This window comes from Salvelinus alpinus, chromosome 23, assembly GCF_045679555.1.
Source record: "Salvelinus alpinus chromosome 23, SLU_Salpinus.1, whole genome shotgun sequence".
Classification (NCBI taxonomy): domain Eukaryota; kingdom Metazoa; phylum Chordata; class Actinopteri; order Salmoniformes; family Salmonidae; genus Salvelinus; species Salvelinus alpinus.
In genome coordinates, this window is record NC_092108.1 from 27,625,418 (window position 1) to 27,697,506 (window position 72,089).

At 41.5% G+C, this 72,089-nt stretch overlaps 2 protein-coding genes and 2 pseudogenes across 7 annotated transcripts in view; 2 read left to right on the top strand and 2 right to left on the bottom strand.

Annotated features, from left to right (window-relative positions):
* The first annotated feature begins 4,465 nt into the window (after window positions 1-4,465).
* On the top strand, window positions 4,466-20,719 carry LOC139550700 (tRNA selenocysteine 1-associated protein 1-like). The gene is made up of 9 exons (XM_071361777.1): window positions 4,466-4,667; window positions 6,033-6,130; window positions 7,023-7,122; window positions 7,583-7,635; window positions 7,844-7,975; window positions 8,447-8,566; window positions 8,726-8,963; window positions 9,115-9,160; window positions 19,385-20,719. Exons 1-9 carry the CDS (start codon window positions 4,632-4,634, stop codon window positions 19,525-19,527), a joined length of 966 nt encoding a protein of 321 aa, XP_071217878.1. The 5' UTR covers window positions 4,466-4,631; the 3' UTR covers window positions 19,528-20,719.
* Window positions 20,720-20,985: 266 nt separating this feature from the next.
* LOC139551250 (fat storage-inducing transmembrane protein 1-like) lies at window positions 20,986-21,753 on the bottom strand (annotated as a pseudogene).
* A 14,920-nt stretch (window positions 21,754-36,673) lies between these two features.
* LOC139551251 (myosin-7-like) lies at window positions 36,674-51,605 on the top strand (annotated as a pseudogene).
* A 3,962-nt stretch (window positions 51,606-55,567) lies between these two features.
* Window positions 55,568-72,089, bottom strand: part of LOC139550704 (microtubule-associated protein 4-like) — a 75,561-nt gene continuing 59,039 nt past the window's right edge. The window contains exons 7-17 of one of the 6 annotated variants that reach the window (XM_071361787.1): window positions 69,297-69,700; window positions 67,068-67,277; window positions 66,461-66,608; window positions 66,246-66,308; window positions 65,467-65,711; window positions 63,672-63,716; window positions 61,886-61,978; window positions 61,301-61,382; window positions 60,999-61,102; window positions 60,416-60,602; window positions 55,568-60,084 (exon numbers count right to left, since the gene is read on the bottom strand). In XM_071361787.1, the coding sequence (XP_071217888.1) occupies window positions 60,077-60,084; window positions 60,416-60,602; window positions 60,999-61,102; window positions 61,301-61,382; window positions 61,886-61,978; window positions 63,672-63,716; window positions 65,467-65,711; window positions 66,246-66,308; window positions 66,461-66,608; window positions 67,068-67,277; window positions 69,297-69,700 (1,589 nt within the window). In that variant the 3' untranslated portion in view covers window positions 55,568-60,076. Of the gene's footprint in view, window positions 60,085-60,415; window positions 60,603-60,998; window positions 61,118-61,300; window positions 61,383-61,885; window positions 61,979-63,671; window positions 63,717-65,466; window positions 65,712-66,245; window positions 66,309-66,460; window positions 66,609-67,067; window positions 67,278-69,296; window positions 69,701-72,089 lie in introns of all 6 variants that reach the window. The other 5 variants (XM_071361785.1, XM_071361786.1, XM_071361789.1 and 2 more) reach the window with 5 other exon arrangements.

The following is a 72,089-nucleotide window of genomic DNA, read 5'->3' on the forward strand; positions in this document are numbered from 1 at the left end:
TCATGCTACCACTAGAGTGAAAGCACCGCCAGCATTCAAAAGTGACCAAAACATCAGCCAGGAAGCATAGGAACTGAGAAGTGGTCTGTGGTCACCACCTGCAGAACCACTCCTTTATTGGGGGTGTCTTGCTAATTGCCTATAATTTCCACCTTTTGTCTATTCCATTTGCACAACAGCATGTGAAATGTATTGTCAATCAGTGTTGCTTCCTAAGTGGACAGTTTGATTTCACAGAAGTGTGATTGACTTGGAGTTACATTGTGTTGTTTAAGTGTTCCCTTTATTTTTTTGAGCAGTGTATATATATATATCATACACACACACACATTTTTGTAATAATGACAATTGCAACAATACTGAATGAACAATGAACACTTTTATTTTAACTTAATATAATACATAAATAAAATCAATTTAGTCTCAAATAACAGTAGAAAATATGTTAAAACGAACCACCAGCTTTCATGGGTCTTCAATATTCCCAGTTAAGAAGTTTTAGGTTGTAGTGCAGAAAGCCGAGCTTGTCTGCATGGTCCCCTGTCAGTCTGCTCCTCCGCGAAACACAGACCTTATTTGAAGTAGATCAAGACATTCTCTATGGAAGACATGAACGGTAAAATAACGAAGGAACCCCTTTCAAGTTCAGCCGCAAGTTATTACAGGAATTATAACGCGTCGACTATTTCTCTCTAAACCATATACCTTTGACTAATCCGGAAACTATCACCTCGAAAACAAAACGTTTATTCCGTTCCGTATTTTATCTAACGGGTGGCATCCATGAGTCTAAATATTCCTGTTACATTGCACAACCTTCAATGTTATGTCATAATTACGTAAAATTCTGGCAAATTAGTTCGCAAAGAGCCAGGCGGCCCAAACTGTTGCATATACCCTGACTCTGCGTGCAATGAACGCAAGAGAAATGACACAATTTCACCTGGTTAATATTGCCTGCTAACCTGGATTTCTTTTAGCTAAATATGCAGGTTTAAAAATATATACTTGTGTATTGATTTTAAGAAAGGCATTGATGTTTATGGTTACGTACACATTGGAGCAATGACAGTCATTGATTGATTGTTTTTTATAAGATAAGTTTAATGCTAGCTAGCAATTTACCTTAGCTTACTGCATTCGCTTAACAGGCCGGCTCCTCGTGGAGTGCAATGTAATCAGGTGTTAGAGCATTGGACTAGTTAACTGTAGGGTTGCAAGATTGGATCCCCCGAGCTGACAAGGTTAAAAATCTGTCGTTCTGCCCCTGAACGAGGCAGAACGTTCGTAGGCCGTCATTGAAAATAAGAATGTGTTCTTAACTGACTTGCCTAGTTAAATAAAGATTAAATAAAGGTGTAAAAAATAGATATATTTAAAAAATTGGCAAATCGGCGCCCAAAAATACCGATTTCAGATTGTTATGAAAACTTGAAATCGGCCCTAATTAATTGGCCATTCCGATTAATCTGTCGACCTCTAATCAGGATGCTCTCGATGGTGCAGCTGTAAAACGTTTTGAGGATCTGAGGACCCATGCCAAATCTTTTCAGTCTCCTGAGGGGGAATAGGTTTTGTCGTACCCTCTTCACGACTGTCTTGGTGTGCTTGGACCATGTTAGTTTGTTGGTGATGTGGACGCCAAGGAACTTGAAGCTCTCAACCTACTCCACTGCAGCCCCGTCGATGAGAATGGGAGCGTGATTGGTCCTAATTTTCCTGTAGTCCACAATCATCTCCTTTGTCTTGATCACGTTAAGGGAGAGGTTGTTGTCCTAGCACCACACGGTCAGGTCTCTGACCTCCTCCCTATAGGCTGTCACATTGTTGTTGGTGATTAGGCCTGCAAATATTGTGTCATCAGCAAACTTAATGATGGTGTTGGAGTCGGGCCTGGCCGTGCAGTCATGAGTGAACAGGGAGTACAGGAGGGAGCTTAGCACGCACCCCTGAGGGGCCCCCGTGTTGAGGATCAGCATGGCGGATGTGTTGTTACCTACCTTTACCACCTGGGGGTGGCCAGGATCCAGTTGCAGAGGGAGGTGTTTAGTCCCAGGGTCCTTAGCTTCTTTGCCCGCTTTGAGGACGACGTGAGTAAAACATTTAAACATGTTAACCCTCGCAAGGCTGCTGGCCCAGACGGCATCCCTAGCCACGTCCTCAGAGCATTCAATCGCTCCCTATCCCAGTCTGTTGTCCCCACTTGCTTTAAGATGGCCACCATTGTTCTTGTACTCAAGAAGGCAAAGGTAACTGAACTAAATGACTACCGCCCTGTAGCATTCACTTCTGTCATCATGAAGTGCTTTGAGAGACTAGTCAAGGATCATATCACCTCCACCTTACCGGCCACCCTAGACACACTTCAGTTTGCATGCTGCCCCAACAGGTCCACAGGCGATGCAATCGCCATCACACTGCACACTGCCCTATCCCATCTGAACAAGAGGAATACCTATGTAAGAATGCTGTTCATTGACTACAGCTCAGCATTCAACACCATAGTACCCTCCAAGCTCATCATCAAGCTGGAGGCCCTGGGTCTCAACCATGCCCTGTGCAATTGGGTCCTGGACTTTCTGACGGGCTGCCCCCAGGTGGTGAAGGTAGGAAACAACATCTCCACTTCTCTGACCCTCAACACTGGGGCCCCACAAGGGTGCGTGCTCAGCCCCCTCCTGTACTCCCTGTTCACCCACGGCTGGTTGGATGGAGGAAAAAGGGGGATGTTTGCAAGCCGAAGAACATCATCCCAACCATGAAGCACGGGGGTGGCAGCATCATCCTGCAGGAGGCAGCAAAGCACCCCCAAAGTTAAAGCTTGGTCGCAAATGGGTCTTCCAAATGGACAATGACCCCAAGCATACTTCCAAAGTTGTGGAAAAATGGCTGAAAGACAACATAGTCAAGGTATTGGAGTGGCCATCACAAAGCACTGACCTCAATCCTATAGAAAATTTGTGGGCAGAACTGAAAAAGCATGTGCGAGCAAGGAGGCCTAGAAACCTGACTCGGCTTTGTCAGGAGGAATGGGCCAAAATTCACCCAACTTATTGTGGGAAGCTTGTGGAAGGCTACCTGAAACGTTTGACCCAAGTTAAACAATTTAAAGGCAATGCTACCAAATACTAATTGAGTGTATGTAAACTTCTGACCCACTGGGAATGTGAGCTGAAAATAAAAGCTGAAATAAATCATTCTCTCTTCTATTATTCTGACATTTCACATTCTTAAAATAAAGTGGTGATCCTAACTGACCTAAGACAGGGAATTTTTACAAGGATTAAATGTCAGGAATTGTGAAAATCTGAGTTTAAATGTATGTGGCTAAGGTGTATGTAAACTTCTGACTTCAACTGTATGTACTCTATTTTACACCATCTATTGCACCTTGCCTATGCCACTCGGCCATCGCTCATCCATATATTTATATGTAGATATTCTCATTCACCCCTTTAGATTTGTGTGTATTAGGTAGTTGTTGGGGAATTGTTAGATTACTTGTTAGATATTACTGCACTGTCGGAACTAGAAGCACAAGCATTTCGCTACACTCGTATTAACATCTGCTAACCTTGTGTATGTGACCAATGCAATTTGATTTGAGCTTTGAAGGCACTATGGTGTTGAATGCTGAGCTGTAGTCAATTAATAGCATTCTCCTTTTGTCCAGGTGTGAAAGGGCAGTGTGGAGTGCAATAGAGATTGAATCATCTATGGATCTGCTGGTGCGGTATGCAAATTGGGGTGGGTCTAGGGTTTCTGGGATAATGGTGTTGATGTGAGCCATGACCAGCCTTTCAAAGCATTTCATGGCTACAGACTTGAGTGCAACGGGTCGGGTAGTCATTTAGGCAGGCTACCTTAGTGTTCTTGGGTACATGGACTATGGTGGTCTGCTTGAAACATGTTGGTATTACAGACTCAGACAGGGAGAGGTTGAAAATGTCAGTGAAGACAGTTGCCAGTTGGTCAGCGCATGCTCGGAGCACATGTCCTGGTAATCCGTCTTGCTCTGCGGCCTTGTGAATGTTGACCTGTTTGAAGGTCTTACTCACATCGGCTGTGGAGAGTGTGATCACACAGTCGTCCGGAACAGCTGATACTCTCATGCATGTTTAAGTGTTACTTGCTTCGAAGAGAGCATAGATGTTATTTAGCTCGTCTGGTAGGCTCGTGTCACCGGGCAGCTCGAGGCTGTGCTTCCCTTTGTAGTCTGTAATAGTTTGTAAGCCCTGCCACATCCAGCGAGTGTCAGAGCCGGTGGGGATGGGAGAGGGTCTATTAGAAGTTAGTAGGGCTCTTTTTATTTTCTCAGAAGTATTGAGTTAGGTAGGAGGATTTAGAAATGTTGTAAACCTTGATTGACCACACACTCCAGTACAGTAGATGGCGGCATGCACTTTTAAAGTTGGTTTGCGGACCGCCATATATCATGATATATGATAGAAGTAGAAGAAGACGAGGAAGAAGTAAACCTCACATAATTTCACTATGCAGCCCTTTGAAACAACGCCAGTTTCGGGAGGAGGAGCTCGCTAACGTTAGTCATTAGCCAGCCATTCGTAAACGTAGCTACCTAACTTACATATTCGCATTTATTGGAGACCCTCCGACAATAAACCACCAAGATGTTCAACAGAATGACAAGCCTTTGGATGGGTGATGTATGTTTGCTCTGTTTTAATAATTTTGCATTAACGTTACTGGTAACAAACGTTTTAGCACAGACAATTGTTTTAGTTAGCTAACTTAGCTATTTTAGCAACGTAATTTACTAACGTTAGATACCTCACAACAACTTTTTGGGAGACGTAACGGTAATGTCTATGGTGTTATTTTAAAAACAGGATAAGAAATACAGTCAATGGTGTATTCGCAGTATTTACTTCTCTAAAGTAACGTTAACGTTCCCGACAGTTTGGTTAACGTTTGCTTGCTAACGTTATGGTGATGCTGCCCTGGCTGGGCCTGACGTTACTAACCATGGCAGCGGCTTGTAATATTCTATTAGTAGTTAGTAAGTTACTACTAGCACCTAATAACTGCTACTTCTGAGCGGTAGAAATGTGGGTTAACATTTGTTGTATGTAATTCTTTGGCCACATTAGCACTATTTGGCTAGCTAGGTAGGTCTATCACTTATAATCTATCAGTATTATCTCTACATTGATCTCAATTTCCTGGCTTGAGTTTGTACATTTCATGGATATGAATGGGATATTTTAAGCAATTAGACCTGAGGAGGTGTGGTATTTGGCCAATATAACGTTACCACTGCTAAGGGCTGTTCTAAGTCGCAACGCAGCTCTGGAGTGTCTGGACAAAGCCCTTAGCCGTGATTATATTGGCCATATATCACAAACTCATGAGGTACCTTATTGCTATTATTAAAAAGTTAACATTTTATTTTTACTAATTACATTGTTTTGTCATACCCGTGGTATACGGCTTAATATACCCATCAGCATTCATGGCTCGAACCACCACGTTTATAACAGACTTTGTACCATGGGTATGACAAGACATTTTACTGCCCTAATTACATTGGCAACCAGTTTATAATAGCAATAAGGCACCTCAGGGGTTTGTGATATATGGACAATATATCATGGCTAAGGGCTTTGTCCAGGCACTCCAGAGTTGCATTGTGACTAAGAATAGCCCTTGGCTGTGGCACATTGGCCATATACACACACCTCCTCAGGCCTTATTGCTTAAATATACCATGGCTTTCAGCTAATCAGGGCTCGAACCACCTAGTTTATAATTGCAATGGGTATGACAAAACATTTCATTTTACTGCTCTAATTATGTTGGTAACCAGTTTATAATAGCAATAAGTGACCTCAGAGGTTTGTGCTCTATAGCCAATATACCACTGCTAAGCACTGTGTCCATGTATTCTGCGTTGCGCATAAGAACAGCCCTTAGCCGTGGTATATTGGCCAAATGCTACACCCCCCTCTGGCCTTATTGCGTAAGTGTATATTTTACAGACAACTACTCAATAATCTTTATCTTCTTTATAGCTGGACCCATACATGGATGAGAATTTCATCAAACAGGCCTTCAGCACTATGGGCGAGACGGCGTATGGTGTTAAGATCATTACCCACAGAGTAACGGGGTATGTTAATCACAGACGTGTTTAATGTAGTGAGTGATATCATGTGTTTAGCTAGCTCTCAAACCCTTCTCTCCATGGGGTTTTCAGCCTAAAAGTTGACAAAACAAAAAGGAGAATAGACGAGGTACCACTGTTACGCAATTAGAGCAAGCAGGTATGATTTTCACAAGAAGGCACCAGAGCCTGCAATGCTATCAGGTTCCAACTAGATAACAAGCCTGTGAAGAGCATGAGTTGTGGGTAACATTTGCCAGCTTGAGCTAGCTAGCATACGAACTCGGTAGCACAGAGTAGATCCTCCATGTGACGTCGAGAAAAATGTATATGTGGGTAGTTCCGAAGATATCCTCAAATAAGTTAATGAATATAACCAGATTGGGACCACAACTAAGTCTTTGACCACACTGTTACTTTGGTGATTAAAAACTCATGCTTCCTACTCTTTAACATTTAGAGCAAGTGTAATGAAAGTCCCCCGGGAAGATGCCTTCATCAGTAGACGCTAATGGTAGTTAGCATATATGAATGGGCTAGTGTTTAGCATTTGTTTCCATCTTTGAAAGTAGGCCACTGACCAGTTTGTAATACACACTGTGGCATTGTATATAGATCAAGCCATTACATGCCCAAATGTGCATCTGTCACTGATCAAAATACAATCTAATTGGACCCCATCAGCTACAATGTCAAACCTAAAACATCACTTGTTATAGAACCACCTGGTGTAATTCCAGTGAAGTAGTTAGTTTACTTACCACAGCGCTGTGAATTGATACTGAAATTCCAAAATACAGTATTTGTGGGATATTATTACCCTACATTGTTTTTTTTCTGTCCTGTTTCTAAATGTGGGTGTATCATATTGTCACTAATACAATCTCTTGTGCTACAGAGGATCGGCAGGCTATTGCTTTGTGGAAATGGCAGACGAAGCCAGCGTTGACCGATGCGTTCACAGACTGAATGGGAAGCTTGTTCCTGGATCAAATCCGGTGAGCACTCATTATATGCTTGACATTTCTAATATTCATAGTTCATTTAAACAACTTACTGATTATGTATTAGTGGACAACCACCCTCTTGTTTTAGTTTGATACTTTTTTCAAAATGTGTTGTGTATAGCGGAGCTTCACTATCATTGGCCCCCACCTTAATTTGAGGTTGATGGAACAGAATATCTCAAATTTACATGACAGCCAAGTTACTGAGCTCCGTTTTCTTCCTGATGGTGGTGGTTGAGGCTGTTTGTAAATTTACTTTGTTTGAAGCTGGTGAATAAACTCTGTTAGGAACTAACTGACGAATGGGATAAAGCCTGTACTGGGTGGTGGAGGTATGTAAACCAAATAAAATGTCCTTTTCTAATATACTCTTTATTTTCTAGCAATATGTCCTTACTACACGCATTTGTCTTTGAAGGTGCTTGATTGCTTGTTCTTTCTTCCTGTATAGCCCAGAAAGTTTAAGTTAAACTATGCAACTTATGGGAAACGGCCAGAAGCTGGGTAAGCTGTTAACTTTCTTCCTCATTTTGAGGCATTCTTCTGTTGTTGGAACCTGCAGTAACGTGTTTATTATGTACACTGCTCTGTGATATTTTCCACCTACAGAAAAATAGATTGTAAAAAAAGAAACCGCTAGACGCTATGATGTTGGTAATTTAGGACACCTTGGTTATATATCTTGCTCTCTGTCCCTCATGGCTCTGCTCAGCCTGGAATTTTCAGTCTTTGTCGGAGATCTGTCTTCAGAGGTGGACGACTACCAACTCCATCAGTTCTTCCTGAAGAAGTACCCTTCCTGCAAAGGAGGGAAAGTGGTCTCTGATCAGTATGGTAACTCCAGGTATGAGCGCTGAACAGACATAGTCATGTTATTTGGTGATGCTGGTAATGCACCACCTGATTTGAACACAATTTGAATTTAATTTCTGCTTCAGATTGATTAATCTGACATTTCATTACATTTAAATTCCTTGGAAAATCGCATGACATTTTTAACAATATATTTGTTTAATTGGATTGTGTGTAGACATATTTGTGTCTTGCGTATCTTCACCGCTGGTATATTTTCCCCAAAATACTGGAAAAGGTTTGTTTCTGACATTTATGCTAAAACTATTGTTTTCCCCATATAGGGTAAGCAAGAGCAACTCACAATTGAAGTGATGCTACTTCATATTAAAAGTAAAACAACAAGTTTCAGTTCTACCATACCATTTTTGTTTTCTAATTAATTACGTGTTTGATAAGCATGATACGCTAAGCCCGGAGAGAACGTGTGCTCAGGGTTTTAGTGTTGTGCTTGGTCTCGCAGAGGTTATGGTTTCATCAAGTTTGGGGACGAGAACGAACAGAAGAAAGCCATCGATGAGTGTCAGAACGCCTCAGGCCTGGGGACGAAACCAATCAGGATCAGCATAGCTGTGAACAAGAGGTATGGTTCTATTACTGTGGAAATTATACAATATTAGGTTTGATTAGTGGCATGCCGGTCACTCTTTGTTGAAAGTTGATCTCATATGCATGATTGTCCTCCTAACTTGACATCTGCTGAACCTAACAATTTCCCACCCCGTGTTTCCTTGCTTTTTAGCCATAAAATGAACAGCTATAACAACCAGAACCACAACTCCTACCACAACAATTACCAACAGCCGTACTATCAACAACCCAACCAGAACTACTACCCTCATTGGGGCTATGACCAGTACAACAGCTACAACTACGGTGGCTATGGTCCCTATGGAGGGTACCCTGCTCCAGGCCCCCATGGGATGATGGGACCCCCACCTCCCATTGGCATGCCCACAGACATGCAGACTTCCTCCGAGGTAAGGCTTCCTGACAAGCTCCTGGGATCTTCCCCCTCATAATTCCCCGTACCTTATCCCATAATGTAATGATATGTCAAAAAAGGATTGCCAACAGTCATCCTCAAGGGTTCACAATGATTCATTTCAGTTGTCTTGTCTTTCCCATTAGCAACCGCAGGAGTCCACAGATGAGCCTGAAGAAGAGGCAGCAGAAGGTAAGTCCTCACTATCCTATTATATGTACTAAAGGAAAATGCAATGTGCTGCAGATAAGTTATTTGTTGTTTCTTTTAACCTTTTCACACGTTCCAACACACAGGTGTGATCGTTCTACAGTGGTCCCTGTAGCGTACGATCAGACTGGTGTGATTAGAACGCTTATTTAGAACGTACAGTTTCGAATGACGCAACAATCAGCGTTTGAGTTGGCCACTGTTTTTTCAGAAACATTTTGCACAAACACAGTCCTTACAAAGTTATGTTCAGAATGTGAGCTGTTTATTTTTGGGTACAGTGTTCAGACATTCACAGAAGTAGCTACAGCATAACACAATCATCCAAACCGGAAAAATGTTGGCTACATTTGTCCTAGAGCTTTCTGATGAAAGATTGACGTAACACAAGCGGTCATATTTTTATAACTCGGCTGACAAACTACAAAATGAATTAGCTAATAGCAATTACTATTTATAATTAATCACATCACAGGTGAGCTCACCATTGATCAAAATAATTGAGTAAAACACTTTTTAGGAATCGAAAGTAATCCGACGATGGGTAGTTTGTGCGTGCCGCCATGCTTGTTTTTTTCGCATCAACCAGAGAGGAGACAAGATGAGTTTGGTCTATTTATACTATGCATGTTGAAGGGGGTGTGTCGTCTACGATCATTCACTAACGGAAGTTTACCTGAAAGATGAGTGAACCATTCCTTCAAGTCATTATAACATATTTGGTCTGACCAATTACGTGACACCCAGAATGCTTTATATAATGTATACAAACATGGCGCAACACATAGCTGGCAAATAGCTTAGCTCATTATAATCAGTACAACCTTAAAGTATTTTACACACATCATAGGTGTCCATTACAATATATGCAATAATCAGAATACATTATTTTTCACCAGTAATTGTAAATGTGAATAAAACTGTAAATACATTATGCTCCATACATACGCCTACAGTAGAAACGACAACACAATATACAGAAAATAAGGAACTTACTTTGATAGGAATGCACACATGTATAAGGAAAACAACAAGGAAGGCAAAGCGAGTGCCAGCAAGAAAGTGTTCCAATTCTTGCAGGACTGCACAAATATATGCATACTTTATCTGCGCTAACATGAGTGAAGAGAGAAGTTTATCTGGCTCAGTAAAGCCTCAAACATAAATTGTCCGCATCGCTAAAATGGACTACTATGTCAATGAGTCAGAACACCAATTCAAACTGTTAGAAAATAATTTGAATTTGACAAGTTGAAACTAATTAACAGGCAACATGTGTTAACTGTCCTGTTGCGTAATAATAACATTTTGGAACAGTGGGTGCATTCGGACATTACGTGCCTAAAACGACTCACGCGGGGGTGACCGGTAAGAGATATTTGGAACTCCGGTGTGAAAATGTTAAATGTATTGTTACCATTGCCTGACTGTTACATTGGCCCTGTAAAACATTGGTCACTAACCTTTTCTGAGTCAAAATGCAAGCCGAGATCTACCGCTCAGATTATTTAAAAAAAAAAATATATATATATATATATATATATATATACATATATATATATATATATACATATTTTATTTTTTATTTTTTTTGACTAAAAAAATGTTACCCAATGCAACATTAACCAATTAAAAACAGGTCTGTAGCAATGAGGTTTGTGCAGTAGGTGCAATACATTATCACTCCATATTGGCTATGCTTGAATTGCCCTGCTAATGTTCTTCTCAGACCATTTTGAAGTTATATAAACCAAATGTTAGGTATATCAAGACACTGGTAATAGTAATTGGTCAGTGAGGGGAGGGACGGCGCAGCGGTGAGGCTGCCTCTCACCCGACTCACTGGCTCTCCCTCCGCTGAGAAAAGGGGGCACCGTCTTCCAGCTGAATGCGACACTCAAGTCACACTGCATTATTCTGCTTTATGCACCAATTCATGTTACTCCTATGACCGGAGAAAGTGAAATATTCCTCGACATTAAAAAATACAAGGCGCTAATAATAACCCAAGCTTATCGGAACACTTTGCTATACTTATTCATTGTGGCTGCAGTGCTGGTTGTTGGGAGAACGTGCATTTTATGGCTTATAAGTGTTCACTGTGCTGAGTAACTTAACCATCCATAAAAACAGCAGCTCATTCCTATATTCATTGAGTCTCTCGCTAGTCATGGTTTTAAGTTTTATCTCACGGTATCAACTTTGCTGTGCGTTCGAGGTTTCTTTTTAGTCTATGGCTCGAGGAAACTGCAGACACGGTGATCTGATTGGCCTCCGGTAGGCCTATAGGTGTACTTGATTTGGTCTCCGGGCCTGCCGTTTAGGCGGCGTTCTACTTTCAGACACATGAAATGGTTAAAAATGGGAACACTTTGCCTTCCCGGCGCTAGGGCTGCTGAATCAAGTGCACTTACCGCCATATATCTCACACACTACCGTTCGAAAGTTTGGGGTCACTTAGAAATGTCCTTGTTTTTGAAAGAAAAGCACCTTTTGTCTTATGTCCATTAAAATAACATCAAATTGATCAGAAATACAGTGTAGACATTGTTAATGTTGTAAATGACTATTGTAGCTGGAAATGGCTGATTTGTATTATTATTATTTTAAAAAATTCAATGGAATATCTACAGGTGTACAGAGGCCCATTATCAACAACCATCACTCCTGAGTTCCAATGGCACGTTGTGTTAGCTAATCCAAGTTTATCATTTTAATAGACTAATTGATCATTAGAAAACCCTTTTGCAATTATGTTAGCACAGCTGAAAACTGTTGTGCAGATTAAAGAAGCAATGAAACTGGCCTTCTTTAGTCGAGTTGAGTATCTGGAGCATCAGCATTTGTGGGTTCGATTACAGGCTCAAAATGGCCAGACACAAAGAACTTCCTTCTGAAACTCGTCAGTCTATTCTTGTTCTGAGAAATTAAGGCTATTCCATGCGAGAAATTGCCAAGAAACTGAAGATCTCGTACAACGCTGTGTACTACTCCCTTCACAGAACAGAGCAAACTGGCTCTAACCAGAACAGAAAGAGTGGGAGGCCCCAGTGCACAACTGAGCAAGAGGACAAGTACATTAGTGTCTAGTTTGAGAAAGACACATCACAAGTCCTCAACTGGCAGCTTCATTAAATAGTACCCGCAAAACACCAGTCTCAACATCAGTGAAGAGGTGACTCTGGGATGCTGGCCTTCTAGGTAGTTGCAAAGAAAAAGCCATATCTCAGACTGGCCAATACAAATAAAAGATTAAGATGGGCAAAATAACAGACACTGGACAGAGGAACTCTGCCTAGAAGGCCAGCATCTCGGAGTCGCCGCTTCACTGTTGACGTTGAGACTGGTGTTTTGCGGGTACTATTTAATGAAGCTGCCAGTTGAGGACTTGTGAGGCATCGGTTGCCATTAAAGATATACTTCTCCTTAATGCAACCGCTGTGTCAGATTTCAAATAAACTTTACGGAAAAAGGAAACCATGCAATAATCTGAGTACGGCGCTCAGACGACAAATCAACCCAAAGAGATATCCGCCATGTTGGAGTCAACATAAGTCAGAAATGGCATTATAAATATTCACTTACCTTTGATTATCTTCATCAGAATGCACTCCCAGGAATCCCAGTTCCACAATAAATGTTTGATTTGTTCCATAAAGTCCATTTATGTCCAAATGACTCCTTTTGGTTCGCGCGTTCAGTACACAATCTAAACTCGGGGCAGGTCCAGGGAAAAGTTTAGACAAAGGCATATTACAGTCCGTAGAAACATGTCAAACGAAGTATAGAATAAATCTTTAGGATGTTTTTTTTATTTTTTATATATATTTTATTTTTGCATTTTCCAATTAACATTCAAGACAAAGGTGAAAAGATATTAGACAGCAATAGGACAAAGTAACAGACGAGCGTAACAAAGAAAGAAAAAAGAAAACAAATTATACATACAAACATACAATAAAAAAATAAAAGAAAAAATGAGACATTGGATCATATGGTCACCTGCCGTAGGCTACATATTATACATTACGTGTGAAACATTATATACGGATAATATAGAGATTCATTCAATGTGATGTGGGGGGAGATTCTCCATATAGTCAAAAGGTTGCCAAATTCTGTAAAATGTCTTTAACTTATTCCTCAAGCAGTAAGTAATTTTCTCCTGTGGGATACAGCTATTAACTTCTGATAGCCACATTGCAACTGGCAGGGAGGAATCCAATTTCCATTTCAAGGCAATACATTTCTTGGCAATCACTAGCAATATTTCTGTTAGCTTTATAGTATGGCTTTGCCTAAGATTGGTGTTAGTAAAGTTGCCCAGTAGACAGACCTCCGGGTCTAAAGGGAATGCAACCCCGTGAATTGAGGATATGGTATCGCATACCCCCTGCCAGAAACCGTGTAGTTTTGAACACTGCCAAGTGGAATGGAGGAATGTTCCTTCATCTGAGCCACATCTAAAACATAGGGAGGAGATATCAGGGTTGAACTTGTGCAGTCTAGATGGGGTGATATAGAGCTGATGGAGGAAATGAAACTGGATCAGTCTGTATCTGGAGTTCAATGTGGATGTAACACCATCCCTGCATAGGTCACTCCATAGACCCTCATCAAGATCAATACCCAGATCTTTTTCCCATCTAAGTCGGGGTTTATCTAGCCCAGGCAGTGTTAGTCCTGACATAAGAGCATCGTAAACACGGGAAATGGTCTTGAACAGTGGTTGGTCTGCGTGGCAGAGTTGTTCAATAGGCGACATCTTAGGTAGGTTCCATTGTCCCTTGAGAGACACCCTAATAAAGTTTCGTAGTTGTAGGTAGCTAAAGAAGTCCCTGTTAGGCAAGTGGTATTTCTGTTTCAGCTGATCAAAAGACATAAGAACTCCCTCCTCGTAACAATGTTCCAGAAGAGTGATCCCCTTATCAGACCATGGTCTAAAGTTACTATTCTGGAAAAACATAGGAATCAATCTATTGTTCCATAAAGGGGTTTTAGGGGAAAGGAATCCCCCTCGTCCGAACAGCTCATGCAGTTTGCACCATGCCAGGACAGAATGTATGATTTAAAGGGTTGTCTGTGATGGTTTTTATACATTTTCTGTCCCATTTGTAAAACAATTCTGCCCCAGTGTCATCATTTACCTCAAGCTTTTCAATGTTCAACCATGAGGGAGAGGGACCCTTGTCAAACCTCTGAGCCAGAAACCTAGACTGTGCTGCCCAGTAGTACATTCTAAAATTGGGGAGGTTTAAGCCCCCTTGACTGTAATCAAGGGTCAGTTTATCCAGGCCAATCCTAGGGGTTTTGCCGTGCCAGATAAACCGTCTGGTCAGCTTGTCGAGAGAAGAAAAGAATGCTGCGGGAACAGGGATAGGGAGAGATTGAAACAGATATAGAAATCTGGGCAGGACATTCATTTTAATTACATTGATTCTACCCAGTCGGGTAAGAGGTAAGTCCATCCATTTACAAAGGTCACCCTCCACCTTTTGCAACAAACTGGCCAGATTGAGTTTATAGAGGTTGTTCAGATTACCATCCACCATTATGCCCAAATATGTGAAGCCCATAGGTGACCATCTAAAAGGAAACTTGTGCTTGATGGTATGATGGTCAAAGACAGACAACGGTAAGATTTCACTTTTATCAAAATTGACCTTATATCCAGAGAAAGAACTATAACACTGTAGTAGGATCTGCAAGTGAGAGAGGGAGTGTTCTGGGTTTGTTAGAAATAAGACAAGGTCGTCCGCAAAGAGTGATCATTTATGGGTATGGGGGCCCACCTCAAAGCCATGTATGTCAGGGCACGTTCTAATAGCCTCAGCCAACGGTTCGATGGCGAGGGCAAAGAGGTGGGGGCTGATTGGGCAACCTTGTCTGTTCCCCCTATAGAGAGGGAAAGAGGAGGAGGTAATCCCATTGGTAGCAATCCTAGCTTTAGGAGATTTGTAGAGTGATTTTATCAAATTTACAAACACGGTACCTAAACCAAACTTTTCCAAGACGCGAAAGAGGTATGGCCATTCAACCCTATCAAAGGCCTTTTCAGCGTCGAGGGAGACTGCGACACTAGGTATTTTGTTTTTGTTAGCAAGGTGAATTATATCAAAGAACCTTCTGAGATTATTGGAGGACAATCTATTAATTATGAAGCCAGTCTGATCTGGGTTGACCAACAGGGGAAGACATGACTCCAGTCTCTTAGATAGCATCTTGGTGACCAGTTTACAATCTGTTAAGGAGAGAGATTGGTCTATAGGAGGCACACTTTAGTGGGTTTTTCCCTTTCTTGTGGATTGAGAGAAAGACTCTGGAAAGCAGTTGTCTTCCCTGGCTTTTTTAAGTACCTCCATAAGGTAGGGGACCAACAGCTCCCTAAATTCTTTATAGAACTCTGGAGGGAAGCCATCCTCCCCAGGAGATTTATTAGAAGGTAAGGAGTTAATGGCCTCCAACAATTCAGGAACTGAGAACTGTTCACTCAGGCGCTCGCTCTCTTCCCCTGACAGGCATGGGAGGTTGAGAGAGGAGAGAAAGGAGTCGATCTCTGATAGATCATCGCTTGATTGGGAAGTGTAGAGGTCTTCATAGTATTTCTTAAAAGTATTATTAATTTCAGTAGGGTCGAAAGATATCTCATTAGTAAGAGTTTCTATAGCATTAATTGTCCTCTTACTTTCCTCTGCTTTCAGTTGCCATGCCAATACTTTGTGAGCTTTCTCTCTAAGCTCGTAATAACGCTGTTTTGATTTAGTGATGGCCCTCTCGGCTTGATATGTGTTCAGAATATTATATTTCAGTTTATTTACCAAAAGCCTGTATAGATCTTTAGTCGGGCCTCTTTGGTAGGTTTTCTCTAGCTCGGCGATTTCAGATTCAAGGGCACTCAGTTCCGCACCGTGTTTTCTCTTCAGCCCTTTAGTATAGGAAATGATCTGTCCCCTCAGATAGGCCTTCAATGTGTCCCAAAGAATGAAACTGTCAGGAGTGGAGGGTTTGTTTGTCAAAGTAAAAATATTGATCTGCTCTTTGATGAATGCACAAAATTCAGGTTGCTTTAGGAGTGTAGAATTTAGTCTCCATCTATATGCTCCATTTACCTTGGTAGGAATGGAGATTGATAATACCAGAGGAGAATGGTCACTAAGCAATCTGGGGAGATACTCGACATCTAACACTCTATGAAACAGTTGTGTCGATAGTAAAAAGTTATCTATGGGTGTGAATAAAAAGAGTAGTCCCTATCCTGTGGGTGCAACTGTCTCCAGATGTCTAGCAAATTGAGATCTTTCATGAATGACATGGTGAGCTTGCTGGCTTTGGTAAGAAGTGAGGGTTTATCAGAGGACCTATCAAGAACTGTATCTAAACAAAAATTAAATCTCCTCCAACCAGTAGCCATCCTGGTGGTGCTTGAGCAACCTGAAGGAAGACATTCTGTATAAACATATGGTCATCGAAGTTAGGAGCATAAATATTCAATAGGGTCCAAGACTCTGAAAATATATGCCCCTGCACCAAAACAAACCTGCCAGAGGGATCAGAGATGGTGTTGTTGACGCAGAAGGGGATGTGTCTACTTATCAAAATTGCAGTTCCTCTTGCTTTTGAGTTAAAAGAGGACGCAAAAACTTGTCCTACCCATTCCCTCTTCAATTTCTTGTGTTCACTGGCTGTGAGATGTGTTTCTTGTAAAAACACAATGTCAGCCTTTAATTTCTTAAGGTATTTATAGACTCTTTTCCTTTTAATCGGGCTGTTAAGACCTTTTACGTTGAATGTGACATTTTAGTGGATTAAGCATAGGTTGGGTTTCAAATATGTAACTGAATGGAAATCTATCATATGTAGATAGTTAGGAAATGTTTCAACTTTGGTGTGAACACAGAAGTGAACTATGTGTCTCTTTAGGAAGGAAACAATAAACATAGAAAAAAGGGGGAAAAAATTAAGAATCCCACCCACCCCGATTGTTAGACTAAAACCACAATCCCAACAATCAAACATGAATACACTTGTAGAGATACGTTGCTGCTCGCTTTCCATCTTGCTCTTACTAGCTAAACCTTGGTGTAAACTAAAACCTGCGAGCTCTCTAAATTGAAAACAAACATTGTGAATAGACATTTATGGCTGAATATTTACTGCCCACGGTAAGGGCTGCTTCTTTTTTCGAAATATTAACATAAATGAGGGGGAAAGCAGTGGACCTAAACACACTTATTTGCTTCGCCCAGTGGATATGGACTAAACCAAAATATACTTTCCTGTAAATGTAATAGAACTCACCCCGGAAAGATACGGTTAGTTGTAAATGTACAAATCAATTATAGCGACCGGAGGATATCAGCGGTTCAGTCCGGATAAGAGAGAACAAACAAACTGCATCTTATCCCCCAGAGAGACCGTCCTGGCTCAGACGTTGCTCAGTTCTTTGAGAAAAGTGTACACTTCTCCCAGTGTGTTGAAGAGATGGCTTCGGCCTTTGTACTGAACTTTCATCCGCGCAGGGTGGATGAGGTAGCCGGTGATGTTCTTCTCCTTCAGTGCTTTGGCGGCAGGTCTGAACTGCTTGCGACGTCTGGCGAGATCCGCGCTCATATCCGGGAAAAGGCTGACCCTCTTGCCATCGATGGTGATATCCCCTTTGGCTCTTGCGAGTTGCAGTATCTTCTCTCTGTCTTGGAAACGGAGGAACCTGATCAGGACGGCCCGTGGGGGCTCATCTGGCCGGTGTTTCGGCGCTGATGTTCTGTGGGCACGTTCGATTTCCAGTGGCTTGGTGAAGTTGATTATGCCTAGGACATCCGGGATCCATTGAGTGAAGAAACGGACCGGGTCACGGCCCTCGCTGTCCTCTTTCAATCCCACCACACGGATATTACTACGTCTGCTTTGGTTCTCCATCTGATCTACCTTGTTTTGAGGTAGGCATTGTCCTTTTGCAGTTGTATCAAGATCTGGTCATGTCGAGCGACGGTATCTTCAACTGTGCTAATGCGCAACTCTGCCTCAGTCGTTCTCAAAAGGAGATCATTCATGGAGGATTTCAGGTCGTCAATGGAAGAATGGAGTTCAGCCGTTTTCTTATCAACTTTCATAGAAAGACCTTTGTTACCATCCTGAATTTCCCGGAGGAGAGTAGCCAGCATGTCGGCAGGCTCGCAAGAGGCCGAGAGCAACAGTCTGGAACTGTTGTCTGAGTTATGAGGGCTAATGCTAATCTTGCTAGCTGTAGCGTTATCGTTATCTTGGGAATCAACGACGTTTTGGTCGTCCTTCTTGCCTCTCGGTCGGAGGTCCATGGCTCTTTGGGAAGGTAAGTACTTGACAATTTATCAGCCGATGTTAGAATATTGTTTCAACGTTGTTATTTAGGTAATAATAGAATAACTTTGAAGAGCTCGGTTTGTCAACGTCTGCTCAGCTCCGCGGCATCACGTGCTCTCCCCTTTAGGATGTTTTTAACATAAATCTTCAATAATATTCCAACCGGAGAATTCCTTTGTCTTCAGAAAAGCAATGGAACAGAGCTCGCTCTCACGTGAACGAGCGTCACGAGCTCAAGGCATTCTGGCAGACCTCTGACTCATTCCCCTCTTATTCGGCCCCACCTCACAGTAGAAGCATCAAACAAGGTTCTAAAGATTGTTGACATCTAGTGGAAGCCATAGGAAGTGCAAAATGACCCCATAGACACTGTATTCGATAGGCCAAGAGTTGAAAACCTACAAACCTCAGATTTCCCACTTCCTGGTTGGATTTTTCTCAGGTTTTCGCCTGCCATATGAGTTCTGTTATACTCACAGACATCATTCAAACCGTTTTAGAAACGTCAGAGTTTTCTATCCAAATCTACTAATAATATGCATATATTAGCAACTGGGACTGAGTAGCAGGCAGTTTACTCTGGGCACGCTTTTCATCCAAACGTGAAAATGCTGCCCCCTATCCATAACAGTTAACAAGGTCTACACTATTTCTCATCAATTTGATGTTATTTTAATGGACAAAAAAAATAGCTTTTCTTTCAAAACAAGGACATTTCTAAGTGAGCCCAAACTTTTTGAACGGTAGTGTAGATTTTCTTTTTTACAGTAATGTTTGGTGATTGACAAGGAATGCCTTGAAGATCACTGCTGTGACCAATGCCATGGCTTGTTGGCTTATTTACTCTTTTATTTTCTTCCCTGCCAGACCCCAACCCTCAGCTGGATGTGGATGCACTGAACACAGAATACATGGAGAGGAGCGAGGAACTCTACGATTCACTCATGAACTGTCACTGGCAGCCACTGGATACCATCACGTCAGAAATCCCGCCTTTTTCCAGTTCCTGATCTGTTTCAACTTGTCCTCTGAGTTTAGTATGAAATTAATCTTCTATAAAAGGGTAAAGTCGCACAGAAAATGTCTTTTTTTATCACCAGTCGACACACAGCATGTTTCTTCGCTATTGCCTTTGCCATTTGTATATATTGTCCACATCCTTCCCATCTTGTATTTTTATTTTATGGAAGTAATGTTATTTTTCGCTGTGCACTAAACTTTCCTTCTAAATTATAGCTAAGTCTTTCTGGAAGTGCATTTGTTTTTGGTTTGTTTGATTTAGAAGCTGCATTTTTTTATTTGATTAAATGAAGTAATCAATTGTCATCATCTCCCAGACATGATTTTTGTATTTAACACTGTTTTGAGTACCATCTTATCTTCAGGAAGAAAGAACATTTTAGTTGTGATTCATTTTATTTTCACAGATTAAAAACTTCAAGTTAAGCTTGTATTTCAACAGTTTGTATCACACCTTTTACTTGTGCTTGAAATCTATGTTTATTGGTGCAATATACAGCATTTTGTCTGCCATTTCCTGGTTGCTAAAATTCTAATTGCTTGTTTTGACAAACTGAAATTAAGCAAACTATGTATAGTGTAGAGAATCATTGTACCCTCTAAACCGCTGTGAAATATATTTTCAATAACCAAAAATAGTTTTCAGCTGTTTGAAGCTAATGTACCTAAATTATGAGTAAAAGTTGTAAAAACTAAACTTAAATGTGAAGCATCTACACGTTAGGCTTGCTTTAAATGAGTGACTGCTCTAACTCACATTTCTATGTGAATTTGGTCGGGACCCCCAAAAAGTTAATTCAATTGCTATTGGTCACGCAAATATTTAGCAGACGTTATTGTGGGTATAGCGAAATGCTTGTGTTCCTAGCTCCAACAGATACTTCTGCACTAACAGTGCAGTAGATACCTTTCATTCTCATGATATTCATTTTGTTTTAGACTTGTAATTCATTTGAGCTTTTTTGTGCCTGGAGCTTTTGGAATAATTCTATTAAAGCTGACTTGGGGGGGCAGGATGTTGTTTGGAATGTATTATCTAATTATGTGACAGTGAACATTGGTGCTTATGCAAAGTTTAGCGCAAGTTCATTTAGTCTGGTTTTCAGAAACACAATTTAACTTCTTACTTACATTGCTTGCACTGTCAGATGCATATGTTCAAAAATAAACAGCATTATGTAATCAGTGCTCTATGTTAAGGTCTGAAAGACAGCCAACCAATTTTATGAAGCCTTTCCTTTATCATAAAACTGCTTGTTTCATAAATGTCTTCTCGTACAATAAGTGGATAACTAACAGTTTAAAAAGGACTTGAAATTCTGTTAATATGGTTTAATTCGCCTCTCACTATTTCATGAAAAGGACAAAGGAAAATCATTATGCCAACACTTATGTTTTATGAGATGTGTGTATGGCTCCAACCAATTCTCCCCCTCTTTCACTCAGGCTTAACCCTCTTCTTTCTTGGTTAAGAGTCCAAGGCAATACCACCTGGGTCTGAGGCGGTACCAGTCCTGATATAGGGACCTCCAGCTGAGGCACCACAGGGCCCCTGCTAGGATCTGTGTGTGGAACGCAGAGAAGCAAGAACACCCAGAGGCCCAGCAGGATGACACAGAACAAGAAGAGCAGCTGCAGTGGGGTCCCTGAAGTCCCACCCATAGTCAGGTAGGGCCTGAAAATGGCCTCCTTGGCCAACAGTAGGCAGCAGACACACAGCAAGAAGATGTCATCAGAGACCTCATAGCCGTTTCCCACACACAACTGCTTGCTGCCTCCCGTAGTAGTAGGGCTGGACACCTACAGCACTGAAGGGCTAGTAGAAGCTCCCCTGTAGAGTTCTCAAGGACATCAAGGAGCTTCCAGAACCCCACCCACAGCAGACCTCCCACCATCAGCCGAGAGAGGTGTCGCAGAAAGAGGGATCTGTGCACTGAGGAGAGGAGGCCAACAAAGATGCAGGTCCATCCCCAGCCTAAGCGCAAGAACGCTCTGAATTGTGAACAAACGGCAAGATGATTTGAACATGGTTATAATTCAGCTGTAGATGCTGATTGGTGTAGAATATGTGGATGCAAACAGACTGGACATACCTGAGAAAAGGCCTTGAAACCATCAATAAGGAAATTATGTATTATTGTTTGAGCCCATCTTAATTCTTACCTGTGAAGAAAATGAGTCCTTTTGGCGAAGATGCTGTGTTTGGAGACCCACATGCTCAGGGCGGGTCCAAACACGATCAGACATGACAACAGGTGAAATTGGAACTTCCCATGAGTCCGACGGCCACCAGAAAGCTATTGAGAAACATCTCAATTTACAATCTGGCCTCAACTGAGACAGGAAATAAGCCTCTATCTCTTCCACTGGGTACAAAATAACCCCCTATAGTTTATTTGTGTATCCAATGATCCTGTAGGTTATTGTTTCGGTATTGTTTACTATGCTAGTGGGAGTGACCCTTCCTGCATGTTATAAACCAAGACCTGCAGTTGATGTAAATCAATTTCCATAGAATCAGTCCAAAGGCTTGCTAATTCAATCAAGATGCAATCCTTTGCAGGTTTGTGACATTCGACTCTTCTTGTGTAGATGTCTTGAATATAGTGGCAGGTGTCCTACGTTTCAGAAACAAACTTATTTAAATGTATACTGTAAAATCCAGTTGTTCACCTCCTGTAGCCAACACAGTTGCAGTATCCACAAATATTGCTGTTTTCTGCAGTTTAAAAATCTTTTAATCCTGACTGACTAAATTACCACTCTGGATTTACTTCCTTAATTTTACCATGGTTCGTTCTGTTATTGTTGAGGTCACCTCTTACTCATGCAGCATAAAAACACTTGCTCATCCACAATACAGCAGACCGTGAAGTCAAACTGTTAGAGCTGAAGTTAGTTCCCCTGTCCCCCACGCCTTCAGCTCCCATCTCACCACCCTTTCATCAACACCAACAGAGTGGGACATATGTTCACACCTTTGGTCTGTCCCCCCGTTGCAGGTTTCACATTACCTTTACAAAGTTCAGGGGTTACAGATTGCGTTGAGTGAATCAGCAAGTAGTGTGAAGTTGTGCAACAATATTTGATTCATGTAAGCGCAAGAGCTGCTAAAGATTGTCCTAGTTGAATTGGTTGGCCCACAGTTCTGTGACAGTGCATTTTGTTTTCTTTAACCCTCTACTGTAAATGTCAGTAGAATTCTAAATAACTAGGTCTCCTCCATTTGTCTTCTATTTATATATATATATAATCTCTGTACTGTATCCACACCATCCCATCCACGGATGTTCTCTCCATTCTTAGACTCAGCTGTTGGTGTAGGCCTAGAAGCCTGTCTCTGTCAATCAGTGAGCAGGATCTTTCTCAGTCATTCACTCACCAACTCTGAAATTTCTAGCTCAAGTATTCCTGACTGACTTCCCTCATTGTATACTTTCTCTTTATGCCTATATACAGAGAGAGTCTATCTAACATGTAACTTGTGGGGGCAAATTCCCCCTGGCTCATGATTTATTTTATTTATGCCAATGAATGTAGTAGACTTGTCTTGCCCATTATATCATTGCACATCCTTCTCTCAGCATCAATGATTTACCACAGAACTTGATCTATTGGTAACAAGACACTCATCTCTCTGCATGTTTTTGCACTTTGAAATCTAGGAGGTGTAGGCATTTGTGATGAGAGGATGTATTTTCATGATATGCCTTTTAGTATAGACATTACATTGAGAGAACCAAGCCTATGGGTACGGAGCTTCACCCCCCCCCCCCCCACACACGCCAACTGATTAATGGAGTGCTGAATATGATTTTATTTCACTTGCTTTGTTTTCTCTTTTCCATATTATGTCTATCTATGATAAGCCACCCAGGAAAGGTCTGAAAATAGCCCATATTAATATATGTAGTCTTAGAAATAAGGTTAATGAAATCAATAACTGCTGCATCAGATAACATTCATATATTTGCCATTTCTGAGACTGACTTAGATCATTCATTTAATGATACATCAGTAACAATAAAAGGATAAAACATCTAGATGAGACAGAAATGCTTATGGGGGAGGTGTTGCTGTATATATTCAGAGCCATATCCCTGTAATGCTGAGAGAAGATCTTATGTCAAGTGTTACTGAAGTGTTGTGGTTGCAGGTTCACCTGACACATATAAAGCCTTTTCTTTTGGGGTGTTGCTCTAGGCCACCAAGTGCTAACAGTCAGTATCTAAATAAATGCTTGATAGTGTACATGAATCTTGACTGGTTTTCATCAAGCTGTCTGCTCAAGAGCACGCTTCTCAATGTAACCAGTGCCTATACTCTGGTTCAGGTTATTAATCAATTTAGCAGGGTGTTTACAAACAGTACAGGAACAAGATCATCCACATGTATTGATCACATTTTTACTAATACTGTAGAACTTTGTTCTTAAACTGTATCCATAACCATTGGATGCAGGGATCACAATTTTAAATATTATTTTAATTTAACCTTTAAACAATATAGTGGCTATATCCAGGAAAGCCAAAGTTCCAAAAGCTGGGCCTTAATAGTGTATACAGTGTAATAGATTATGCAAAAGATTTTGCTGTGACTCTTATGTGGATGATGTAAAAAATATTTGTTGGTCTGATGTGATTAATGAGGAGCATCCAGACGCTGCACTTGATGAATTTATGAAATTGCTTATTCCAATTATTGAGAAACATGCACCTGTTAAGAAACTGACTGTTAGAACTGTTAAGGTCCCATGGATTGATGAGGAATTGAAAAACTGTATGGTTGAAAGAGATGGGGCAAAAGGAGTGGCTAATAATCTGACAGGCTGATTTACTGCAAATTGAGAAATTATGTGACTAAACTCAACAAAAAGAAGAAGAAACTGAAGCCAAGATCAATGATATAAATAATGATGGGGAAAAAACTTGAGTACATTAAATGAAATTATGGACAGAAAGACAAATTCAACTCCATCTTTCATTGAATCAGATGGCTTATTCATCATTAAACCATTTGATGTTGCCAATTATTTTAATGATTACTTCATTGGAAAAGTGGGCAGATTTAGGCAGGAAATTCCAACAAAGAACAGTGAGCCATCATACTCATGCATAAAAAACTAATAATGAAAGAAAAGCATTGTAAGTTTGAATTTTGTAAAGTTAGTGTGGGAGAGGTGTAAAAATTATTGTTAGTAAATAAATAATTAAGCCAAATTGTATATCGCTGATTCATGATTTAAACTATGGTTTGTGCAGTTAACCAATAATTTTACAATGTTTGGAATGTGACAGGTAACAATTTATTATCATTAATGGAAGACTAGTTATAGAGTTATATTCGGAAAATTATTACTCTAAACATTTCCCTCTAATTCATGTTTACGTGATCAGTTTAATCACGTAATAATTAAACCTAGAGAATTGATTTAATAATATACAGTCGTCACATTTAATGATAGTCCAGACACGACACCTTATTGTCAATTTATTTCAACCAATCATCAGTAAAATGTGTCAGTGCAGTACATGTTGAGTGCCCTTCTCTATAAGCATGCTGAAAGTATGTTAATTTGTTTACAGATAAATAGCATTGTATTTGGTCAAACACTTTTTTCCAACAGTTTACTAAGAGCTGGCAGCAAGCTGACAGATCTGCTGTTAAAACCAGTAAAGGCAGCTTTACCAATCTTGGGTAGCGGAATAACTTTGGCTTCCCTCCAGGCCTGAGGACAAAGACATTCCTCTAGGCTCAGATTAAATATATGATAGATAGGAGTGGCTATAGAGTCAGCTACCATCCTCAGTAGCTTTCCATCTAAGTTGTCATTATTTATCGATAACTAAATAATCACACAGAATTACATAACAGATATTTGGGTTACTACATGATACAAAGAAAAAGTCGTTAGCGGACAATGGCGATATGATGGCTTGATAGACAAAGGAAAGGGGTGGGGACTGAGAAAGAGCGGGAAAGACAAAATGGATTCACTACACACAGTGGATAATTGTACTCATGGACATGCTAATACTTTGCACATGAACAGCCGCTCATTCTGAAAGAAATTGCAATGTACATATTTACGCTTGTATGTCGTTGTTGTCTCTCCGTGTTGTCTCTCCGTTGAAAGCACTCGGTCATCCTGTAGAGTTCATCAGAGTCTCTGGTTAACTTTCCCAGAAGTCACAATGTCTTTTGAGGTTGTAGTTGGTTAGGATGGATACTTCAGAGTACCATTCGGCGGTTGTCGGTATTCTCGTTCTAGATTTACGAGTTTAACCATTTCCAGCAGTGTAGCCAAAACTACAGCTGTATGTTCTAATGAATTGTAGCCATTCCAATGTGGGGACTCTGTCCCGGCATTCTCTGACTTAATGTATATTTTGTAGGAAGTGGGTTTTATACTCTGTGGAAAAAGGGGCGGTTCTATGATGTCCAATGTGATGTCTGGGCTCACGGGGGTGTGGCCACGGACTAATCCATACTCTCATTTAGAAGGTTAACATCCCATTACATCTTTTCACAAATAGTTTCATGTTTAATCACATAGGTTTCGCAATATTTAGATGTAAACCTGACAGCTGGGAAATGTACACTAAGAGATACAGTTTTGTGTTTCCTGTCCTTCATGAGATCACCAAATGAAACACACTCGTCATGACTGTCCCTTAAGTGTCCATTGACCATTCCCAAAACTAGAAAGATTGTTTAATTCTCCCATTTTGGGAATTAGGAGTTTGGCCAAGTCTCTCTCTGTATCCCACAATCACACGTTCCAATCTCAATACTACAGACACAGAAGCAGAGTATTTACGATTGTGGGAGCTGTGCTGTTAGATTTCAGTGCAGCCTGTTGTTGAGAAAACATATGTGTTATGGCTTTTGAACCTCTGAGATATCGTGGATTCAGAGCTGTCGATCTAATACAATTCAGAGGGTTTTCTTTAACTTTTACTTGGTACTCATCCCGGATCCGGGAGCACCCCCCACAGTAAAAAAGCTGACTAGCATAGCCTAGCATAGCGTCACAAGTAAATACAAGCATCTAAATATCATTAAATCACAAGTCCAAGACACCAGATGAAAGATACAGATCTTGTGAATCCAGCCATCATTTCTGATTTTTAAAATGTTTTACAGGGAAGACACAATATGTAAATCTATTAGCTAACCACGTTAGCAAAAGACACCACTTTTTTTACTCCACCAGTTTTTTACTCCATCAGTAGCTATCACTAATTCGACTAAATAAAGATATATATAGCCACTAACCAAGAAACAACTTCATAAGATGACAGTCTGATAACATATTTATGGTATAGGATATGTTTTTTTAGAAAAATGTGCATTTTTCAGGTATAAATCACAGTTCTACATTGCAGCTGCAATCTGAAATAGCGTTGGAAGCAGCCGGAATAATTACAGAGACCGACGTCAATTACCAAAATACTCATCCTAAAACATTTCTGAAAAATACACAGCCTACAGCAATCGAAAGACACAGATCTTGTGAATCCAGACAATATTTCAGATTTTCTAAGTGTTTTACAGCGAAAACACAATATATCGTTATATTAGCATACCACATGAGCTAACATCACACCAGCATTAAATCAAGGCAAAAGGGGCGATAACGTTATCGCCACCAAAATATATTAATTTTTTCACTAACCTTCTCAGAATTCTTCAGATGACAGTCCTGTAACATCATATTACACAATGCATATAGAGTTTGTTCGAAAATGTGCATATTTAGCATCACAAATCGTGGTTATGCAATGTAATCTGTCAAAACATGGCATGCATTCGGGCCGGCGCCATCTTGGAAAGGCACCTATGTTTACGATTATTTATCGATTAGATTGACTAAAAAAATACAGGTTGGACAGCTAATGAAAGATGCATTGGTTATTAATGCAACCGCTGATTTAGATTTTTAAAATTTACGTTACTAGACATACATTGTGAGTTACAGCCAGACTAGTGCCGCAAAAAATGGCTGACAACTGCGTTTACATTTTTCCACATAAATACGGAATAAAATCATAAATAACTCTTACTTTTGGACGAGCTTCCATCAGTATCTTGGGCAATGTGTCCTTTGTCCAAAAGAATCGTTGCTTTGTTGTAAAACGACCTCCTCAACTTCGGAACTAGCAGTTAACGATAGCTACACGGCACACACATGCCCAAATCCTCAAACGCAATACTAAGGAAATTCAGAAAAATAGCAATATACTCGCATAAACTGATATAAATCGGTTTCAAATAACTTCGTTATGATGTTTCTAACACCTATATCGAATTAAATCACAGACGGATATATCTTTGATCAATAACGAGAGCTTTTGAGCATGCGATTCTGATGTCCTCCCTTGCGTCCTGGCAAGCGTCGAAAAGAAGGGACATCTCACTCCATTCCCTTTTATAAACTCTGACAAACACGTAGAGACACCATTCCACTTCTCATTGGTTACTGACATCCAGGGGAAGGCGGGTGCAGTTCATGTCAAGCCATAGGGCACACACAGAGTTTTAAACTGATCCGAGATCAGAGACTATTTTTCAGAGCTTCGCATGTCCTGTCATGAGTTTCGCTGTAGAAAGAGTTCTGGTTCACCCACAGACATAATTCAAGCGGTTTTAGAAACTAGAGATTGTTTTCTATCCAATAGTAGTAATAATAATATGCATATTGTACGAGCAAGAATTGAGTACGAGGCAGTTTAATTTGGAAATGTAAAAAAAAAGAAATGTTAACAGCTCCCCCTATTGACAAAAGGTTTTAATGGAAGCTTCTCTAATCTCAAACCAGTAAAGTGTGGTGTACTGCAGGGCAGATCTCTAGGCCCTCTACTCTTTTCTAGTTTTACCAATGACCTGCCACTGGCATTAGACAAAGCATCTGTGTCCATGTATGCTGATGATTCAACCATATTTGTATCAGCAACCACAGCTAATGAAGTCACTGAAACCCTTAAAGAATTGCACTCCGTTTTGGAATGGGTGGCCAGTAATTAACTGGTCCTGAACATCTCTAAAACTAAGAGCATTGTATTTGGTACAAATCATTCCCTAAATTCTAGACCTCAGCTGAATTTGGTAATGAATGATGTGGCTGTTGAACAAGTTGAGGATACTAAATTACTTGGTGTGTTAACTTGGATTATAAACTGTCATGGTCAAAATGTATACAGTACCAGTCAAAAGTTTGGACACACCTACTCATTCAAGGGTATATTTATTTTTACTATTTTCTACATCGTAGAATAATAGTGAAGACATCAAAATTATGAATTAACACATATGGAATCATGTAGTAACCAAAAAAGTGTTAAACAAATCAAAATATATTTTATATTTGAGATTCTTCAAAGTAGCCTCCCTCTACCTTGATGACAGCTTTGCACACTCTTGGCATTCTCTCAACCAGCTTCACCTGGAATGCTTTTCCAACAATCTTGAAGGAGTTTACAATATGCTGAGCACTTGTTGGCTGCTTTTCCTTCACTCTGCAGTCCAACCTATCCCAAACCATCTCAAATGGGTTGAGGTTGGGTGATTGTGGCTAGCTCATCTGATGCGGCACCATCACTCTCCTTCTTGGTCAATTAGCCCTTACACAGCCTGGAGGTGTGTTGGGTCATTGTCCTGTTGAAAAATGTATGATAGTTCTACTATGCATAAACCAGATGGGATGGTGTATCGCTGCAGAATGCTGTGGTAGCCATGCTGGTTAAGTGTGCCTTGAATTAACACTTTTTTGGTACTACATGATTCCATATGTGTAATTTCATAGTTTTGATGTCTTCACTATTATTCTACAATGTAGAAAATAGTACAAAATAAAGAAAAACCCTTGAATGAGTAAGTGTGTCCAAACCTTTGACTGGTACTGTAGATTTAATGGTTGTAAAGATGGGGAAAGGTCTGTCCCTAATAAAGAGATCCTCTGCTTTTTTGACAACACACTCCACAAAGCAAGTCCTGCAGGCTCTAGTTTATTCTTATCTTGATTATTGTCCAGTTATATGGTCAAGTGCTGCAAAGAAAGACCTAGTTAAGCTGCAGCTGGCCCAGAACAGAGTGCCACTTCTTGCTCTTCATTGTAATCAGAGGGCTAATATTAATACTATGCATGCCAGTCTCTCTTGGCTAAGAGTTGAGGAAAGACTGCTTGTTTTTATAAGAAATATTAATGTGTTGGAAATTCAAAATTGTTTGCATAGTCAACTGACACACACTTACCCCACCAGACATGCCACCATGGGTATTTCCACAGTCCCCAGGTCAAGAACAAATTCAAGGAAATGTACAGTATTATACATAGACATGAGTGCGTGGAACTCCCTTCCATCTTCTATAGTACAAGTGAACAGCAAACTTTGTTTCAAAAGACAAATAAAGCAACACCTCTCCCTTCATGTGATGTACTTGTGTGTGTGTGTACTGACATGTATGTGTAACTGATAGATGCACACACACACACACACACACACACACACACACACACACACACACACACACACTACATTAAATGTATGTATTGTAAATTGTAAAGTCTTTTGTCTGTAATGTGTTGGATCCCAGTAAGACTGTCTGTTGCCATTGGCGTTGGCTAATTGGGATCCTAATAAATCAACAATAAAAATCAAATACATTATATTTTAGAACAGGGTTTCCCAAACTTGGTCTTGGTGCCCCCCTCCCTGGGTGCACGTTTTGGTTTTTGCCCTAGCCCTACACAGCTGATTCAAATAACCAACTAATCATCATACTTGAATTATTTGAATCAGCTGTATAGTGCTAGGGCAAACACCAAAACATGCACCCAGAACCGAGTTTGGGAAACCCTGATTTAGCGGACTCTCTTAAAATCAAATGGATTTATAAAGCCTTTTTTAACACAAACCTTTTTTCTCCCCATTTCGATCTTGTCTCATTGCTGCAACTCCCCAACAGGCTTGGGAGGCAAAGTCATGCGTTCTCTGAAACATGATCTACCAAACCACACTTCTTAACACCTGCCCGCTTAACCTGGAAGCCATCCGCACCATGTGTCAACTGATGACCAAAGTCAGCCTTCAGGCGCCATAAGGAGAGCGCAATGAGCCAAGTAAAGCCCCCCAGCCAAACCTGGACAATTGTGCACCGCCCTATGGGACTCCCGATCACGGCCAGTTGTGACACAGCCTGGGATTGAACCCGGGTCTGTAGTGACACCTCTAGCACTGTGATGCAGTGCCTTAGACCACTGTGCCATTCAGGAGGCCCTATAAAGCCTTTTCTACATCAGCAGATGTCACAAAGTGCTTATACAGAAACCCAGCCTAAAACCCCAAAAGCAAGCAATGCAGCTGTAGAAGCATGGTGGCTAGGAAAAACTCCCTAGAAAGGCAGGAACCTAGGAAGAACCCTACAGAGGAACCAGGCTATGAGGGGTGTCCAGTCCTCTTCTGGCTGTACCGGTGGAGATTATAACAGTACATGGCCATTAAAGCCAGATTGTTCTTCAAGATGTTCAAACGTTCATAGATGAACAGTAGGGTTAAATAATAATTACAGTGGTGGCGCAAGAGCCCGAGGTGGCGCAAGACCGGACAGGAAGATCACGTCAGTGACTCAACCCGCTCAAGTCGAATATAGCAAAAAAAGCTTGGCACGATGTGACGCACCCCTCCTAGGGACGGCATGGAAGAGCACTAGTAAGCCAGTGACTTAGCCCCCGTAATAGGGTCAGAGGCAGATAATCCCAGTGGAGAGAGGGGAGCCAGCCAGGCAGAGACAGCAAGAGCGGTTCATCACTCCAGTGCCTTACCATTCACCTTCGCACTCCTGGGCCAATCGTAGGACCTACTGAAGAGATGAGTCTTCAGTAAAGACTTAAACGTTGAGACAGAGTCTACGTTTCTCACATGGATAGGCAGACCATTCCATAAAAATGTAACTATAGCAGAAAGCCCTGCCTCCAGCTGTTTGCTTAGAAATTGTATGGACAATAAGGAGGCCTGCATCTTGTGACCGTAGCGTACATGTAGGTATGTACGGACCAAATAGGAGAGATAAGTAGGAGCAAGTCCATGTAATGCTTTGTAGGTTAGCAGTAAAAACATTGATAACAGCTCTAGCCTTATCTGGAAGCCAGTTGGCTAGCACTGGAGTAATATGATCAAATTTTCGGTTCTAGTCAAAATCATAGCAGCCATTTTTAGCACTAACTAGCCGGAGAGTAGAGCATTGCAGTAGTCTAATCTAGAAGCGACAAAAGCATGGATTAGCTTTTCTGCATTATTTCTTGACAAAGAGGTTCAGATTTTTGCAATGTTACAAAGATGGAAAGACTCTGCCCTTGCAATATTATTGATATGTTCGTCAAAAGAGAGATCAAGGTCCAGAGTAAGGTCCTTCACAGTTTAATTTGAGATGACTGTACATCCATCAAGATTAATTGTCAGATCAATAAGCAGATATCCTTGTTTCTTGGGACCTAGAAATAGCATCTCTGATTTATCTGAGTTTAAAAGTTTTTAAAAATGCCGCCATCGACTTCCTTATGTCTGAAACTCAGGCTTCCAGGGTAGGTAATTTTAGTGTTTCAACATGTTTCATCAAAATGTACAGTGGTGTGTTGTCATTATAGCAGTGAAAGTTGACATTGTGTTTTTGAATGACATCACCAAGAGGTAGATTATAGAGTGAAAACAATAGTGGTCTTAAAATGGAACCTTGAGGAACACCGAAAGTACAATTGATTTGTCAGAGGACAAACCATCCACAGAGATGAACTGATATCTTTATGACAGATAAGATCTAAACCAGGCAAGAACTTGTCCGTGTAGACCAATTAGGGTTTCCAATCTCTCCAAAAGAATGTGGTAATCGATGGTGTCAAAAGCGTCACTAAGGTCTACGAGGACAGATGGAGAGCCTTGGTCTGACGCCATTAAAAGGTGATTTACCACCTTCACGAGTGCAGTCTCAGCACTATGATGGGGTAAAAAACCAGACTGGAGTGTTTTGTATACATTATACTCAGGAAGGCAGTGAGTTGCTGCGCAACAGCTATTTCCAAAATGTTTGAGAGGAATGGGAGATTCGATATAGGCCTATAGTTTTTTAATTTTCAGGGTCAAGGTTTGGCTTTTTCAGGAGAGGCTTTATTATTTTCACTTTTAGTGAGTTTGGTACACATCCAGAAGATAGGGAGCCGTTTATTGTGTTCAACATAGAAGGGCCAAGCACAGGAAGTAGCTCTTTCAGTAGTTTAGTTGGAATAGGGTCCAGTAGGTAGCTGGAAGGCCATTACTATTTTCGTGAATGTGTCGATAGGTACAGTATTAAAAAACGTGAGTGTCTCCCTTGATCCTAGGTCCTGGCAGTTCTGTACTGACTCAGGACAACTGAGTTTTGGCGAAATACTCAGATTCAAAGAGGAGTTCGTAATTTGCTTTCTAGTGATAATGAATTATTTTGTCTCAGAAGTTCATGAATTCATCAGAGCTGATGTGAAGTTAATCCTCTCTTGGGGAATGCTGCTTTTTTAGTGGGCTTTGAGACAGTATCAAAAAGAAATGTTAAACTTAAAGGGAACTATGATAAACAAACTAACACTTGCCAATATTGATACAAAACCTGACATTTAACCTGCATCGAAATAACAGAGTATATAGTTATAGTGAAGAATCATTAGTATCACTAGCATGACCCTAATCATGGTAAATGGCTAATGAAAATATATGGTAGAAACAATTTATTAGTCCACTGGCTATTCAAATTAAATCAACATCAACACCAGTGAAGTTTTCTTCCACCCACAGGCAAAAGAGCAGTCTCTTCAAAGGTTGGCGGTGGTAACAGAGAAGGCTGGTGGGAGGAGCTATTGAAGGACGGGCTCATTGTAAATGCTGGAATGATATCAATGGAATGTACTGTATCAAGCACATCAAACATATATAAACCACACATTTTACTCCGTTCCATTTATTCCATTTCAGCCATTACAATGAGCCAATCCTCCTATAGCCCTTCTCACCAGCCTCCACTGGGTGGTAACATTACCCTTAACCCACCATGTAGGCCTACAGCAAAAGACCCATTTTACCAGGGGAATGTTCCCCACATCGTCTTATTGGCAACACCTGTAATATTCTGTGAATGAGTGTACCTGCTGGTAGTTTCCCAACAAGTAAAGAACAGGTTTTATGTACACGTACTGAAGATAACATGGAGCTGAAAGGTTTATTCTAACTTGCTCCATTGCATTTTGGGCACTATGCACCTTGGAACTGTATCACTTTGGAAAAATAAATATACTATTTTGATGAAGTTTTGAGTCCGAAGATCAAGTTTTGCAGTGTGCAGACAGCAAGCCGTCTTTTGAAACCCACTTTGCTGATATTCATATTTGATGACTAAATAGTTTATTCAAGAAACAACAATATACATGCCATTTAAAGATTTTAGCTGGAGGAGTGAAGAATGGTAGCAGCAGATGATACCCTCTGGGCTAAACTGTATTGTAGTCAGTCCATCGCTCTAGTTCTATCTCACTCCACATGTATGCATCCCATCTCCTTCCAATCCTAGAATAACTGGGTCAGTTTATGGGCCTATATTAATGTGGTGTTACTGCCACTATGTGGCTAAAAGCTGCACTACACATGAACGTTGTACAGAAATTGAGAATCCCCAACAACATAGTGTGTACGTACTGTATGTATGTTTTGAAAGCAGAGCTAGAGAGGTGCTGGATGTAGCCTAGTATATTTGTCATTGTGTCAGCAATCTAGAATGTGTGGAATGTCACTTGTTTTATAACGGCTCCTGCATCCCTAAATATTTACCCTGGGCTCCACCCTTATGGCTCCCTTGGCTTTACTGGATGTCTCGCACCGTTCATCCCAAGCTATTGTTTCTGGAAGATGCCTATGATTATTCCTGTCTCTTTGTTTTCATCTGAAAATCACCAAATTGTTCTATTTATGTTCACAGGAAGAATGGATGCCTTAAAGGTCTTTAAGGAAATTGAGACAACACAGATACACGAACATCTCATCAAAGGTATGGTGTATTTGTGATGTTTATTTCAATTTTGTATATATAAATTGTACCACAAACATGCCTTGAGAAACACACCATCACTATTAAAGTATAAGCATGAATCTGATCAGTATTATCTTCCAAATAAATAATAACTCTGCTCATCCAACTACTATCCTGTCCTTGGTGATGGCCCAATCAAATACATTTATTTCTGAGTCTCTGTGTGCCTTTGAGAATGGAACATTCAGCTGTGGAACTGGAACTTACCTCTAATCCCCCGGTAAGGCTCTGACTGACAATGCAAACAGCTGCACTGCTGGACACGATCAGTCCTCCTGTCCAAGTCCCATAAGCCCTCTCAAATGAGGACACAGGAGGGAATGATGAGGCAGATATGTGGCATGACATTCCCACACGAGTCAGGGCGCATGCAGACCATGGTAGTTGAGCTCATATGCTATTTTGAAGAGCAGTATGGACTGAAAAGACCTTTGACGGCTATTTACATATCAATAATGACCGAGACAAAAGTTTTAAAAAACAACAACATATATTGTAAATACAAAATCATGTACCTACATTGAACCTACAGGGGTACATGACCCATCCTCTGGCTATTCTTAAAGTCTCTTAAGTCTCTCTTTCAGACTGCAGACGGTGTTTTAATCTGCTGGTAAATGGTGAAACTGTCACTGACATTGAACTCACGGGGCAGTGACAGGCTGTTGGCAGGACAATGAAAAGTGTCTCTGAAGTATTGGCTCTGGCGGACCCTGGTGGATCGGACCCAAGCAAACTTTAACCGACTTATAATAAGCCTTTCAAGATATGTCTTTCAGATTATGAAGAGTGTTCCTACAAAAGGGCACTCTTTCTGACAGGTTGGCGGCATGATTGGATTTGGAAGATTTTATGCCTGGTGTGCTAACGATGTAATAACAATGAGTGTTATTTTGAAGTTATAGCTCAACCACTTAGTTCTGCTATCATTGGGAGAGCAATAGTCAAAATTATATTTCATATTTCACATTTCAGAGAGGAACAGGAATGTGCCAAATCCTATGACTATAAATAATATGGACTTATAACAAGATCGTAGCAACACTATTCAACGCAAATGTTTGTGTTGGATCAGCTAGGTGTTTCAATCAGTCAATGTGACCTTATCAAAAAAAAAATGGTTGGATGAGTGTGATAATGTTGATTTACATCAGCACTGTCACATGCACATTCACCTGTGAACATGGCAATCTCTGCCGTTCCCCTTGGGAATTGGGAGTGGTGCTGTGGATGAGACAGATGGAGATCTAGGAAAATGGAGTGGCCAAAATGAGATGCATTATAACAAACCCTACATCCAGTTGAACAGAGATAACAAAGAAGATGAAACAGACAAAACTTGACAGTGGTAGATGAAGTGTTGGGGCTTTAGTAATGAATGCTTGCATAAGTATGACTCACAGGATAGAAATGTGAAATTCCTGGACATTATCCCATAAAATCACAATGGAGCTGTGGAAGCCCGGTCAAGGGAGTGGAGCCAGACAACAATGCTCATCTCTAGGCAAGTGGCATGTCCCTCAACAGTAATTTGTGAGTCAGTGGGTGATAGTGAGGATTGTGTGTGTGTGTGTGTGTGTGTGTGTGTGTGTGTGTGTGTGTGTGTGTGTGTGTGTGTGTGTGTGTGTGTGTGTGTGTGTGTGTGTGTGTGTGTGTGTGTGTGTGTGTGTGTGTGTGTGTGTGTGTGTGTGTGTGTGTGTTGTGGGGAGGGGGGTCATGGGGTTACAGTGTTCTTGGCCTTTTAAGGCAGGGCCAACAGGGGTTAAATATGATCTCTGCTATTTCAGGGATACAGTTCTGAAGCCTCCATTCATCTTCACCTCTTAGCAGTGTTGAAGGTAAATGAACACTCCGTAAACTATTATTGAGTGATAATTATTACATACATCTAAATCTAATTGTAGGATTTATTACTGTTCATTTGACAAATGATTAGTGGTGTAATGAGACATGTATGGTGGAAATGCAAAATGTAACATAAAGTAACTTTGAACTAATTTGGCATTTTCTCTTTCTCACAGTGCAACCATGGGTGATGCTGAGATGGCGGTGTTTGGGGCGGCAGCCCAGTACCCGAGGAAATCTGACCGGGAGCGTCTGGAGGCCCAGACTCGTCCCTTCGACATGAAGAAGGAATGCTTTGTACCAGACCCCGTGGAGGAGTTTGTCAAGGCGTCCGTCACCAGCCGCGAAGGAGACTTGGTCACTGTGCAGACGCAGAATGGGAAGGTCAGTGCTTTACTTCAAGTGACCAAGTTGAATTCTGCTAACCTTTTTTCCCCCCAGAACAAGGTTGTAAAATCATGCAGAATTAAGTTATTAATAAATCCTTGTTCACGTTGCAGGCCTTAATGCTCAAATCCGTTTTGTTTTTCAAATCAGTTTTGGAATACTGAATTTCCAAACAGAAAGTTACAAATGACCAAATCAGATGTGTGTGTTCAGACAGCAGTCATTTGCTGACATGGCTACGCTAGTTGTCATAGTAATGACGGGTGTGTGCGCAGTGGTGTAGGTTGATTAGTGTAGGATGACCTTCCAAAAGGGTTCTTCAGCTGTCCCCATAGGAGAACTCTTTTTGGTTCCAGGTAAAACTATTTTGGATTCCATGTAGAACTCTCTGTGGAAAGGGTTCTACATGGAACGCAAAAGAGTTATACCTGGAACCAAAAAGGGTTCTTCAAAGGGTTATCCTATGGGGACAGCCAAAGAACCCTTATTGGTTCTAGATAGCACCTTTTATTTCTAAGAATATTTAACTCAGAAGTTATGTAGCAAGCTAAGGTGACAACGATGCCTGCCATGGACATTTCCCAGTTGCTTTGAATGTTCAAAATCATAGAGTAAGAACACTTTTAAAGCCTCAAAGGATAAGATGATCCAACTTTCAAAAGTAGTCCTTTTTGGCTAGCCTCAGTAGTCAACTAGCTAGGTAGCTGTTTAGCTTTCCAGGACAGGAATCAGATTTGTATCTGATTTCAAACCACCTATGAAGGTGGTTTGAAATGCGGCTTGGAACATTTTATTCCATATTCTTTTTGGCTGTTCAGACTGCAAGAAAAATAACAGATTTGAATCGAATATGAGTCACTTCAAACTGCCAATGTGAACAAGGCTTAACTGTCTTTACATAATCTCACAGACTCTCACCTTCAAAGACTCTCAGATTATGCAACAGAATACTCCCAAATTTGACAAGATTGAGGACATGGCCATGCTGACCTTCCTCCACGAGCCTGCTGTTCTGTACAACCTCAAAGAGTGTTACGCAGCATGGATGATCTATGTGAGCACATGAGAGTCGCTTCATCATTAAGTTCGAAATTTGAATCTTAAATTATCAACTTTTTTCTATGTAAATTATCCCCACCAAACCCATAGTAATACTTTCCAATGTTAGGCCTTAATTCTTCCACTTAAAATGTTATGCACTTTCAACTGAATATATCTTTTACAGACCTACTCAGGGCTGTTCTGCGCCACTGTCAACCCCTACAAGTGGCTGCCAGTGTATGATCCATCTGTGGTCATAGCCTATAGAGGCAAGAAGAGGCAAGAAGTTCCTCCCCACAGTTTCTCTATCTCTGACAATGCCTATCAGAACATGCTGACAGGTAAACTAAAATAGCTACTTTAGAAAATATGTAAGGGAATCATAATGATAATTAATTCTGATAATTGTATAAAATTGCATTTTTATAACCTGTATAGACCGTGAGAACCAGTCTATTCTGATCACGTAAGTAATACACTACCCATTCTACTCACATGCTTTTAAAAAGTGTGTTATCTGTCATGTTACATAAGATAGTGTGATAAGTGCTATTTTTAAAGATTACTGTGTGTTTCCAGTGGAGAATCTGGTGCTGGAAAGACTGTGAATCCCAAGAGAGTCATCTAGTACTTTGCAAGCATTGCAGCTAGTGGCGGGAAGAAAGATGCAGCCGCCCAAAACAAGGTATTCAATCTGCGACAGCTTTGACATGCATATTTTCATGATTGAGCAGTTCTGTAGCTATTTGTAAAGCTAAGCATCTAACATGTGTTTCTATACCATTCTAAGGGAACTCTGGAGGATCAAATTATCCAGGCTAACCCAGCCCTGGAGGTCTTTGGTAACGCCAAGACCATCAGAAATGACAACTCCTCAATATTTGTGAGTTTCTGATGGATATTCTTATACAGCATTAATCACCCAAAAATAAACTAACAAAACTATTCTATTTAGGGTAAATTTATCAGGATTCATTTTGACACTCGAGGAAAGCTTGCTTCTGCTGATATTGAGACATGTAAATCCAAAGATAACAGACTTTGAAAAATCAGAGAGAAATTGTCAACAGTGGCTGTAAGAAATGTATTTGTCTACTGTTCTAAATCACCTTCTTTCCAGACCTTCTGGAGAAGTCTCGTGCCACTTTTCAGCTGAAGGCTGAGAGGGACTAACACATCTTCTATCAGATCTTGTCAAACAAGAAACCTGAATTACTGGGTCAGTACCACAATTAGATAACAATGGTGTATTGACTGCATTCATTTGTGTAGTGTAATAATAAGTAATAGCATGTCTATATTTATCTTTCTATGTCTCTCTCCCCAGCCTCATGGGTATACAGAGATGTTGCTGGTGACAGCTAATTCCTATGACTACGCCTTCATCTCCCAGGGGGAGACAACTGTGTTGTTTATTAATGACGCTGATGAACTGATGGCAACAGATGTGAGTTACTTATTCACCGTCACTCTGCCCCCTGAATTTTGGTATTCTTTCATTTGGGAAAACAAAGTGTTGTCTTGTTGAATTTCAAGCCAGCTTGTTATGTTGCATACAGCACCAGGCAAATTTGGACACACCTACTCAAGTGTTTGACTTTATTTTTTACTGCTTTATACATTGTAGAATAATAGTGAAGACATCAAAACTATGAAACAACACATATGGAATCATGTAGTAACCAAAAAAGTGTTAAACAAATCAAAATATATTTTAGATTTTAGATTCTTCAAAGTAGCCACCCTTTGCCCTGATGAGAGCTTTGCACACTTGGCATTCTCTCAACCAGCTTCACCTGGAATGCTTTTCCAACAGTCTTGAAGGAGTTCCCACATATGCTGAGCACTTGTTGGCTGCTTTTCCTTCACTTTGCGGTCCAGCTCATCCCAAACCATCTCAATTGGGTTGAGGTCAGGTGATTGTGGAGGCTAGGTCATCTGATGCAGCACTCCATTACTCTCCTTCTTGATCAAATAGCCCTTACACAGCCTAGAGGTGTGTTGGGTCATTGTCCTGTTGAAAAACAAATGATAGTTCTACTATGCACAAACCAGATGGGATGACGTATCGCTGCAGAATGCTGTGGTAGCCATTCTGGTTAAGTGTAGCTTGAATTCTAAATAAATCACAGACAATGTCACCAGCAAAGCATCCCCACACCATCACACCTCCTCCTCTATGCTTCACGGTGGGAACTGCACATGCAGAGATCACCCGTTCACCTACTCTGCGTCTCACAAAGACACGGCGGTTGGAACCAAAAATCTCACATTTGGACTCATCAGACCAAAGGACAGATTTCCACCGGTCTAATGTCCATTGCTCGTGTTTCTTGGAACAAGCAAGTCTCTTATTCTTATTGATGTCCTTTAGTAGTGGTTTCTTTGCAATTTCTTTCTTTGCAATTCGACCATGAAGGCCTGATTCACGCAGTCTCTTCTGAACAGTTGATGTTGAGATGTGTCTGTTACTTGAACTCTGTGAAGCATTTATTTGGGCTGCAATTTCTGAAGCTGGTAACTCTAATGAACTTATCCTCTGCAGCTGAGGTTACTCTGGGTCTTCTTTTCCTGTGGTGGTCCAGTTTCATCATAGCACTTTATGGTTTTTGCAAAGAAGGAAAGAAATTCCACAAATGAACTTTTAACAAGGCACACTTGTCAATTGAAATGCATTCCAGGTGACTACCTCATGAAGCTGGTTGAGAGAATGCCAAGAGTGTGCAAAGCTGTCATCAAGGCAAAGAGTGGCTACTTTGAAGAATCTCAAATATAAAATATATTTTGATTTGTTCAACACTTCTTTGGTTACTACATGATTCCATATGTGTTATTTCATAGTTCTGTTGTATTCGCTGTTATTCTACAATGTAGAAAGCAGTAAACATTTAAAAAACCTTGAATGAGTAGGTGTTCAAACTTTTGACTGGTACTGTATTTATATTTACCCCCAAAAATCTATGGGGGATTGGAAATTATGCAGAAAATGACATTGATGGAAGTCACAATCTATCTGCAATATTAAAGCTGATCTTCCCCCCTGGTAAAACATTGGTAACTGTGGGAATTCACTCTCTACCACAGGAAAACCTGAACAAGCTGATGACCAACTTGAGTTCTACTCACCCTCACTTTGTGCGCTGCATCATCCCCAATGAGACCAAGACTCCTGGGGCCATGGAGAATCCTCTGGTCATGCACCAGCTGCGCTGTAACGGTGTGCTGGAAGGAATCAGGATCTGCAGAAAGGGCTTTCCCAATAGAATCCTGTATGGAGACTTCAGGCAAAGGTATTGTAAAATATAATACAGTTCTATCCCCTTTTAATCATGTAACACATTTACAAATTATTTACCAGTTTCCTTCTTACAGATATCGCATATTGAATCCTGCTGCTATCCCTGAGGGAACAGTCATTGACAGCAAGAAAGGAGCTGAGAAACTGTTGGGTTCGCTCGACATCGATCACCAGCAGTACAAGTTTGGACATACCAAGGTAAGATTCATAGCAAGGCTTGGATGAAATCCTAGGGGCGTTGTACTGAAGCGCATTGCTCTTGACTTTTAAATTACATTTCACTAAAATATCATTTTTGTTAGGTGTTCTTCAAGGCTGGCCTTCTGGATCTATTAGAGGAGATGAGAGATGAGCGCCTGTCCAAAATTATCACTGGTATTCAAGCCAGAGCCCGTGGTGTTCTGTCACAAATGGAGTATAAGAAGATCCTTGACCACAGGTATTTATATTGACACGCTATAAAATGTATCCTTCTGAAGTAGTTTTTCAGTTTAGACACAAAGCACTGGTGTGGGAATATAGTCCCATGCATGAACATGTTAAAGTTACCAATGGTTTTCTTCAAGGGGGGCATTGCTTGTCGTCCAATATCCGTGCATTAATGGTGGTCAAGAATTGGCCCTGGATGAAGCTGTACTTCAAGATCAAGCCTCTGCTGAAATCTGCTGATGCCGAGAAGGAGTTGGCCAACTTTAACCTCTACTGCCTCAGAAACCCGGATCCGGGAGCACCCCCCACCCCCCACACACTGATTAGCATAGCTAGCATAGCTTCACAAGTAGATAGTAGCATCTAAATGTAACAGTATAACTTTAAACCGTCCCCTCGCCCCGACACTGGCGCGAACCAGGGACCCTCTGCACACATCAACAACTGACACCCACGAAGCGTCGTTACCCATCGCTCCACAAAAGCCGCGGCCCTTGCAGAGCAAGGGGCAACACTACTTAAGTCTCAGAGCAAGTGACGTAACTGATTGAAATGCTACTAGCGCGTACCCGCTAACTAGCTAGCCATTTCACATCCGTTACACTCACCCCCCTTTCAACCTCCTCCTTTTTCCGCAGCAACCAGTGATCCGGGTCAACAGCATCAATGTAACAGTATAACTTTACGTCGTCCCCTCGCCCCGACACGGGCGCGAACCAGGGACCCTCTGCACACATCAACAACGGTCGCCCACGAAGCATCGTTACCCATCGCTCCACAAAGGCCACGGCCCTTGCAGAGCAAGGGGCAACACTACTTAAGTCTCAGAGCAAGTGACGTAACTGATTGAAATGCTACTAGCGCGTACCCGCTAACTAGCTAGCCATTTCACATCCGTTACATAAATATCATTAAATCACAAGTCCAAGACACCAGATGAAAGATACAGATCTTGTGAATAAAGCCACCATTTCAGATTTTTAAAATGTTTTACAGGGAAGACAAAATATGTAAATCTATTAGCTAAACACGTTAGCAAAATACACCACTATTCTAACTCCATCAGTTTCTTACTCCTTCAGGTGCTATCACCAATTCGGCTCAACTAAGATATTGATAGCCACTAACCAAGAAAAAACCTCTTCAGATGACAGTCTGATAACATATTCATGGTATAGGATAGTTTTTGTTAGAAAAAAGTGCATATTTCAGGTAGAAATCACAGTTTACAATTGCACCGACCATCACAAATCGACTAGAATTACTAGATAGAGCAACGTGTATGACCAATTTACTCATCATAAAACATTTCATAAAAATAGACAAAGCATAGCAATGGAAAGACCCAGTTCTTGTGATTTCAGACCATATTTCAGATTTTCTAAGCGTTTTTCAGCGAAAACACAATAAATCGATAAGTTAGCATACCACATGTGCAAACGTTACCAGAGCATCAATTCCAGCCAAAGAGCGCTATAACGTAATCACCGCCAAAATATATTAATTTTTTCACTAACCTTCTCAGAATTCTTCCGATGACACTCCTGTAACATCATTTTACAACATACATATACAGTTTGTTCGAAAAGGTGCATATTTAGCCATACAAAACCGTGGTTATACAATGGAAATAGTCACAACTCAAGCCTCAAAATGAGGAACGTCAGCTTTCAGAGTGATCTAGTTTAATCGAAAGCTAATCATATACTTGACTAAAAAATACAGGGTTGACAGGAATCGAAAGACAAATTAGTTCTTAATGCAACCGCTGATTTACATTTTTAAAATTATCCTTACTTTTCAATACAGGGTTCGCCAAGTGAAGCTATACCAAACAAAATGGCGAAATATGCGTTTAAAATATTTCGACAGAACAGCGATTTATCATATTAAATATTGCTTACTTTGAGCTGATCTTCCATCAGATTCTTGGGCAATGTATCCTTTCTATGTTATAAACGTCTTTTGGTCGATAGATGTCCTCTGTCCTTCGAAATGTCCACCACCAACGACCGACACCCCGAAACGTTTCCAAAGCTAAAAAGTGCACGACAAATAAATTCCTCAGAATCGCACTAAACGGATATAAATTGCTATAAAACGGTTCAAATTAACTACATTATGATGTTTTTAACAACTATAACGACTGAAAACATGACCGGAGAACTAGAACTAGTTACATAACGATTTGGAATGAGGCAGGTCCGAAGTCCATCTTGCCTGTGGCGCGCGGAGAGAGAGAGGGGTCATCCCACGTTTTGTGGTTTTATATGGGCTGGGATTGTGCAATAGACTCCATTCAAAACGTGATGACGTACAGACACCCAGAGGAAGACGTAGGCAGTGTCGGTTTCTTCATAGCATTCACTGTCGCCTTAAAAACAGACTCCAGATCAGGGGTAAAAATTTCTGGAATCTGACCCCTGTCATGAAAAGTGCTGTAGATATTGTTCTGTACCACTCAGAGACAAAATTCCAACTTCTATAGAAACTAGAAGGTGTTTTCTATCCAATAATAACAATAATATGCATATTGTACGATCAAGAATTTAGCACGAGGCAGTTTAATTTGGAGACCCAAATATGCTAATGCGGAACAGCACCCCCTATAGTTCCAAGAAGTTAAGGTAGAATTCATGTCAAGAGTGTGCAAAGCTGTCATCAAGGCAAAGTGTGGCAACTTTGAAGAATCTCAAATATAACATATATTTTGATTTGTTTAACACTTCTTTGGTTACTACATGATGCCATATGTGTTATTTCATAGATTTGATGTCTTAACTATTATTCTACAATGTAGTAAAAATAAAGAAAAACCCTTGAGTAGGTGTTCTAAAACTTTTGACCGGTAGTGCACGTTTTCTGTTCACAGGTGAAGAACCTGATTGAGGAATTGGCAGCTCTGGATGAAATCATTGCCAAGCTGACAAAGGAAAAGAAAGCTCTTCAAGAAGCTCACCAGCAAACACTGGATGACCTACAGAGTGAGGAGGACAAAGTCAACAATCTAACCAAGGCCAAGGCTAAGCTAGAGCAACAAGTTGATGATGTCAGATCCTATATAGAGATTAGATGGTCTTTAAATGGAAAAAATGCTAACAATCAGCTAGCAATTTTGATTTGCTTCTTATCCTCTGAAGCTTGAAGGGTCCCTTGAGCAAGAGAAAAAGGTGCGAATGGATCTTGAAAGAGCCAAGAAGCAGCTGGAGGGTGATTTATAGCTGTCCCAGGAGAGCGTAATGGACCTGGAGAATGATAAACAACAGCTAGAGGAACGCCTCAAGAAGTAAGATTAAAATCATCACAAAATATTACATTCTACTGCAAACAAATGCATAAACGAGCTACCAATTAATGATTCCACTGATTCAAATGAATGATTCCACTGATTCCACAGGAAGGACTTTGAAATCAGTAATCTGATCTGTAGGATTGAAGATGAACAGGGCATAATAATTCAACTTCAAAAGAGGTTGAAGGAGCTTCAGGTAATGAAAAAGTCCAAGTCCTTAATCGATTTGAACTCTTCAACCATTTGTATATTTAACCACGATGATGCCATTTTGTGCTAGGCCCGTGTAGAGGAACTGGAAGAGGAGCTTGAGGCAGAAAGAGCTGCCCGAGCCAAGGTGGAGAAGCAAAGAGCAGACTTGGCCAGAGAGCTGGAGGAGATCAGTGAGAGGCTGGAGGAGGCTGGTGGAGCCACTGTGGTCCAGATTGAGATGAACAAGAAGAGGGAGATGGAGTTCCAGGAACTTCGCAGAGACCTTGAAGAGGCCACTCTGCAGCACGAGGCAACAGCTGCCACACTCAGAAAGAAACAAGCTGACAGTGTGGCTGACCTGGGGGAGCAGGTAGACAACCTGCAGAGAGTGAAGCAGAAACTGGAGAAGGAAAAGAGCGAATTTAGGCTAGAGCTGGATGATGTCCTCTCCAACATGGAACATGTTGCAAAGTCAAAGGTAAAAAGTCCATCTAAGTGAAAGTACAACGTCTTTTTTCCATTTGGTCACTGTTAACCTCTTGAATTTATTTGTTCTTATCTTTAATCTTGAAGAATAACTTGGAGAAGTTGAGTAGAACTCTAGAGGACCAAGCCAATGAATACAGGACCAAGTATGAGGAAACCCAGAGATCCCTCAATGACATTACAACTCAGAAAGCCCGACTTCAAGCCGAGAATGGTAGGTAGAATAACTTCTGTCTCTGGATATTGCAATAAATACTCTGAATGAGGTAACAAGCTAAAGTCTATTCCTCAACCTCTTACTTTCTAGATGAGATTGGAAGACAGTTGGAAGATAAGGAATCTCTGGTCTCTCAGCTGATCAGAGGAAAGAATTCCTACGGTCAACAGCTTGAAGATCTAAAGAGACAGCTGGAGGAGGAAGTCAAGGTCATTTAGACCATTCGTTTTCTTATTGATAAATGATGATGCCTTCGTCATAAAATGAATCCCATCTGTCCTTGCTCCCTTCAGGCAAAGAATGCACTATCCCATGCAGTGCAGTTTGCTCGCCATGACTGTGACCTGCTTAGAGAGCAGTATGAGGAGGAGCAGGAGGCCGAGGCTGACCTGCAGCATGGCATGTCCAAGGCTAACTCTGAGGTGGCTCAGTGGAGAAGTAAGTATGAGACTGATGCCATTTAGAAAACTGAAGAACTGGAGGAAGCCAAGTAAGGAATGAGTGCTATTTGTTAGAATCCTAATACCTGCTAAATAGAAGAAACATTTCTCAATGTACAAATAGTGAACAAATAGTCAATGGATGGAGTCCAAAATAATAAATACCAACTCTAAGTACATTTACTATTACGTAGGAGTTGGTATTTATTATTTTGGACTCGATCCATTGAGTATTTGTGTGAGCCTGAAGTTTGGAGAAGCTATGAAATTATATGCCACATTTTCTACTTTGTCTCTTCATCTACAACTCAGGAAGAAGTTGGCTCAGCGCCTGCAGGATGCTGAAGAAGCTGTGGAGGCAGTGAACGCTAAGTGTTCCTCCCTGGAGAAGACCAAACACAGACTGCAGAATGAGATTGAAGATCTCATGGTGGATGTGGAGAGGTCTAATGCTGCTGCTGCCGCCCTGGACAAGAAGCAAAGAAACTTTGACAAAGTATGCAATGCAGTTCTTCAATTTACACGTGTATCTGAATTCCTGAATTCTACACAGCAGAAACAAAATAATAGGCTTACTACAACACTTATAAAGAGTCATGTTTGAAGTCAAATGGCTGCTGTATTATAGGTCCTGGCTGGATGGAAGCAGAAGTATGAGGAGTCTCAGTGTGAGCTGGAGAGCTCCCAAAAGGAGGCCAGGTATCTGAGCACTGAACTCTTCAAGCTAAAGAACTCCTATGAAGAATCTTTGGATCAGCTGGAGACAATGAAGAGGGAGAACAAGAACCTTCAAGGTGAGTAAAGAGCTCTTTGTTTGAAATGTTTTCAGCTCTGCCAATGTTCACATCCATGCACTGAAGAGCAAACAGCTCTTTTATGAAACAAGGTTCTGCAAGTACCCAATATAGTTTTCATATTTCTTCATTGCAACACCTTTTTCTCAGAGGAGATAACTGATCTGAGTGAGCAGCTGGGTGCGGGAGGAAAGACAATTTATGAGTTGGAGAAGGTCCGTAAACAGTTGGAGCAAGAGAAGGTAGAGATCCAGGCTGCTCTGGAGGAAGCTGAGGTAAGAGTGCAATTTCAAATCTTCCCTGGTTCTGTCTGGATTAGCCATTTTACATCAACAACTGTCATTTTCAGTTTGAATCTTCTGATGTGTATTCTAGGCCTCCCTGGAGCACGAGGAGGGAAAGATCCTCAGAAACTCAGCTTGAGTTAAATCAGGTCAAGGCTGACATTGATCGCAAGTTAGCTGAGAAGGATGAGGAGATGGAGCAGTCCAAGAGAAACCTGCAGAGGAGCATTGATACCCTGCAGAGCTCTCTTGAGGCAGAGTTCTCTTGAGGCAGAGTGCAGAAGCATGAATGAGGCCCTCAGGCTGAAGAAGAAGATGGAGGGAGACCTCAATGAGATGGAGATCCAGCTTAGTCAAGCCTGCAGGCAGGCAGCTGAGGCCCAAAAACAGATGAAGAGCGTTCATGCTCATCTGAAGGTAAATTAAAACCGATTGCCATCTGACTGGGCACAAACTGGTGTAATCAACATTGTTTCAACATAATTTGTCAACATATTATGATGTGGAATCTATGTGGAAAATACATTAGATTTTAAAAAGTAATCAACATAAACAGTTGTTTTGAGGTTGAAATTTCAACCACAGGATTATGTCATCATGGTAACCATATTTCAACATAAACAAACATATAAAATATGTTGAATTTGTACCTTTCAAACAACGTCAGATCTTCAACATTATATTCACTATAAAACATTATTTTCTTTAAAGGCTGGGCAGCACCTCCTACTTGAATTGATTTATCTACAGCTACTCTTTGGTCTCTCATCCAGGGTTTTAACCAATCCCAGCTATAATATTTGTCACAATATTACTAATGTGCTATCTTGAGAATGATTGTTGAGAGATCTCCACATGAAATATATTCACTGTTGCTATAGAAGTCATTCCAATGGTTAGTTTAACAGAGGAAATTAAATATGACCATACTTTATCACTCATCATCAATGATGCTATTTACGCCTATATAGCATTTGCAAAGTCATCAACAGCTATTGTTTCAATTCAACCCAGAATTCAACTAAAAATAGACAATACAATAGGCCTAGAGTTTCAAGCTCCATTTCAAATGTAATGATATTTAGTGATATTGAATTGTGTCTGGTTGTCAATGCAACCAAATGTCATCATTTGAAGGATATATATATTCTGCTTGGATAGTTCCATCTGTGCCAATTATTCTAGTTTTAATTCCAGTTTGTCTACAAATTAATTAATGGCACATATTGAACTATGCAAGCAGAAGACATCTCCTTCAAATTTTGATATTTGGTTGCTTTGACAACAAAACACAATTCAATATTACTTTTGTAATAAAGTAAATAGCCTAAAGTTAAGGCTATCTTAAATACTAATGTAACATTCAACCTTAAAATAAGAAGCACATCCATGGCCACATTGAGGTTACTGTAGCTATACATTTCTTCCTATGTAATCATATAAGGCGTGCATGTTCAAGATAGCATGCATAGGTCGTCACAGGTCTGAGGAGATCTTCATAATTGCTGCAGAATCTTGAACAGCATTGATCACTTGCACCATATACTTTTAAAGTGATCTCAACTGCAATCCAGGTCACTTGTTCTGCTATTAGATGAAACACAGTAATAATAATCTGTTGTATAAATAAGCAAACTATCTGACATTGTATTCCCATTTGAACTTTGCTGTGCTTTTAAATGGTTGAAAGCATGATAGACATAAACCAAAAATAAGACATTGTTTTTTTCATTGGAATTTGGTTGTGCTTTTAGATGGTTGAAAGCATGGAAATTCAACTAACTTTTGGCTGTCTTTTTGAGTGGGTGAATATAGTTTGTAATCTCACTGATCAACATCTCAACCGAATATTACCCAATTATCCACATTGAAATGACGTGGTGTGCCCAGTGGGATGGTGTGCCTAATAGATACTGCTCAAAATGAGGTATCTCCAACCTTGCATATTTCTCTCTAGGATGCCCAAATCCAGTTGGATGACTCTGTCCGTTCCAATGATGATCTGAAGGAGAACATTGCCATTGTAGAGAGACGTAACAATCTGATGCAAGCAGAGCTGGAGGAGCTAAGAACCTGCCTTGAACAAACTGAGAGAGGCCGCAAGCTGGCTAAGCAAGAACTGCTGGATGTCAATGAGAGGGTGCAGCTGCTGCACTCACAGGTAAAGTATAATCACTAATTATGGATTTCCTGCTGTAGCTGAACATTGTTACAAAGTTATTTTCTTAAAATCTATGAATAGAACACTGGCCTGCTGAATCAGAAGAAGAAACTTGAGGTTGACACCGCCCAGTTTCAGACTGAGGCAGAAGAGGCAGTGCAGGCGTGCAGAAATGCTGAAGAAAAGGCAAAGAAGGCCATTACTGATGCTGCCATGATGGCAGAGGAGCTGAAGAAAGAGCAGGACACCAGTTCTCACCTAGAGCGTATGAAGAAGAACATGGAGCAGACCATTAAGGACCTGCAGCACCGCCTGGAGGAGGCTGAACAAATTGCCATGAAGGGGGGCAAGAAGCAGGTGCAGAAGCTGGAGGCCAGGGTAAGCGTAACTTTACATATTGTACATGTACATAAGAAGACACAAAAAAAGTAATACTGCATCCTGTAACATGAATGTTATTTCTTTGTTGTGACAGATGAGGGAGCTGGAGATTGAGGCTGAGCAGAAGAAGGGTCAAAGGAATTCGTAAATATGAGAGGCGTATCAAGGAGCTGACCTACCAGGTATCTTCAGTAACTCCGTCATTGGCTGTCCAGTCTTTTGACCTGATAACAAATGGGGTTAACCTTTTTTTATTCTGAAATTTACAGACTGAGGAGCACCGTAAGAATATGGTCTTCAAGGCCTTGCCGATAAGCTGCAGCTAAAAGTAAAATCCTACAAGAGAGCTGCAGAGGAAGCTGTAAGTGTGTACTTTATGCATTCATTCTTGAGGTACTGTCCACCTGTATTAGCTCAGGCTACATAATGTTTGTTTTGTTTCTGTACCACAGGAGGGACAGGCCAATACTAACCTGACCAAGTTCCGCAAGATACAGCATGACCTGGATGAGGCCAAGGAAAGGGCCGACATCGCTGAGTCTCAGGTCAACAAGCTACGTGCCAAGAGCCGTGATGTTGGTTCCAAGGTTAGAATTTCTGTAAAATATATGATCTATGGTTTCTGACCCTGGCAAATGCCAAACAACGTTTCCATCTATCATGGAACCGCCTTTTCTATTGTTACAAATAAAAACCCCTCCTGAGGAAATGCTCTTCAGACCACGCATACCTCGGTGTAAGCTAAAGTGGCACAGGTTTGAGTACCAAGACTAGAAAACCATACCACATGGAGCATTGGCCACACGGCTGGAAATGGTTAACCTCTGAGACTATCGATACCTACAGAATAAGAGAAAATCTTAGATACTAATTACTAGTCTGCAGCTAGAAATTATGTAAAGCTGGGATGCGAATACCGACAACCGCCGAAACATCTATTCTATGAGAACATTTCTGAATGGTACTCTGATGTAACCATGAAAGACTTTGATCTTCAGGGAAACAGAAAGAGAGAGAGAGACTCGGATGAACTCTCCAGCAGACGAACCGGATTCCAACACAGAAGACAACAATTACATATACCGTAAATATGTACTTGCAATTATTCTCGAATAAGCGGCCGTTCATGTGGGAAGGATTAGCATTTCACTATGTAATGAATCCATTTGTCTTTCCCACTCTTTCTCAGTCCACACCCCTTTCCCTTTGTCCACCAAGCCATCATATCGGTTTAGCCCACTAGGGAATCTTCCCTATCATTGTTAGTAACCAATATCTACTGTTTGTTTGTTTATGCATTTCTGTGATTAGTTAGTTAGTTAGTTAGTAAATAAATTATTAAGCCAATTGGTGTATGGATGATTTATAGTAAAGGCTGGGTTTGTGTAGATAACCAACAATTTACGACGTTCAGATGAGACTGACGTGAGGTAAAGAGTAATTCATTAATAGAAGACTAATTGATCAGATATTAAAATATATGAAGAGTTATATTCGGAAAAGTATAACTTTGAAATCTGAAGATTTTCCGAGGTGCCCCGACTTCCTAGTTAATTAAATGTACATGATTAGTTTAATCAAGTAATAATAATTACAGAGAATTGATTTGCTAAAATAACAGTCTGCACCTTTAATGATGCCAAAGCCACGACACTACTAAAGCTTGACCAGTGCTTACCAATGTCTTCTCTCCCTGATGTCTTTCGCTATTCTTTCCCATCACAGAAAGAGCATGATGAAGAGTGAAGCTCTCAGATGGATCTCTGAAACCTTCTGCTTTGGTGTACTCCAGGTAATTTTGGTTTTTGCCCTAGTACTACACAGCTCATTCAAATAAGAAACTCATCATCATGCTTTGATTATTTGAATCAGTTGTGTAGTGCTAGGGCAAAAAGCAAAATTACCTGCTATTGTCTGCAGGAGCACGTCCTGGAAATCGCAAATTCAACAATGAGTGGTTTGGAAGGAATCAGTGGCTAACTGCAAGCATTGCAAATGAATCACTAGCCTGCTATTTAGTGTAGTGGTTGTGTCGTCCAAGTCTGGGTTTAAGGGTCTCTTTTCCAAGCTTAAAAGGAAAACATTCAGCATTGTTCATGCATGATTTCTGCCGCGTTCGAAACAACTGGAAACTCAGATCTGGGAAATCTCAGACTTCAGTGAGTTCAAGACAACTGGGAACACACTTTTTGAACGGTCATCCAACTCGGAATTACAAGACTATACAGTGTCTGGCACGATGGGTTGTAATGGAACGGCTGACTTTCCTTCGCTGCTGCCTGCCTAGATGCATCCTCCCTCTACATACATGTTATCTTCTCTCTGTACATTAAAGGCAAGGTAGGCTAGTTACTACCATTTCACTTTGCACCTTGCTGATACTTTATGGACACTGAACAAAAATATAAACGCAACATGTAAAGTGTTGGTCCCATGTTTTATGAGCTGAAATAAGACCCCAGATATTTTCCATACGCACAAAAAGTTTATTTCTCTCAAATTTTGTGCACAAATTTGTTTACATCCCTGTTAGTGAGCATTTCTCCTTTGCCAAGATAATCCATCCACCTGACAGGTGTGGCATATCAAGAAGCTGATTAAACAGCATGATCATTATAAAGGCCACTCTAAAATGTGCAGTTTTTTCACACAACACAATGCTACAGATGTCTCAAGTTTTGAGGGAGCGTGCAATTGGCATGCTCACTGCATGAATGTCCCCCAGAGCTGTTGCCAGAGAATTTAATGTTCATTTTCTACCAACGTCATTTTAGAGAATTTGGCAGTACGTCCAACCAGCCTCACAACTGCAGACCACGTGTATGGCGTCATGTGGGCGAGTGCCCCATGGTGGCGGTGGGGTTTTGGTATGGGCAGGCATAAGCTACAGACAGCGAACACAATTTCATTTTAGTGATGGAAATATGAATGCACAGAGATACCGTGACGAGATCCTGAGGCCCATTGTCGTGCCATTCATCCACCGCCATCACCTCATGTTTTAGCATGATAATGCACAGTGTCGTGGAAATTCTAATCAATAATGAGGAGAGACAAGGTCAATCACTAATCAGGATATTACTTTGTTCAAATTAATATTTGATATTACTTTGTTCCTTATTAATAAGGAAGCATAGAGTAATTGCTTCTATAATGATGAGGCTGGTGGGGTCAACACTCCCAAGTGTTGTGATGAGTAGCTCTGACATACGAAGAATACAAATATATTTTATAGCAAAGATATGCCCTTTAGTCTACATGACAAACAACAGATGTATGGAATGGGTCACAAGGTGAAACTTGATATATGAGAAAGGAGTATCCCGCAGCCAGATAGCATTTGCTATGAAGACTGTTCTTATTGTTCAGTTTGGCCCCTAAGACGAGGCGCCGATCTCGTTCCTGGTACTTCATAGCACAGAAACACCAACTCATTCTATGGCATAAATCAATTGTCAACTCCAGACACTCCCATCTCAAGTAAAACCCCTTCTGACCACACTCTTGGACCAGCTCACTGAGGTGAGTGAGCCTCTAGGTCATACACTATCCCAGGATAGGTGCAACATCAGAGATGACGTACAATGGTTCCAGACACTACCCCACACATCTTGTCTCAGACCTTATCTCCTCCAAGACCAAAGGAAGGAGTGACTGGTGCACAGACATTGTGTAGACAAGTAATTGGTTCCCCATTAATTACGCCATCCCTTCACATGGTTTAATAGGTAAAGGTAAAGGTAAATAGGTAAAGACACATTCACATATGAAGACAATGTTCCCTCCTGACCTCTTCTCTTTCTGATATTCTGTATAGCACCAGGGACATGTGAAAGACAAGCCTGACTTCTCCCCTCTCTGATATAAGGGAGGAAGTGCAACTGCCAACACCAGAGTCCGAAGGGATACATTTTAATAACAAGCATATCATACAAGCATATTGTGCAGATAAGACATCTTAATTATCTATGTTACCTAACTAATTCTGATTCTTCCGCCACAACAGCACCATGATGCAAGGCTCTGTACACAATTCCTGGAAGCTGAAAATATCCCAGTTCTTATATGGCCTACATACTCACCAGACATGTCAACCATTGAGCATGTTTGGGATGCTCTGGATTGATGTGTACGACAGCGTGTTCTAGTTCCAAACAATATCCAGCAACTTCACATAGCCATTGAAGAGAAATGGGACAACATTCCACAGGCCACAATTAACAGCCAGATCAACTCTATGTGAAGGAGATGTCGTGCTGCATGAAGCAATGGTGGTCACACCAGATACTGACTGGTTTTCTGATCGACTCCCCTACCTGTATTTAAAGGTATCTGTGAACAACAGTGGCATATCTGTATTCCTAGTCATGTGAAATCCATAGATTAGGGCCCAAAGAATTTATTTCAATTGACTGATTTCCTTATATGAACTGTAACTCAGTAAAATCGGTGAAATTGTTGCATGTTGCGTAAAATTTTTTGTTCAGAATACAGCAGTGGTGGGCCGTCAGGGCCTGCAAGGCCTTCTCTGCTGGCCTAAACATCATCAGAATATATATTTTTTTTAAATATATTTTCCCACAAATATGTATTAAATTATTCCCCAGAGTAAGAGTTATACTCTTCATTTCATAGATTTCCTCTTGGTTGCACTGCTTCCAGCCCCAGGTTGAGATTTGGAGGGCTGGTCTTTATGTTAGATCTTTTATCCAATCATATTCAGCCATCATGTGTTGCCAGGGGTCTAAAATCTGCCCTCAGGCCTTCAGAATCAACAGTGCGGGCGCTTGTAGCTTAAAGTGAATGGAAATTAAAATTTTGTGTCAACCAATCAGCTTTAGAGTTGGCTATTATACGCCTGCTGGCTGGCTCCAGTGTTACACAGGAGCCAGCTAGCAGGCGTAGTGCGTCCACGTCTTTTGATTGGATTACCAATATTGAGAGGCAGGTCCTATGGGCAGGTCTATGCAGATCTAGGAAACTGAATTTGATAAACAAATTAATTCGCGTTCTACTAAGCTGTTTTTTCAACCCACAATGGCGGAAGGAGGAGAAGATATCAATTTGGTCGAGGATATAATTATAACGCCATTCTCAAGACGAACTTTTCAAGAAAAGTTAGACATTGTAAGGAGAGGTCGCCCGACGCCACAAAGCCTGTCACAGGCGGGAAAGGGGTTCGTTCGCTCGCCACTTTCAAAGTTTCAACTACGAGCGCTGTCAATTGCTCACAGGCTCCGAGAAGCACTGCAAACTGTACTGCTGGGAATGCCTATTATTTGCAAGTGATCGATTTGGTGTTTGGAGCCACACTGGCTTTGCAAACTTGAGTTGTCTGTTAAACACTGTTTACCCAAAAATGTCAATTTGTCAATTTCAAGGTGACGCAACGCCTGGTTATACTGCGTTTCTGTCTAAATGTATAGTGTCTAGAGCCATGGCATAATGATGGTAATAAGAGGTGGATTAATTCGGGTGGGACTGTGTAGTACCTCACTGAAGGCCTAGGCCCCAGGCCCACGGCACGCCACTGGAATACAGTACTATACGTTGTGTTCTTGTGTACTCAGACAACATAGTTCTTTATGGAAAAGACGTACTGTAATAAAAAAAGACAATGTTTGTACAGTTATACACAAAAGACAATTAAGCAGAAAAGGAAACATACACTCAAATGTTTGCTTGTCTTTTATTTCATGATTAATATTCACATCACTAGATAACAATTAATCACAATGAACATCTCTTTCATACCAAATGACATCTCAAATCGAAGGGGAAACAATGAACTCCTATCTATGACAGATGTCTACAATCCATTGTCTTCTGCATGCTCGTATGGTGTGCACTATGGAGAATAATACACACTACAGGTGTGCTCTAAGATGAAGCACAGCTATGAGCTCCTTGATGCTTTACAGAAGCACACTACATAACACATGCCAAAAGACTGTTACTGTTAGTCTCACATGGGGGGTGTGGGAGGGATGTCTGGATGACATTCAAGGGCTGTGTGTGTCAGGTGCTGCATTTGGGAGCATGACCTTCAACCTATCCTCACAATTACAGTTGGGCACTTGGTCAGCTCACCAGTGACACAAAACATTTGGAAGAATAAGCATGAAACCGGATTATTCTTTGTTCCATGTAGATTTCTAACATATAGTGAGTACAGGCCTAAGTGTAAGAGGCAGATAAAAGTGTTAATTTATTCCTCTACAGAGTTGGAGTTGGTAATACCACACCTTGACCAACCATTGAGATGCTAACCACCATTCCTACTGTCAAGTCAAATGTAGATTTAGGGCTCTATTCAATCAGAGGCGCTTTAGCTGACATCCGCATAGTGTCGGAGGTGGAACTGTGTTAGAGCTGTCAAATCCACAAGTGGCTCTCTTCTACCTAAGGTGGACATTGCCATTGGCTGCACAGTCAAATTATTAACAGAAATCCCATGCAGCCTTGTTTACAACTTCAAACACTGGAATGTGATGTAATCTACACCTCGATTAGGATGATGGAAATCCTCATTTTGTTGAATGATTTTTTTATTTGAGTGTAATTATTTATATATATATATAGTGTACATGTTCTCACTCTGAACTTCTAATGCGAGTTGGGGGGGCGGGTGTGGCTTCCTGATGATTGCAAGAGCAGCTGCTCAATAACTTGACAGCTCCAACGCAGTTTCCTTCTCCAACACCACCAAAACATTCGCTATGCAGGTGTCTGCTATCGCTGGTTAACGCTTGATCTGATTGAAACTAGGTCTTAGTATGTGTCCTATTGTGATTTTTAAAACAAAACAAAAAGTTCATACATTTGATATTCCTGTCTTGCATCTTTAATGCATTACATTTTAAAAACATTCTTGTTCTTCAGCCCTTTCTGAAAAAGGCAGACTCCAGAAAGAAAACACTCTCTGAAAATGGGTTCATGGATGTGAAATACATTTGTCAACAACCATAAAGACCCTAATATCAATACCTATTTGTTTTCCTGTGGTGATAAAAACATGTGGATGTCTATTTACAAACGACTGTGTGAAGACTGGTGAAAGGATGGTGTTGCAAGCAGTGGTTAAGCGTTGGAAAGGTGAGTGTTAATAAACGTGACGTCTAACAGGCACAAGGAGAACAGACAGAGTGAGTGACCATCGTCCCAAAGCACGACACCAAACTCCACTAACGTGACCAGGACGCAAGGTTACCACCAAGGAGACTAAAAGACAAATCTGTGCATCCAATCATGCCAACAGTTGTAACATACCGTAGAGCTCAAACATAACATGTAATACACTGTGCATTCAAAATATTTTCATCAGTGTAAGACTTATGCTTCAGGAAGAATTCAATTCATTCCAGTTTTTTAACTAACCATGGGAATCTTAGGGGGAAAGAATACTTGTAAATATCATAAGGTGCTTTTTCTTTCATTCTCGATATTTTGATAACTTGCTCGTTGATTATCTCTGCCATTGACGATCCCTATTATTTCCTCCACTGCAGTGCACACACTCAAATAAATTCAAATGACACCTTACCGACATCAAGCAGCATCATATCATTACAGTACATAACAACTCAAAATAAAAGGGTTTTAGGGTGGGACATAAAGATCATTTTTTGGGAACTATACACCTGTTACAGTTCAGCCACAGATTTTTACTAACCCAAGATACACCACCGATGTTGTTTGCAATGGGAGCAAATTAAGCATATTGAGCAGAACAAGCAAAGAGCTGGGCAGAGCTAAGCACGAACTAGCGAGATCCTATTGGCGCGTTCTAGCATGTATTTGCATATTTCCGTTAGAGAACTCCTACTCTGTGAAGTTGCGATTGTGCAATTACTCAATTTGCCCTTGTAATCCTTCTAAACAATGCCATTTTTTTTTAGAAAGGGTGAAGTCTAAAAAACTTTGATTACTCTGTTTTTAACAGATGTTCGTTTTGGGAACAGAAAACTGTATTGAGATTGAATGTTTCATCTATGAGAAAATTAGCAGGTTTCATCTAGCTCCATATTCTCCCACTTCCCGCCACTGGACTTCCTCTCATCACAATATTTGGTGGTGAGAAGAAGCTATAAAGCGATGCTTCAGATTTATACCTCCTGTGAGAGATCTGGTTCTATCTGTGGTTCAGCCTTGAGAATCTACAAGGCACAATTACACATTAATATCTGGGGCCCTTATCCCTCCTGTTGGAGGTGCCATTTTTGTACTCTAAGAGCCAAACTACCAGTACTTTAAAGGCAATGGGGTGCCCTCGACCTTGATCCAGCAACATACCACTAATCTGACAAAATCCACAGACATGCCTAAATGTTGATCACAACATACTACACACACACACACACACACTGAATCCTAATTTATAGTCATGTAATGTTATACAATTCTGCCAACCTCTTTACAAAACCGACAGCAAGTTAATCTGAGTAATTAGCTTCTTTGTTAAAAAAAATAAGAAAACTGCTCCAATAAGCAATTGTGCGCTATTGTTACACAATAATGTCACTTTTCACAGTGGAACCAATAGCATAAGCAGCCATTCAAATGAATTCATATTTAACAATGGAGTAGTTGAGAAGACTGAAAATATACAATTGTTACATTGGAGATCAATTTATGACTGTCTTTGTTCGTCACAAACTTCTCTTGATATTGACTTAAAATTGTGATTATATTGTTAAATGTATCTATCTAAATCTTGCTTTCCTTCAAAATGTCTTTCTATTCATCTTCCCTGTCCCAACGATTTGGCCAACACTACAGAGACTTGATCACTGGGGGACAACACAAACAGCATTGGAGTATCTTCACTCTCCTGGTGCAGTCATAGGCCTTTCCTCACTCTGTTTGCTGCCTCCTGCTTACTATTTTGTCCTGTCCCAGGCATCCAGTCTCTGTGCACAGACCCTGCGGGGGTTTGTCTCTCTCTCCCTCTGACTGTCCCGTACTGTAGTACACATGTGTGGAGATGTGTGTGTATGAGGAAGTTGTATCCTCAGCAAAGACCACTCACTGTATTGCTTTCAGAGAGATGTAACAGTAAAAGGAAAAAGGGTATATTATGATGAAACCACATAACAACACATCAGCTCATTGTTACAATAATTTACGAAAACACAATACAGAGTTTTTTTAAGAGATGTTAAATATCCTACTGTTTGTAACAGCCTACTAGTTTCTTGTTGTTGAGAGTGCTGTGGGGGAATCACAAGTTTACAAAGGGTTATCTAGACATACTGTATTGGTTAAGAGAGGGAGTGGCATATTAGCCCCTGTTCATTGGGATGACATGACAATCCCACATGCTCACAATAAGGGGTGCTTCACTAATCGCTCTTGTATAATGCACTGTATACAACTCAAGTGAAATCTGGGGTTCCAACAGTACAAGGGGAGTTATGCTCATCCAGAGAGATAGGTACAGTAAGGAAGGTGTTACGTCTAGGGTAAGGCCTGTCACATAGATAGCATTGGCTCATTGTGATGGTCTGACGTAAAATACCTACTAATGTACAGTGTGACACTGAAGGTGTTTGTGATTTTCATCGAGGTGGCACTACGTATAAGAACAGAAATTATAGGCTGGAACAAAAGAATCAGGCAGTATAATAAGTTTCACTCTGCGCTGACATAACTATAACAAAACACGGAGGGACTAGATTCTAGAAGGTTCACTCTGAGGTCATACTACTCCCCTTATATCACAGCAAGTTAAGCCAGGGCAATTCAGAAGAGACCAAACCCCACTGTACAGTAAGAGCTTGTCTATCTATCTGAACTCTGGTCTCTATACTTTAATACTGGCTCCTCTAAGACCAGAGGACTAGGAAAGATATTCCACAAGGACAGAGAGTAGTGATGAGATACAGTATGGTAAAAGGAGAGGTAAAAGATCAAATGAAGGTGCTGGAGGAAGTTGGAATGTGCTAAAGAAGTCCCTGTCCTGCTAGCATTCAGTAGTTGTTCCCCTGCCTCATGTCTGGGTGACGCGGGTCTGGGTTGGAGCTGGAGGTTGTCGTGGAGAAAGCTGGCGGACCCCAGAGAAACACTGAGAGAGGTGCTGCGATGAGGGTGAGGGGTGGCTGCCAATCGGGGTGGGCCGGGAGATGATGTCGGCGCCGTGGTTCGTGCGAGCCCGTGCACACTTGCGAAAGCTCAGCTTGTAAGACTCAATCTGCTGGCAGATAAACAGAGTAGGACACAGGAAGCAATGGAGAAAAGGGGAGCGAAAGAAGAGGAGAAAGAGTAGAGGGAGTTAACTGGTTAGACTAATGGCATAAAATAACATGCAAATTTTTTGAATACAGTATTTGCAGGAGGCAAAAAAACTTGCCTACTTCACAACAATCAGTTATCTATAATCTGAGCACTCAGCAGTGACATGAGGCCCAATATGTAATGTGAGACAGGCAACAGAGGTAATCTCAACGTTAATGCTCTGGTGCATGACAGAGAAAGTGAGATTTGAGAAAGACCACAGGGTGTTTGTTGAGGCAAGAGGCACCTACTTGTCTCAGGGATGTGTTTGTCCATGCCCATGCCTATCGGGTCTCGCAGCCCATCACCCCCAAAGGGATTAGGGTGAGGTGTGGCCTCCTTATGTCCGTTCTCCTTAGCCATACTTCTTGCACCTGTGGCTGGAGCTCCACCAGGGGGAGATGTTTTCCCCTCAGCTTTCTCCTGCATCCCCCCAGCCTGGAAACATGTGAGCAGCAGGGTTTAGACATGAGAATTAGACACACAATGAGGTAAATTACCATAATAATATGTTAATTAAAAAAGTGTGTATGAATTCCTGTTGCTAATGAAAGACTGGGTAATCATTAATGCCATCTAGTGGACAAACAGGTTAAAGCACAATGACGCAACTTGTTTTAAAAGGATGAAATTGCTCTCTGTATGTAGTCAACCAGCATGTTCAAATGAAACGTTTCCACCACCACAACCTCAAACATCCTGTCTTTGTGTGTTGTGCAATAAACAATTACTTTAGAACTTTAAGCTTTCTGTAATGTATTTGAATAAAACCTTCAAGACCAAATCCTGGTTAGGTAAAACATGTAAATAACTACAAGAGAATGGTGACCTTACCTTGTTTTGTCCATCCTCTGCCTCAAGGCCAATATTGTCCATTGACCCCACCTTGGGCTTGCCATTACCATTGGCCTTAGCCTCAATCTTCACATCTCCACCCCCTGTAGTGGACACACCTTAGTGGCGTAAGAAGGTAATTAATTTGATATAGGAGGCTTCCCAAATGGAACCCTATTACCTATATAGTCCACTCTTTTTGAGCAGGACCAATGAGACTCTGGTCAAAAGTAGTGTACTATGTAGGGGATATGGTGCCATTTGGGATGCAAACATCATTTCCAAAATCATCAGATGTCTACCTGACTTGTGCTTGATGTTGTCCTTAGAGCCACACTTGGAGGTCACTTTGCTCAAGTCCACCTTCTTATGCTGAATCTGGACCTGAATGCACCCAAACAAACAACACAAATGTTGAAGTATGAATGGCAAAGATGAAACAACACCCAATCTGAAATTCTCACACACTGCCTTGAATCACTTTCACCCATCAGTATAACACTGATTATGAAATTTGAGTACTCTACTGTAAGTGGAGAAGTGGGCATTTTAAGTATCCATTTAAATTGATTTTGTTGTCACTAAATAAGGAAATGTAATACTTGTTGCAATGTAAAAGAGAGTGAAAGAGACGGAGGCAGATAGAAAGCTAGTATCTCTTCAGCTGGTTAGTTGGGTGAGACAGTTTGCACAAACAGCACAGCATTCAGACCTCACATTATAACTAGGCTGGCCAATGGGGCTGACCATAGAATTAGAATGACTAGAACGTTAGGACATTACTCTATTACAAATGGGGCTGACTTCCTTTTAGTCCAATCGAGCATGTTAATAGGATATGGAGAACGAGGCAGCAGCCACATGGGAGCCCCATGTGTTGTACTTACATTCCCTCCACCAGGGACATGCTTGATATTATCCTTGGAGCCACAGCGGGAGGTGATATGGCTGAAGTCCAGTTTTTTGTGGACTATCATAACCTACAAAGAAGCACAGTAGCAGTGGGAACGGTTCACTACGGTGAGTCTAGAATTAGTGGAGGGTGGTGGAGAAGCAGCCAGGATGAAAAGTGAAAGCAATCTAAAGAGCATACAGTATGTTGTTAACTCATTCTTACACATAGTAAGTAAAACCAGTCACACAACAGTCAGAATGCTGGCTGGTCAGATGTCAGTATTTACATGCAAATTAGCGCAAATATCATCCAATTCTAGATGTGGCTGATCAAAGTAGATAACTATTGCAGTGTTTATGAACAAAAATAACACACACACACACACACACACACACACACACACACACACACACACACACACACACACACACACACACACACACACACACACACACACACACACACACACACACACACACACACACACACACACACACACACACACACACACACACACACACACTAGCCAGCCAGCCAGCCATTTCTTCCCTGATATCAATTGCTGATTTCAAAACACAGTCACTTTGCGAAGGAACACACCTGCAGTTCAAAAACCTTGAATGAAAAGCACTAATCTGTTTTCACAATTCATCTTTTGCTTGGTATACTGAGATGCCTGGTGTTTAAATTAGTTTGAGGCTCTGTGACGCAGGTAGCATTGCAGACGGGCTGAGTCACCCTCTAAAACACTAGCCTACAGCCAAGGTCTGCTATTTCCAACTGCTTGCTCACACTGCCTCAAGCTCATATCTTACTGAACTCAACTCACAGGTGTTGGGCAACCAGAGGCTTCTCTGCTATATCACTCAGCTGATGAGAAGACAGCAGCAAGTGCTTCCCACATTTCCCCCCAAAATGACATCTGATAATGTTGAATCCATGTGGAAAACTGACTGAATTTGCAAAAAGTTGTTGTTAACCTAAATCCAATGACATTTTTTGTTGATTTCACATTGAAATTCACGTTAGTTGACATCTCAATTTAAATCAAAACTAGACGTTGAAAGTATGTCTGTGCCCAGTGGGTTGTTTCTGAATTGCTTATTTTACCATTATAATCCTTCATTGAATCATACTGATAGGACTGTAAAAATGGTTTAGGGTAAATTACGTAAAAGTAAACCCAGATGAATAAGAGCAGTGGTATTGGTTACACTATGAACCCAAAAGCCTTCCAGGGCCTCTCAAATACTCAAGCTCAGGGACTTTCGAAATGTACCAGGTGTGAGGACCAGTGCAGGACAATGGTCACTGTGGTGTTATTTCACGAGGATGTTCATTAGGTTTCTGTGCCAAATAACTGGGATGGGTAGTGCCATGATTGTAGAGGTCAGATGGATGACGGCAAGGTCAATTCCTGTCTGTCTGTTTTTCTGTCTGTCAGTTAAGCTGTGCATTTCAGGGGAGACAGAGACTTGGAGTACACTGTCCACAACTATTCACATTTTATACCGGAAAGCAACAGTCTATCATGAAGAGGAAGAAAAGGTGAGGATATGCATGACTGGTAGTATGTTAGACTGGGAGTATGTTAGAGTGGGAGTGTGCGATGTGTCTGTATGTGTTTGTGTATGTACAGATAGGTTAAAATAGTCAGTGGACAAAAAAGGTCCACTTATGTCATTTCCTTCAGTGTGATATTGAAGGAGAGAGAGTGGTTGAGCACATGGGTGAGAATGAGCAAGGGGTGTGTGATGATGGCGATGGTAGGGACTCACCTTGCCCTGGCCGTCTTTGGATTGGGAACCCCCCGCCGAGGAGACCTGAGGGGAGACAACCACCCCTGGGTCAATATCAGGAGACAAGGTTGCCCTGGGCCCTGGGTCAGTACCACCAGTCAGGGCTCAGGAGAATGTGGTGTGGTGTACGGATGGAGGGAACTGCTCTGGTTTAAGGTCTGTGTGACTGACAGGTTTCAAACCCAGGTCTCCTGCATGCCAGAAGAGTGCATTGGCTCAAAAGAATGTGTTGATAATTTGTTTCTATGGAGACTTCCTTTTGCATACATCACTGTGACAGGTAACCTTTTGTGGATGGACACTGTCACAACCTATGAGTGAAGGGAGCTGTCAGTTGTAATGTAGAGAGATGAGAGAGAGAAAAGAGAGAAAATAAAAAGTTACAGAGAGGATAAGAGAGAAATAAAGGGGAGAGAACAGAGAGAGAAACAGAAAGGCATAAGTAGACAGACAGATACACTACATGACCAAAATGAAGTGGACACCTGCTCGTCGAACATCTCATTACAAAACCATGGGCATTAATATTCTGCTATAACAGCCTCCACTCTTCTGGGAAGGCGTTCCACTAGATGTTGGAACATTGCTGCGGAGACTTGCTTCCATTCAGCCACAAGAGCATTAGTGAGGTCGGGCAGTGATGTTGGGTGATTAGGCCTGGCTCGCTGTCGACGTTCCAATTCATCTCAAAGGTGTTTGATGGGGTTGAGGTCAGTGGCAGTGTCATGTTGAAACAGGAAAGGGTCTTCCCAAACTGTTGCCACAAAGTTGGAGGCACAGAATAGTCTATAATGTCATTGTATGGTGTAGCGTTAAGATTTCCCTTCACTGGAACTAAGGGGCCTAGCCCAAACCATGAAAAACAGACCCAGACCATTAATTGTCCTCCACCAAAGGTGAGCTTTACATTACTCCAGCCGACGCTTGGCAATGCACATGGTGATCTTAGGCTTGTGTGCGGCTGCTCGACCATGGAAACCCATTTCATGGCGAACAGTTCTTGTGCTGACATTGCTTCCAGAGACGTTTTGGAAGTCTGTAGTGAGTGCTGCAACCGAGGACAGACAATTTGTACGCGCTACGTGCTCCAACACTCGGCAGTCCAGTTCTGTGAGCTTGTGCGGCCTACCACTTCTCGGCTGAGCCGTTGTTGCCACTAGAAGTTTCCACTTCACAATAACAGCACTTACAGTGTACCATGCCAGCTCTAGCAGGGCAGAAATTTTACCAACTGACTTGTTGGAAAGGTGGCATCCTATGACGGTGTCACGTTGAAAGACACTGAGCTCTTCAGTAAGGCCATTCTACTGCCAATGTTTGTCTATGGAGATTGCATGGATGTGTGCTCGATTTTATACACCTGTCAGCAACGGGTGTGGCTGAATAGCCAAATTCACTACTTTGAAGGGGTGTCCACATACTTTTGTATTTATAGTGTAGTTTGCATAACATATTTTCTCCAGGAGTAGCATGCATTGTGCCACTATTTAGTTGAGAAAGCCATAAATGTTGGTAATGACTAATGAGAGGGTGGTATAAGACCTTGTTATATGGTAGCAGTGGAGAGGTGAGGTTTTTGATAATATGGAATTTGTATGATGTTGAATGAGAATTTGCTTGTGACAAAACCCATGCCTTGAATGGCATTTGACAGCACTGAAGGCATGATAGATCTGTCAATACACAAATGTCTACGTCTGATGTCAGTCCACTTAAATAGGCCTCTTTCCCAAAGCTTTCATGTACAGTACATCTCTATCCCACGTTACCGCACCTTGCCACCGGTAGACTGATACTTCATGTTGTCTGTGGAGCCGATCTTGGAACGCACATTCTTCAGGTCTGGCAGGGGTGCGTTAATGGGCCTGGGAGTCCTAGGAGCTCTGGGTACAGCTGGCTTCCTCTCCATAGGCGTCTGCTTGGGCACCGGGGGTTTGGTGATGCGTCTGCGAGGTTGCTCCCCGTTGGTTACAGGAGTGCTTGGAGCAGTAGCAGAAGTGTGAGGTACCCTGGGCTTGGCTGGGGCGGTGATAGAAATAGACAAAGGCATGAGGAACCATACCCTCTAAGGGCTGGAGCTGAGCACACACACAAACAATAACAACAATGATTCACTAGGAAACAATGGGCTGGAAGCTAACTAGTCCCCAGGGGAGAGGATAAGGAACAACACTACTACTACCTACACACAGTAGATACTGTGGTCTCTGGTAGTGGGTTTTCCAAGGCTGTGTCAGCAGCCTCTGATTCGATGACTAATGAATATCTCAGAGGAGGACGTGACAGGCCTGAGGCGTCAGTCAGTGTTTTCAGGAACTGGAGCTACTGTTGAGACTAAGTGTCTGTCTCCCTCTGCGTCCCTGTCTGTCTCCTAGCATCGCTTACCCACTGCACTTGTCTCTCTCTGTGTGGTCATAATGACACTGTCAAGAGAGATTATAACAGACGACACGTGTCTGTCCTTACAATTTCAAAGAACACATTCAACTCTAGGGTATTTTAGTTGTATAATGAGATACTCGGGTTAGATTGTGCATGTTGGTTCGTTGTTACCTGGTGTTGTCTTCAGCGTAGTAGGCTTCTTCACGTCACCTGGCTTGATATCAGTCTTGGGAACTGTAGGGTAGAGAACATAACCAAGCTCCCCTTACATGATTGAGACTAGTGGACATTTAGGGATGACCAAGGAATTCTGACGTCACCATCATCAAGAATAAAGTACCTTAAAGCATGTCAGCTTGCACTATACAGTTAAGAGTTGGTGTCACCTGTGTTGCGGCGCAGAGAGGGGGCATTAGCAGAGGGGCGTGGCCCAGCAGGTTTAGTAGTGGCGGTAGTAGAGGAACTGTTCTTATTGGCCGTGCCATTGGCCTTTGGCACAGGAGGACGTCTGTCAGAAGTGCCATTTTCCGGAGTCTGAGTAGGCAAACAGGAAATCAGAGAAGGGTGTGGTGTGGAAGAGATCGCTGGACATAGAGAGGGTTGGTTGGGAGAGGCAACAAGAGGTGTAAGGGAGATGGAGAAGGCTGCGGTAAAAGATAGATAGGTGTGTGATAAAAAACACACCAAATGGAGGTTGATTAAGCAATTAGGGGAGTAAAGATTGGAAACAGAAAGGAGATATTGGAAATGCATGCTGGGATCTTCAGGGAGGTTCTAGAAAATATTCAGCTGGTAGGACTAAATGGTGAAGAGACCGGAGAGAGGTTATAGTGCAGGGAGTTGATGGTCCACAAACTGTGAGTGAGAGTCAGAAGGTGGACACTGGACAGTTATATAGCAGAGCCAAACAAAGGGAAGAGGGACAAGGTGCCAACCACAAGAGGGAAGGCCAGTGAGCACAGACAGGAGTGAGGGAAGTGGGAGGGGACTCACCTTGGACTTGGTGGCTGTAGGGGTTTGACTGGGAGCGGCAGTTGGCCGCTTGGTGCCAGCAGTGGGAGTGGTTGCCTTGGTAAGAGGACTTTTTTTATTGGCAGAGCTGGAGGTGGGGGCGGAACGTTTTAGGGGGGCAGCTGCATCCCCAGTGGACAGAGAGGTGGGCCGTGTTTTGACAGAGTTTGGTTTGGTTGACCCAACAGCAGGCTGTACAACAACGTCACACGATGAAGGAAAAAATAAGAAAACCAAAAGTATACAACAGAGGACAGGCACCATGGTAAAGAAACAGAGGACAGGCAGCATGGTAAAGCAACAGAGGACAGGCAGCATGGTAAAGAAACAGAGGACAGGCAGCATGGTAAAGCAACAGAGGACAGGCAGCATGGTAAAGCAACACAGGCAGCATGTTAAAGAAACAGAGGACAGGCAGCATGGTAAAGCAACAGAGGACAGGCAGCATGGTAAAGCAACAGAGGACAGGCAGATGGTAAAGCAGCAGAGGACAGGCAGCATGGTAAAGCAGCACAGGCAGCATGGTAAAGAAACAGAGGACAGGCAGCATGGTAAAGCAACAGAGGACAGGCAGCATGGTAAAGCAACACAGGCAGCATGGTAAAGAAACAGAGGACAAGCAGCATGGTAAAGAAACAGAGGACAGGCAGCATGGTAAAGCAACAGAGGACAGGCAGATGGTAAAGCAGCAGAGGACAGGCAGCATGGTAAAGCAGCACAGGCAGCATGGTAAAGAAACAGAGGACAGGCAGCATGGTAAAGCAACAGAGGACAGGCAGCATGGTAAAGCAACAGAAGACAGGCAGCATGGTAAAGCAACAGAGGACAGGCAGCATGGTAAAGCAACAGAGGACAGGCAGCATGGTAAAGCAACAGAGGACAGGCAGCATGGTAAAGCAACAGAGGACAGGCAGCATGGTAAAGCAGCAGAGGACAGGCAGTATGGTAAAGCAGCAGAGGACAGGCAGCATGGTAAAGCAGCAGAGGACAGGCAGCATGGTAAAGCAGCAGAGGACAGGCAGCATGTTACATTAGCACAGGCAGCATGGTAAAGCAACAGAGGACAGGCAGCATGGTAAAGCAGCACAGGCAGCATGGTAAAGCAGCAGAGGACAGGCAGCATGTTGCATTAGCACAGGCAGCATGGTAAAGCAGCAGAGGACAGGCAGCATGTTACATTAGCACAGGCAGCATGGTAAAGCAGCAGAGAACAGGCGGCATGGTAAAGCAGCACAGGCAGCATGGTAAAGCAACAGAGGACAGGCAGCATGGTAAAGCAACAGAGGACAGGCAGCATGGTAAAGCAGCACAGGCAGCATGGTAAAGCAACAGAGGACAGGCGGCATGGTAAAGCAGCACAGGCAGCATGGTAAAGCAACAGAGGACAGGCAGCATGGTAAAGCAACAGAGGACATGCAGCATGGTAAAGCAGCAGAGGACAGGCAGCATGGTAAAACAGCAGAGGACAGGCAGCATGGTAAAGCAGCAGAGGACAGGCAGCATGGTAAAGCAGCAGAGGACAGGCAGCATGGTAAAGCAGCAGAGGACAGGCAGCATGGTAAAGCAGCAGAGGACAGGCAGCATGGTCAAGCAGCAGAGGACAGGCAGCATGGTAAAGCAACAGAAGACAGGCAGCATGGTCAAGTAACAGAGGACAGGCAGCATGGTAAAGTAACAGAGGACAGGCAGCATGGTAAAGTAACAGAAGACAGGCAGCATGGTAAAGCAGCAGAGGACAGGCAGCATGGTAAAGCAGCATGGTAAAGTAGCAGAGGACAGTCACCATGGTAAAGCAGCAGAGGACAGGCAGGGGGCGGCATGTAGCCTAGTGGTTAGAGCGTTGGACTAGTAACCGAAAGGTTGCAAGACCGAATCCCCGAGCCGACAAGTAAAAAATCTGTCGTTCTGCCCCTGAACAAGGCAGTTTAAAATTAACTCACTGTTCCTAGGCTGTCATTGAAAATAAGAATTTGTTCTTAACTGACTTGACTAGTTAAAAAAAAGCAGCAGAGGATGCATTCACAATAAACCTCAAACCAGGAGCATCAGCAGAGCAAGTTCTAGCAGCAGGCTAGATAACCCTTTTAAATTTGAAATAGCACATAAGCGCATGCACACACACACACACACACTAGAGATGGCAGTGACAGTTGCAGAAGCAGCTTGCACTGATATGAATGGTAACATTGTGCCAGCCTTTCCCTGACCTACCTTGGCCTTACTGTCTGGGCTGGTGAGGTCCTGCTTGCTTCTGATGGTTGTTGGGGACTTTGCAGTACCTTTCCCAGCCTTTTCATTCTTCTCAACTTTAACCATCTTGTCCGTTTTCTCTCCATTTTCTTTCTTCTCCATCTTCTCATCTTTGTTGGTCTTCTCTGGCTTGTCCACTTTTTCATTTTTAACATTTTTCTCTGTCTTATCAATCTTCTCTTCATCTTTGAGGATCTCGGATTTGTTTGTCTTGTCAGCATTGGCTTTCTTAGATTGATCTTCTTTCTCTTTATTCTCCATCTTCTCCATCTTGTCCGACTTCTCGGTCTTATCAAACATGTTCAAGTTATCCATCTTGGGGAAGAAATCAGCCTTCTCTTGTTTGTCCTTATTTTCTGCTTTCACTGTAGAGACAAAAATAGACATATATTGATATATTGAGAAAACCCACAATACTGTATGTCGTGAAAAAAGACCAGAATTTATCTGAGGATCAAATACAGGTAGAGAAACTTTATAGTGCCAGTGCTGCTTTCAGCCATGAGTGAGAGCATATCTGTTTCAAATCATGGGAAACTGTGCTCAGATGGACGCTGACAACATGGTTCATGGCTTTCAACTATCCACAACATTAAAATACCAAATGTTCCTTGACATTTGCGACACCCAGTTACTAAAGACCAGCGTTGTCGTTGAGGAGGGGATGAAGGGCATGAAACCGTCAATGATCTGACATATCAGTTCACTTTATGTTCCACTGACAAACAGCATTGTGTGTTATTAACCGAACCACAGATTCAGACTGGCTTTAGCTTCAAAATCTAGCTTCAACAATACATCCAAAGAATGCCACCACTGTACATGGACAACAGCACTCAGTACAGATCTGCTATCTTAAGTTGATTACTTTGCCGATGCAGAGAGCTTTCCTGCACAGCAGGAAATGCACAATTCTAGTGTATTCAAGGTTTAAAAAGGCTTCTAATTTTATCTTTAAAATGTCAGATTTGATTTGCCCTGGTGAAAAATGTAACAACGCCTACAAAAATGTCCATTAATAATAATCCACATAATAATTCCCATTTCCTGTTCCTGCCGGATTATTTTTCTACTGTGAGAAGCAGGGTCAAATGAAGAAGTGCATCTGTATATATTGCTGCTATTCAAACAGGCAGCTAAATGTCAATCCTCTAAAATTCTTTGATAGATCTTAATCACAGCAGAACACCGTCGCTGGTGAGGAAATGAGAGTTAGTAGACTACAGTGACCATGGCATGGTGGTGTGGAGTCTGGGCAGGGCCACAGAAAGTCACAGAGCCCAGGGTCGAGCTGGACAGACAGAACAGCACATTGTTGGCATGGGCTCCTTATGTAACCCAGCTTCAGTGACCTCTACAGAGAGAGAGTGTTCATCCTAAATGGCACTCTATTCCCTATGGAGGGCACTACGTTTGACCAAGTCAGAGCATTGCCCTACTTAGAGAATAGGGTGCTATTTGGAATACATTATGAGAGAGGAAAACCAATGTGCCAAAGAGATGAGGAAATGTGGCACAAATTAAGCTGGGTCAAAAGAAGACTCACTGCCGCAATGAAAGAATCTGCTTTTCAATGAAAATTCTGACCAATTAGTTGACTAGAGCATCCATTTTTCAAAAGAGAGTGATGGCAAATGGATTGTACATTTTTGACAGATAAATACCATTTGAACTTGTCAAACCGGATCATATTTGTCACAACGGTACAGAAACATGAGCCAATCACAAAATCTATCAAATCATTAAGACTAAACTAGAATGGCCTTGTTGTTCTAATGGCTGGCTTTAGGAGCCCTGGTTCCAGCAACTGTCATACACTATAGAATCTAGTATAGAGCTGTCCTGTATTTCTGGCCAGTGGTGTAAACATACACTATAGACTCTAATATAGAGCTGTTCTGTATGTCTGGCCAGTGGTGTAAACATACACTATAGACTCTAATATAGAGCTGTTCTGTATGCCTGGTCAGTGGTGTAAACATACACTATAGACTCTAATATAGAGCTGTTCTGTATGCCTGGTCAGTGGTGTAAACATACACTATAGACCAGTGGTGTAAACATACACTATAGACCAGTGGTGTAAACATACACTATAGACCAGTGGTGTAAACATACACTATAGACTCTAGTATAGAGCTGTTCTGTATGTCTGGCCAGTGGTGTAAACATACACTATAGACCAGTGGTGTAAACATACACTATAGACCAGTGGTGTAAACATACACTATAGACTCTAGTATAGAGCTGTTCTGTATGCCTGGCCAGTGGTGTAAACATACACTATAGACTCTAGTATAGAACTGTTCTGTATGTCTGGCCAGTGGTGTAAACATACACTATAGACTCTAGTATAGAACTGTTTTGTATGTCTGGCCAGTGGTGTAAACATACACTATAGACTCTAGTATAGAACTGTTCTGTATGTCTGGCCAGTGGTGTAAACATACACTATAGACCAGTGGTGTAAACATACACTATAGACCAGTGGTGTAAACATACACTATAGACCAGTGGTGTAAACATACACTATAGACCAGTGGTGTAAACATACACTATAGACCAGTGGTGTAAACATACACTATAGACCAGTGGTGTAAACATACACTATAGACCAGTGGTGTAAACATACACTATAGACTCTAGTATAGAGCTGTTCTGTATGCCTGGCCAGTGGTGTAAACATACACTATAGACTCTAGTATAGAACTGTTCTGTATGCCTGGTCAGTGGTGTAAACATACACTATAGACC

What these genes read in the sequence shown, in the direction of transcription:
- LOC139550700 (XM_071361777.1), top strand. Translation starts at nt 4,632, where the DNA reads ATGTTCAACAGAATGACAAGCCTTTGGATGGGTGAT. An exon ending in CAAGCCTTTGGATGGGTGAT is followed by an intron (nt 4,668 to 6,032) that starts GTATGTTTGCTC and finishes TCTTCTTTATAG; the next exon opens with CTGGACCCATACATGGATGA. An exon ending in AGCATAGCTGTGAACAAGAG is followed by an intron (nt 8,567 to 8,725) that starts GTATGGTTCTAT and finishes CTTGCTTTTTAG; the next exon opens with CCATAAAATGAACAGCTATA.